Source organism: Triplophysa rosa, unplaced genomic scaffold (genome assembly GCF_024868665.1).
Source record: "Triplophysa rosa unplaced genomic scaffold, Trosa_1v2 scaffold415_ERROPOS41014+, whole genome shotgun sequence".
NCBI lineage: Eukaryota > Metazoa > Chordata > Actinopteri > Cypriniformes > Nemacheilidae > Triplophysa > Triplophysa rosa.
The window spans coordinates 897-63678 of NW_026634417.1; the positions used below are offsets into that span (position 1 = coordinate 897).

At 38.6% G+C, this 62782-nt stretch overlaps 3 protein-coding genes across 3 annotated transcripts; 1 reads left to right on the forward strand and 2 right to left on the reverse strand.

The window, feature by feature from the left end:
- Nucleotides 1-1430: 1430 nt before the first annotated feature.
- LOC130550733 (uromodulin-like) lies at nt 1431-3229 on the forward strand (the record flags this gene model as incomplete). The annotated part of the gene is made up of 7 exons (XM_057328233.1): nt 1431-1556; nt 1652-1836; nt 2088-2248; nt 2345-2587; nt 2666-2822; nt 3027-3132; nt 3210-3229. Coding segments are annotated over 7 exons (998 nt in total), but the record flags the coding sequence as incomplete, so codon positions are not given.
- A 2723-nt stretch (nt 3230-5952) lies between these two features.
- On the reverse strand, nt 5953-35164 carry LOC130550736 (alpha-tectorin-like). Its single transcript, XM_057328238.1, has 34 exons — nt 35106-35164; nt 34929-35001; nt 34796-34822; nt 32743-32823; nt 30361-30492; nt 29875-29961; nt 26823-27197; nt 26682-26738; nt 26157-26570; nt 24826-25218; nt 24433-24504; nt 23897-23899; nt 22763-23152; nt 22139-22594; nt 21005-21132; nt 19101-19379; nt 18913-19008; nt 18679-18832; nt 18296-18549; nt 18047-18193; nt 17382-17961; nt 16682-17268; nt 16033-16594; nt 15300-15904; nt 14552-15104; nt 14190-14386; nt 13774-13909; nt 12258-12377; nt 11996-12180; nt 11116-11273; nt 10672-10917; nt 10427-10589; nt 6359-6461; nt 5953-6223 (listed from the first exon to the last, which is right to left on the reverse strand). The coding sequence occupies exons 2-34, from the start codon at nt 34975-34977 to the stop codon at nt 6135-6137; spliced, it is 7878 nt and encodes a 2625-aa protein (XP_057184221.1). The 5' UTR covers nt 34978-35001; nt 35106-35164; the 3' UTR covers nt 5953-6134.
- Nucleotides 35165-44016: 8852 nt separating this feature from the next.
- Nucleotides 44017-59906, reverse strand: LOC130550734 (pancreatic secretory granule membrane major glycoprotein GP2-like). Its single transcript, XM_057328234.1, is given in 16 exon segments — nt 44017-44759; nt 44845-44947; nt 45652-45716; nt 45719-45813; nt 45896-46141; nt 46246-46412; nt 47063-47247; nt 47335-47454; nt 48201-48605; nt 48793-49212; nt 54028-54072; nt 54161-54553; nt 55054-55461; nt 55580-55624; nt 59649-59721; nt 59840-59906. Coding segments are annotated over 15 exon segments (2853 nt in total). The 5' UTR covers nt 59698-59721; nt 59840-59906; the 3' UTR covers nt 44017-44652.
- Nucleotides 59907-62782: the final 2876 nt, after the last annotated feature.

Genomic DNA, 62782 nt, shown 5'->3' on the forward strand with positions numbered 1-62782 from the left:
ATAATTCTCACATTTGTAATACTTTGGTCAGTTAATAAGAGTACTTTACGTAGTTTAATATTATTTATTTAAATGAATTAAAAGAGCCCTTTCATGCCTATCCTTGAATCACTTAACTAATCAAGGTTGATAGGATATAGAAAGTAATTAGTGATAAGTAACTAAATACTTTTTGGAGAGAGTAATTTGTACAGTAATCTAATTACACTATTGAATATGTAGTTAGTAACTAGTAATTAATTACTTTTTGAGAGTAACTTACCCAACACTGATCAAAACAAACACATAAACGCATGTTATGTATGCCTGTAGCCAAAGCACAATCGGTAGTGCGAAACTACAGTAGCTGCGCGGCGGCAGCTTAACCACCCAGTCCCAAACACCAGTCACGCGATTAAACACACCTGCATGATGCACGGCGACAGCACATAGAAATCAACCCGTAACGTAACACATTCTGCCTGTAGACCTATTAGACCTATCTCAAATCAAGAAATAACTCTTACATTACTGCTGGCCTGCATGCAAAACTCTGAAAGTGGCCTTTCTTTCTGGGTTGACGCTGATGAAGTCCTGCATAAGGATATTAATGTTCAGTAAAAAAAAGTCTGAATTGTTTTTTTCACCATATGGACAAGACCGATCGTGAGACTTGACCCTCACTAACGCCGTGACATCATGAGACACTTGTGTTGTCACTGTAACAGTAACATTATTAATGATTTCAATGGAAATTAGTGAATAAACACATTATTAAAATGTATTATATATATTTTTGCTTAAACATTTTCAATTACGGAGTGTCTATTTACACGGAGTACAAATAGCCCGCCCAAGGCATCAATGCTTTTTACTCAATTCAAAGAAAATACAGCTATTTTCGATTAAAGTATAGTAGTTAGATGCTATTGATATTCATAAATAGTGGCAGATAACGTTACTATTTGCACTTCAGTATTGTTAAACATTACTCAATAATAACATCAGTATAAATCAATATATTTAGAAAAAAATATTAAAATGATGGCAACTTATTAAACTTATTGAGCTATTAAAGCCCTACACCCCTAACCCTGATAGCACACGTACATCTGGCAGATATCTATTTGATGTCTGCATTTTCATCTGCAAGACATCTGGCAGATGCTGTTTGCTCATCTGCCCTACATCTCTGAGACGTCTGCTGTCAGATCAGAATCAGAAAGAGCTTTATTGCCAAGTATGTTTGCACATACAAGGAATTTGTTTTGGTGACAGGAGCATCCAGTACACAGAAACAGCAACAACAGTACGCAGAGACCATAACACAATATACAGAAAATGTGTAATGTGGTCCTAAAAGTTAAACTAATCCAAGCTGTTATATGAAATAAAATGCTAAGCCTATAAAAAAATGATATCAAACATTTTTAATACTGTTTTTGTCCTAGCTGTGAGAGACCCGTGCTCCGAGCTCAACTGTACTGAGAATGAGTGGTGTGGAGAGAAGGACTGTGGAACAACAAACGGCTGTTTCTGTAACAACAATCATCTCATATCCGCCTCTGACACTTTCGGTTTGTCAGAATTTTAACAACCTTAAAAACAAGCATTGGCCAATCTATTATCTTCTTAATCAATGTTGATAATCTGCTTGGCGTGTTTTCCTCAGATGCCTATGAGACGTGTGAAAGCAGCTCTGGGTTCATCTCTCTGTCTCGCTCTCAGCTCTTTGAAGCTGGTTTTTCTGCTGATCTCTTACACCTGAATGACCCCAGCTGTAGAGGAACAGTCCGGAATGGCAGAGTAGAGTTTAGATTTGACAACAATGACCACATCTGTGGTACAAAACTTGTGGTATGATTACTCATTTAATCACCCGCTGTCAGATATAATGCAAGTTGGAACCCAACAAGGGAAAAAAGTACAAGAAACCTTTGCCTCTTGTTGGGTTCCAGCTTGCATTTTTCTTTTGAAATAATGATATTTAAATACTATTTCACTCCAAAAGGGAAGTAGTCTGTAAGGGGTCCATTACATAAACCACAAGTAATAAGTCCCTCCTCTTGCATATTATATGGCTATTACTGTATTTTTCTCTTCCACAGGCCAATGGCACTCACTTCATATATGAAAACTTTATTCTTAGTGATCCAGACTTAACTGGTCTGGATTTTCCCATCAGCAGAAAGAGATTTCTGAAGTTGCGTTTCAGCTGTATTTATCACCAAACCCAAGCGCTCTCCATGGACATCCACCCTCTGGAGAGGTGGGACCCACAACATACAGCTAATGTAAAGTTTTACTAAGCATTTAATTGATTGAGGGATTATACACAAATCTTTGTTATTACATTTTTCAACAGCATTGTGAACAGAAACCATCAAGGTCTGGGGACATATCAGGTCAGGATGATTCCATATTTGGAAGCCATGTTCTCTGACCCGTTCACTGGTTGTGTGGGTGTGGAGCTGAATGAGCCGATTTTTCTAGAAGTGCGTGTTGATGGAGTTGAAGGCCGTCAGTTTGCTTCAGTGATTGACGCATGTTGGGCTACACATGTGAATGATCCTCAGTCCTCTCTCCGCTGGGATCTTATCGTTGATGAGTAAGAAGATGCTTTGTGTCTGTTTTCTGTAGCGCTTTAACCTTAAAGGGTCATATCATGTCATGTTGATATTCTCAGGTGCCCCAGTCCAAATGATGACACCGTGGAGATTCTGCAGAACGGCGTCTCCACATCCAGTCGTTTCACCTTCAGGACGTTCACGGCACACTCCAGTAAGGTTTACCTGCACTGCAGAATTCACCTTTGTCTCCTGACCAACAATACCTGCTCTTCTGTGAGTTCACAAATCCTTGTGTTCCTCATTAAATGGTACTAATATTTCCTTACGGATGAGTGTATTGTCAAGATCCCTTTATTACTTGAATAAACATTTATTTTATTTAATTAGCAATTTGAAAAATCTTTTAATTTTGGTTGGTAAATGTAATGTTATCTTGAACTGAATCTTTCATGTTCGACTTAATATATTTTTCTTTAGCAATGTTTCTCTGAACCTCATCTGAGAGTGGGCAGATCTCTGGACTTCCATGACACTGCCTCCATATCTATTGGTCCACTGGTCTGGTCCAAAAGAAAACTAAAAGGTAAATATTTTATTTATATTTTATTTATGTAATAACAATTTTATGCTGCATTGAACTATGTTCTATTCCATGTTTAGATGGATCTCGGAACAAGTGAATGTGTCAAGGGCCCCATATACGTGATGTTATTGTTTGATCTTGAGTGCCTATAATCTCTACAAAGAATGACCTTTAATGAAATATATAAATTATATTATTTAAAAAATATCTTATCTATTACATTCCACACTACATTGATAACTGCCATTGAACTTAACCAAATGTGCAGGGTGACCTTTGATTGATTATAATGGTATACTGTAATTCTTATGCTGTGGTGATGGAAGATTACATTTGGTTATTGGTTCTGACTTTATGATTCATTTATTAATACTATAAAAGTCTTGTCCTGTCTGACAATGGCACTAATGAAGTACATTTCAGACAAAGCACCATGTTATAAAGAAATTACGAACAGATTTTCTTACAAATATTGTAAAATAAACTAAACAAATATTGAAAGACTAACTGTCATTTTTTAATTAAAGGCCCACTGCAATGCCTTAGAATGCCTTAGACTCCACTCTTCGGATTCTAAAGCGGATTTGATAGGACGAGAACTTTAACGAGAGGCTGAAGTGTAGCGTGATGTCATGGAATTTCTAGATTTTTTTGAGCACACTTGCCAGACTGTCAGTTTTGAATGCTTCTGTCTTCTAAATGGGAATTTTGTCTGCGCGTAGGAGCATATCAGTTTATTGACGTCCTTTACACCGCGTCCTGACCAAACGCGACACTGCGACATGCGATAAAAGGTATACTTTCCATGTTAATTATGAAAGGTACTCTGTGTATGATGGTTGGATAGTGCCACGGATTACCTAGCGAAGGAGACAGTAGTGTACTTTGACGTGAGAGGAGGTGTACGTCGTAGTGATGGGTCGTTCTTGAACGAATCTTTAATGTGACTCGGGAAGAACGAGTCGTCTCGGGGAGTGATTCGTTCAGTCGCGCATGCGCATTGCGCAACATTCTATGGGTCCTGTACTGGAATTAGTAAATTAACTAATTTGTCTGTCCAAAGCTGTCACGTCACGTGACAAAAGAACGAACGACTCAAACCCAAAGACTCAGGAGGTGAACTAATCAATTCTTTTTTCGGTTCTGACTGCATTGTTTAAGCGTACGGGGCTGTCACGTGACAAAAGAACGAATGACTCAAACCCGAAGACTCGAGAGGTGAACTAATCAATTCTCTTTCCGGCTCTGACTGCATTGGTTAAGCGTACGAAGCTGTCACGTGATGAACGAACAAGTCAAACCCAAGGACTTGTCAGATAAGAGGTGTGGTGAGCTAATCATAGACTAAAGACCCAGGTAAACAATGAATTAATCTTTTCTGTTTCTTATAGCATTATAGTTTTGTATTGTTTGTAATGTGATCAACGTTTGCATAAGTAGTAGATGTGTTAGGAAAGTAACATGTAACATTTTAATTAGCTTTCCTGTAGCTCAGTGGTAAGAGCATTGAGTTAACAATGCAAGGTTGTGGGTTTGATCCCAGGGGTTGCACATGCCTAGGTATAAATGTATAGGATAAAGCAATGTAAGTCGCTTTGGATAAAAGCGTCTGCCAAATGCATAAATGTAAATGTAATTTTATTTTGCTAAAATGAACGAAATGAACGATATGACTTGAAAAAAGATTTGTTCATTTTGCTGAACGAGACTCAAAGATCCGAGTCAGTAAAATGATCCGAACTTCCCATCACTACTGCGGCGCCAAACGTACGTCCTCGCGTGATGACGTCATCAAATTACGATCGGTTTGTGAGATCGGCCAAGTTGAGTACCGATCGAGTTATTAAATGTGATTATCGGCCGATTCCAATTTGTGGCCGATCGGCCGGAGCATCCCTAGTGGGAACAGTTTTAGAATCTGTGAGTACGGATTTTTAAACTGAGGGAACGAATTACAGAACTGTGGCCACGGATTTGCGGGTCTTGTTTTTTTTTTCTCCGAGGAGTGACCAGACGGGCTTCGTAGTTACGCTCTACTGGCGAAGTCGCACTCGCAAAGTTGCTTAATCAGCTTGGTTAAATGCATTTTCTGGATCATATTCGGCTTGAACTCACATGATATCGTTGACATTATCAGCTGTCAATATGCTTTTAAGGCTGATGTTCCTAAATTATGGTAAGGGGCGTTACATTCACGCTACATGCTTGAGGTATTCGACCAATCACAACGCACATGGTAGCTGGCCAATCACAACGCACAGGCTAGCTGGCCAATCAGAGCACACGTCGCTTTTCACAACGATGAGCTTTGTTAAAAATCGAGGCATTTCAGAAAGGCGAGGCACAGAGGAGCAACAGTAATGCATGGTATGTGAGAACTAATGTGTTTTTTAACCGTAAACCGCGTAAACACTGTATTTCACCAAATACACACAATAATGTTTGTTTTAGCTATCAAATATGACCCCTTTTAAATAATGAACTCCTAAAATGAATATTGCCTTTTTTTAGTGTAAACTAGTCTGGCCATTGTTTTCCTGCCATCAAGTAATTTTAGTCAGTGAACTGCTCTCTGAATATTTGTTCTGCCCATTCTCTGTAAACATTAGATTTGAATGTACAAGTGTGTAATAATAATAGCAGACGGAATACTTAAACCTGCTCTTCTGGCACCAACAGCCAGCCAATTTCAAAGTCAAATGACTTTTCTCCCCTATTTCTGATTGGTGTGAACTTTCTTTTGAGAATATGCATTTTTATTCAAACACATGAAAAATATTTTTTTAATTGAATATTTAAAAAAGAAAAAAGAAATCAACAGTCAATTAAAATCTTATTTTATCATGCAAGAAAGAATAATCAAATTGTCAAAACAAGACCATTGCTGTATGTTCATTAGAAAACAAATTAAGATATAATAAATGAAAAAGCAAATGTTAGTATATTTTATAGATTATAAAAATTACAAATTCAATTCATTTAAACAAAATTGTGTAAATATCCTAGAAGAGGGTGCAGGCACTCAGTAGTGAAAACAGCAGAATGATCAAGCAACCACAGAGACCTGAAGCTCCAGATGGGCTCCATGCATCTGTGAATATGGTTCAGTGCATTGTAAAATTACAAAACATGAATTATTAGAATCAAAATAAATGCATGAAATGAAAATAACCATTATGTTTAATTAAGAACATTGAGCAAAAAGGATATTCAAGTAAATGTTTACCTGAATTTCCAACAGACCAGACCAGAGGACCCATGGATATAGAAGAACTGTCGTAAAAGTCCACAGACCTGCCCAACCTCTGGTGATGTCCAGCATAACAGTGCTAAAGATTAAAAGTAGATTGGGTAATTAAAATGATTACTATCGTAATTTACATAATCATAATTTTACCTTTTTTCAAAATTTTCCCTATCAAGACTCACATACAGTATACTGAATATTATCATTCAAACATACAGAGATTTAAGCAACGTCAAAGTAAGTACAGTTGCTGTCCAATATGATCCTAGCGCTCTCTAGTGACGTCACACGCAAGAGCAGGAAATTCCCATTCAAATTGCAACTGTTCTTTACTGATAAGTGGCGAAAAGGTTATGCCACTGCACATGTATTTACAGTATTACCAAAGCGTCTGTGTGTTATATAGACGCCTTTACTGTTAGTAAACATTGTGACGCGTTTTGTGGGCGGAGCTTAGCTGCAGCAGAAAGATCTACATAAAATCATCCTACAGAATATTCTGTGAAAATATAACAACAATATCTATTCAATATTGACTGAATAATGCCATTTAAAAGATTGAAATCTTAGTGAACTTAATGCTTGAAATTAATCTTTGATGCATGTTATCTAATAATTAATTAAATTTTGAGACTTTAGCCTGGGTTTTCACAGGGTTACAAATGTTTACATGCTGATCAATAATGCGAAATTTAGATAAAAACGTTATGTTCATAAAATATCACAAACGGTCGAAAGGTTGGAGACATATAGCAAACAGTTTGACGGAAACAAATGCTTTAAATTTGCTGAATATAGTTGTCCATTTACCTGCTCTGCGTGTCTGCACTACTGTTGTTAAAATAAGCACGTGTTTGCTGCTCTTCATGCTGCGCGTCTTTGGCGGGAGAGAAGCAGCGTGCGGAGCGGAAAGGCAAACAAGTTTGGCGGTAGATAAAGATATTAAATAGCGCAAAAGATCAATTACATTAAATGTTAATGAGAGTGCGTGTAATGCGATTCTCCGTTGTGTAAACGCGCGGCTCAATTTAAACATCCAAAATAGTCAATTGTTTTAAATGGTTTATCAGCCTTAGTCTCACGGTCCGGATGGAACAAAGCAAAGGTCCGGATCAGGCCCGCGGTCCGCCAATTGAGGATGACTGATATACATTATCAAAAGGTAACGGAAAACTATATGACACAATCAACGGGTTTAAGATAAAACCCGAAGAAACACGAAAATAACAAAACAGGGAGCGCTCACGCTGCGTTCCAGACAACGGACATTTCGGATATTGCCACCTCAAACCCAGAAATAAAAGTCTGGAACAGGACTCGAAGTCGGACATGGGACCTCTAAACTCTCAGGTCAAACAACCCTGTCCTAAGCCAAGGCGTTAGCACAGCTGTTAGTGATGGCCGGTTCGCGAACGAATCGTTCATTTGAACCGGTTGAACCGGTTCACCAAATCGGACTGAATCGTTCGAAACGGTTCGCATCTACAAAAAGCACTTATCCACAAATTCCTTCAGTTACTCACTTTTGACATGCATGAAAACCCATCCGACTCTAAATAAACCAGCCAGTATCAACGACTTTTCAGTAAATCCAACAGTACACTACTACATGCTGAACTGAACTGTTAAGCACGAGCGGAGAAGCTATTCAAGTTATAGCTAATCTAGCTGATATAGTAAGCATGCGTGCAGTGGCGTGTTCTATCGAACGCTCCGCCTAGAGCGATCCTTGTTCTCGATTCAAGAATCAGTTGCTACAGTTTTCGGATCACCACTGAACCAACCGAGAGCTGTCTTTCGGACACGTCCGATTTGTGAACCGGTTCAACCGGACAACCGGTTCAACATATAAGAAACTACATTTGCAACATGAACATAAACATTTGAACACAGATCACACTTTTTAATGGTCATAAATATTTGTACAAACATATTCTTTATATTAATGTTGCTTAAAATGCATTACAGAAAACGTTTGTGCAGTTGTGCTTTTATGTTAATTATTTTAAAGGTTAAAAATAATTGTTCGTAAAAATAATAAACTAAACATTTATTTGTTTCATAAGTAATCCATGGTGTTTTCATGAACATCTTATTTAAATTCTAAACAAGATTATATAAATCTAAACATGACGTAATCATCATGTGCGAGAAGCAAGCGGATTCCTTGAATCGCTCTCGCAGACTAGAAGAATCTAGAGTCACGAGAACCGTTTCTGTCGGACATGTCCGATTTGTGAACCGTCGAACCGGTTGCCGGTTCGCTTCTTCTGACACGAACCGATTGCAACAGCTTTCGATTCACGTCCGATTCCGAACCGATGATACGATGATAAGTAAACCAATCTGCAGTGCCGTTTACGTTCATGCCACTGCTAGAGCGGTTCTCGTTCTCGAGTCAAGAGCCGGTTGCAACAGCTTTCGATTCAGCAGTACACGAACCGAAGAGCCGCCTCTTTCGGACACGTCCGAGTCGGTCGTGAGTGAGAACCGATGAGCTAATGATAGTGAGCATGCGTGATTCACCGTGAGGCTACAGAACAGTGTGGACAACTGATGCTGTGCTAATGTTACGAGCGCACGTGAACCGAGGACTTAAAAGCAATCTGGCAAAGCGTAAGTTTATTTAATAACACATAAATCGTATTGAATTATGCATGGATCATATAGTTTCTGTAAAATGCTGATGAAGATTAATTATTCACTTTTTATCTTTAAGACTTAAAATGTCACAGTTTGCTGCACTTTACTGTGCCTATTTGGGTGCTTTAGTTGCAAAACGTATATGTAGGAAACGTGTCAGATCATGACGTGATGTGTTAACTGACAGAAGTTATGATTACTGGTTTTGGTTTATATTTGAATGTGCCGAGTGTATTTTCATCCCAGCCGGTCGGGATGATACTAGAGTCTAGACTTGGCGTGTTTCGTCAGGGTGAGTGACATCATTACGTCAGAGGTAAGAGAATCGGTGAACCGGTCTTTTGAACCGGTTCATTGAAACGAACTGTCTGAAAGAACCGGTTCGCAGAAAAGAGCCGGTCTTCCCATCACTAATAGCTGCTCGGTTTTTGGGCTAAAGGGCTTCCATTTACTGGCTTTGGCGGAGGCGGAGCTACCCAATTTCAAACGGTTGACCAATCAAATAGGGTTTATGGAATTCCAGCCAATCAAATTACAGAGGGCAAGCTGCATTTCAGCCAGTCATACTGAAGAAGCTAGAACATTCAGACAATCAAATTAAATAAGACTGAACATGACTGTCGGGATGCGGGCGCTCATGACGGCTGTGTAGTGAGATGCAAAAAAGCAAACATAACAGAGCTAACAGTTTTACAATAAAAATGATAAATGGTAAGATTCAGCGATGCAAACTACGTATCCTTTGCGAATTCTGCCACTTTAAATATGGTTAGTCACATAATGTAAAGACTTAACGTGTGTTGGACCTGACATGCTAAAAACATATAAAATAACTTTATAGCATATAAAGCATACGATATGACTGTGTATATTATGGATTTAAGAATTCAATAGTCTGCAGGAGTATTATCACAGGTAATGAAATGACTGAAATTATGATTTTTTTTGTCAAATTTGTATTTAACATTATTAAATCAGTTGTTGGGCAAATGGTTCCTTTAGTAAATAAAAATGTTGTACCAGCATTATGTACAATTACTGTTTTTTTTGCATATGCCAACGTGCACAAGAGAGTACCTGAACCTTCTTGTTCCCACTTCAATCACTGCCTGTAAATAACACCTTTCATTATTTTAAAAATTATGAGAGCTTTTCTAAGAATTGATATTAGACTACAATGACATGTGTTCATTCTTGGTTATGATCAGTCGCATTATCACAGAGCATACTTAATACGTCTGTGTGAGTGAATGGTCATAAATGTTTTTAATAGATATATGTATTGTCACAATGTGTTTATCAAAAGTCATTGTGTGCATGATTAAAGGTGATTAAAGCCCTTCATCTTTACTGGCTTTTGACAATTATCATTAAATTATTTATGTAAATTATTTGTAAACTCACAGTTGAGCAGTAGTTGTTGGTGAGAAGACACAGATGAACAGAACAGTGCAGGTAAACTTTAGTGGAGTTTGAGCTGAAGATAAACATCCTGAAGGAGAAACGGCTGGATGTTGAGACACCATTCTGCAGAAGCTCCACTGTGTTGTCTTGTGGATTTGGACACCTGAAGATAAAGAGGATCATTTCTTGAACCCAAACACGTCTTTAAACACGTTAAGAAGCTCAAACTGATGTTTGTGTCTTACTCTCCAGTGATGAGATCCCAGCGCAGACTGTAATCTGGATCATTCACAGGTGTAGCCCAACATGTGTCAATCACTGTGACAAACTGACGGCTGTCAACCCCGTCAACACCGACCTCAACAAAAATCTGATGATTGAGTTCTGCATCCACAAGACCAGTGAAGGGCTGAGAGAACTCAGAATCCTGATAGGGAACCATTCGCACCTGATACCTCCCTTCACCAGCCGGAAGAATCCTGTGTAAAATGCTGGTAAAATAACAAATATTGAGAGTTAAAACACAGTATACAGATAAAAAAGTACGATGAAAAATATTGCATATAGATACCAGTGTTAAAAGAGGTCAAATTAACACTGTGAGAGTTAATTTGACCTTTTTAACACCGGCGATTTTACTGTGTAGGTTTTGTATATAAAAGTGTAGCAAAGTAGAAATTGAGTCTCACGTCTCCAGTGGGTTGATGTCTATCATAGAAAGTGTTTGTGTTTGGGGGTAAATACAGCTGAAATTTAGCTTCAGTATTTTCTCTCTGCTGATGAGACCTGCGACTGACTCTGGTGTCCCCAAAATAAAGTTCTCATAGATGATATGGGTGCCGTTGGCCTGTGGACAACATACATTTAGTTTAAAAGTCAGAAAATTATTTTGATTGAACCAATTGTTCAGTCTGAGTGTATGTGAATTGTATGTTAAAGGAACACTCCACCTTTTTTTGGAAATAGGCTCATTCTCCAACTCCCCCAGAGTTAATAAGTTGAGTTTTACAGTTTTGGAATTTTATTCAACCGATCTCCGGGCCTGGCGATAGCACGTTTAGCATAGCTTAGCATAGATCATTGAATCCAATTAGACCAGTAGCATCGCGTTCAATCGCTATTTAAAACTGGACTCTTCTGTAGTTATATCGTGTGCTAAGACCGGCGGAAATTGAAAAGTTTCCACATGTGGAAATGCGCTGCGTGATATCACTGCGCCTGCTGCAGCCATGTAACGGCAGTAGATTTCCTTGATTATTACGCCGGAATGGAAGTATAGTTCATAATCATATCGGCCTAGTAATCGCAAATTTTCCGCCGGTCTTAGCACACGATATAAATACAGAAGAGTCCAGTTTTAAATAGGAAAAATATCGAAACTTGGTCATGCTACTGGTCTAGTTGGATTCAATGATCTATGCTAAGCTATGCTAAAAGTGCTATCGCCAGGCCCGGAGATCAGTTGAATAGATTCCAAAACGGTAAAACTCAACTAATTAACTCTGGGGGAGTTGGAGAATGAGCCTATTTCCAAAAAAAGTGGAGTGTTCCTTTAATATTGAGTCTTACCACAAGATTAGTGCCACAGATCTGATAATTGTTATCAAAGTGAAACTGCACTCTTCCATTCTGGATGGTTCCTCTGCAGCCGGGGTCATTGAGATGTAGAACATGAGCTGAAAAACCAGCTTCAAACAGCTGACAGCGAGACAGAGATAGAGATCCTGAACTGCTCTCACAGGTTTCAGAGAAATCTGAGGAAAAAACATTATCAGCATTAAAAAGAAAGAGAAAGGTTTTATTTGAGATTTTGTTGTGAAGTGATTCTAACCAAAGGAGTGAGGTTCAGGACTGGTTTGGTTGTCTTTGCAGAAACAGCCGTGAACACCATGTCTCTCTCCACACCATTCATCTTCAGTACAGTTGAGTGAAAGGCATGGATCAGTCACAGCTAAGAGAAGAACACAGAGAAATGAAGCGCATTCATACAACATAGAGTCCACTGAATAATAGATGAGAGCTCCACACCTTTATACAAAGTTAAAGGATGGAGGGAAATGGGACGGATGTTTATTTCTATGTACTTGTAAACTCTCAGAAATAGTATGATCTAGAGATATCTATTCTTTTTCATGCTAGGATAGAAAGTTGCTGGATGTTACTTGATGGCTCTCAAATTCATTTACCAATTCAAATGAGCCCATACTCATTTTTAAATAAAAGAACATATGAATACATATGGATAAATTTGGCACAGCACATACGAGTTTTGGTTTCTGTGGTAGTGGGCATCTCAGTGGTAGTATGAGTAAAGTTGTCTGTTAGAAATAATTAATTATTAAACAAAGAACCAGTTATCACATACATGAGCACTTGTATATGTTTTTACCTACACTGTCTGTTAAACTGCAGCAAGTTGGTCTCACAAACTAATGAATACTAGCTTTGACTCTAACAAATGTGTTTACAATAGAAACCATTACAGAAACTAATGGGTCACTTTACTGGTAATGTTTCAGCATCTATTGGTAGAATTAGGGAGTGTCACAATACACCCATTTTGGCAATAACTGTGATATCAAAAGCCACAATGGTTGTGTAGTATTGCACTCCAGTAATGTAAATCTGAAAAGAAGTAGTACATATCTAAGTTGTAGCATTAAATATGCAATGTGAAACGTTGCAGTCTTAGGTGACACAAGTAGGTGGTGAGAAGTTTCGTGGGAGGGGCTCCAAGACTGAACTCTCCTTGAGTCACCCGAGTTGAAGAGCGTTGTGCGTGACTAGCACTGGTGCCGCTACTAAAAGTGTTAATTTATATTTTTAGGTAAGCTGTTGGGAAATGTGTATATAAAATATGTGTATAAAAATAAAATATTAAAGTGCATGTGAGTAAATTATCTACCTGCACAGTAAGCAGCACAATGCAACGGTCTGACAAACTGTTAAATGTTAAATCTAACACAAACTCATAAACATAATAATTTCCAGGACAGGCTTTGACATGTATGGAATGAGATTCATAACCACAGCAGCCATTCCATGAAGACATGTAGACTTGTCGTGTGACCACTCCATCTTCCAGATGTGGATGAGGACCATTGAGCCATAGTGGACTGTAGATGCCACACATCCCATAACCATGTACACAAACGACACCAAATGATTTACTATGCTTTGGTCCCCCCATCTTTTTAATATTATGACTGTTCACAGTCAAATTATTGTTGTACTGTAAAATTATTATTTTTTCCTGAACGTATTTATCTATCTTTTTTTGCTGTGAGAATGTGGCAACTATCATCAAAGGTGACGGTCACCACATTTGCTACTCATTGACATCTCACCATAGCATCCACGAAGTCCATCTTTGACTGTACACTCCATGGTCGATGGGCAAGAGTATGCGGAACAACGCAGATCATTTGGGGCAAAACACTCACAGTGTTGGGAACATTCTGATGCCCAGATCTGTTCACCAATCTATAGAAACAACAACAATAATGATTAACTTGATGTTTCTTTAACAGAGCAGTGGTGTTTAACATTTACCATTGCATGTCATGATGCCACCACACATACAAAATCATACTAAGTATTGGTATGCAAATAGAGTAATCTACCAAGTATGTATTAAGTCATTGCAATATCCTGTTCATTATTGTATCCACTGTATGTGTTGTAAGGGACTAAGGAAATGTATTTAGCAGTAATACACTAATGCTGTGCATACAATCCCAAAAGTAATGTTTCAACCCCTTACATCATAGTAGAACCCGTCATACAAGCATCCGCATTGCTCCACAGGCACACAGTATTGTCCACTCCTCACAAATCCATCATTACAGAAACATCCCTCAGAGCATGTGTGTTCACAACTAGCATCAATGCTGCTGGCGCACGTATGACCGCAGTCTGTACCACACAACTCATAGGTACTGATGTCTGGACATATCATGTCTGTCAAAGTAACAAATAAATGCATTCATGGTTAAATTAATGATGTAATTTAATGTTTAAAATAATAAAATGAAAAAATAACATAATTCTGAGAAACACATACATTTAGGAAACTATAGTTTAACTGATGGTCTTCTTTAGTACTGTTTACTTCCAGTCACTTACCACAGGATGTAGTTTCTCTCCAGGTGAAGACAACAGCATTGGCAGATTGACAGGCCCTCACATAGGATTGGATAGAATGACACAATACATCATGAAGGTTTCCAGAGAGGCAAACATCAAATGAACAGTCATTAAAGTACGCTTGTGGATCTACAAAAGCGTGACAGAAGCTAAAGGGGCCCTGGTTGTCTCTGATGATCTCACACATGGCATGAGCAATGGTCTGATCTTGGCACAAAGGACAGTTGTCTCCACACCCATTATTGCATGGCATCTCGTCCTCAACCTTCCATTCTGCCCCAAACTGGTCTACTGAAGGAGCCAAAGAACCTGAAGGAGTCATGAAGTCATCCTCTGTATGACCGTTAAAGTTGCCACAAAGTCCACACGTAATTCCTCGGTAGTCTGCTGGTACAATGATGTTTACCGCCCAGAAGCCGTAAGTCACACTCAAACCAAAGTCAGTTGAAACAAGAGTGTTCGATCCAGTGGAGTAGACAGAAACCCGGCCAGAATCAAGTAGGATGGGAAGGTTTCTGACCTCTCCATCAACCTAAATAGAAAAAGAAACTGCATTTTTATACTAAGCAAACAAAACTGTCCCTTTCCAGACACATGATCCAACAATTTGGCTATGCTAGGCTCTACACCCTGAATTCATTTTATAGCGCCAAGAGTGTTCAACCTGGCAAGCTTGTCAAAAACCATAAGTGCCCATCAGTGAAAATGATGAGTCATATTTGCTTACCTGAACAGAAGAATAACCATTGAGGTCCTGTGACATGTGGACGAGATGTCCAGAGACATTGACAAAAACCTCAACGGTAATGGACACTGGGAGTCCATGCCAAGCCTCATTTCTTGCATCCACCTGGAAGTGTGATAGACCACGAGTGTCATTACATACTGTGGCCAGCACATATCTGCATGTGCCCTGGAAATCAAAGTAGGTCCCATCAAAAGAGATATAATGGGGGTCTCCTGAAGCAGAACAGCTAGCATGTGGACTGGGATGGCAGCCATACTCTCCCTCCACCACACTGCAGAGTTCCTGTTCACTGCAAGATGATGGTGTGCAATGGACATTTCCAGTAATCCCATCACAAACACACAGTGACTGGCACTCCTCATCACGCCAGAACTGCTCTCCAGGCTGTCGATAACGTCCAGCATAGCGACAACCACAGCCCATTGGTGGCACGCAGTGATCTCCATTCAAAACAAGCCCATCATTACACTGGCATCCCTCCTGGCACTGCAGGGTGCACTGAAAGGGAAATGAGAGACTCGGGCAGGATGCAGGACAGGATGTGCCACACAGATCGTAATGGGCATTCGGTGGGCAGGTGGGTTCTGGAATCACAAAGCACAATGACAAGCAGAAGAGTGAGCAAAATTATCATAACTTTGCAGCCCAATTCAAAAGTAATGAAGAGGATTCGGTTTTAGTCTGCAAATCACATAAGTTATAAGATACTAACCACAGTGGGTAATGCTTCTCCACTCTCCAACTGCAATGCCATTCTGTTGGCAGAGCAGAGTGTATCCCCGCAGGGCCTCACAGAGAGCCTCCCTGGCTCCGCTGGTCTGCTCTAGCATCTGAATGCAATCTTGGATTCGTTGAGTAGGGTCTAGTGTTCTGCTGCACTCAGCAAATGGTCCATCGGGCATGGACATGATGCTGCATTGCTCACTGAACTGGCTGTTCTGATAATGTCCTGGTTCCCAGAGGTCAGCTGGATCCTCACAGTGGGCTGATAGGGACCCATCACGCCAACTGTCTGCAAATGTCTGGGGGCCATCCAGCAGGACACCATCTGGACTTATAAACTCATCATAAATATTTCCATTCAAGTTCCCACATAGACCTCCAAGTGTACCACTGTAGGTGCTCGGCACCGTGATCCTGACAATGTGTGGCCAGTCAGCTCTAATGGTCACCCCGAAGTTTGTTTCCAGAACAAAACCCATGACACCACTGTGATAGATGCTGATCCGACTGGATCCAACACTAATGGGCAAACCAACCATCTGTCCATCCACCTGTATATGAGAATGAAATGGTTAATTTCATTTCAAAGTTGCCTTTTTTAACACATGAAATCCTTATAAGAGAGTGTTTTTTCTAACCTGCACATTGCTCCCTTCCCCCATTTCTATGGAGACATGAGTCCCTTCTGCCTCAAACTTCAGGAACCTAGCAAAACCTTGAAGGCCTCGTGGTACTTTCTCCACTGTCAAAAGAAAGGATGGTAATTGGGATGGTCCCATGACCCTTGCAAGGGTCAGTCCACAAGCTCCTGGATATCTGAAAGTTAGTCCATCAAAGGTATGATAGAATCCTAGGCCTTCAACTGAACAGGAAGCATAGCTGGTGGGTCTACAGCCCCTCACACCGTGATGAACTTCACACATCTCTGCTGGACCACACTGGTGCTGATGGCAGATCATTGTCCTGCTGCTGCAAACACACTGCCTCCCACAGTCCTCATCCAACACTACTGACTGTCCCTCAGCGTAATAGAATCCCTCAAAGGTGCAGCCACAGTCTGCTTCAGGAACACATGTCCCAGCACTGAGAATGTACCCAGCATCACAGATACAGCTCTCTTGATTGGGCAAGGGACAGTTCATGGGGGCAGAGGGATCAGTGCAGGTTGCAGGGCAGCTTGTTCCTTGAGGCTCAAAATGGCTGTGCTCATCATTGCATATGATCTCTGGAAATGGATGGTGCAAATAAGAACATTCAACAATCACCGATCTTTCATCTTTCAAATGGATTGAAATAGTTTGGTGCAAAATGCCATTATACAAGTAACAGGGGTCTTACCACAGAATCCCTGCTGTCTCCACTGGCCAAGTTGTACTCCCTGCTGTTGGCATTGAGCAGCGTACACATTGAGAGCCTGGCACAGAATGGGTTGGTACCCTCCTCCTAAGCAAAGATCGTACATACAGCTCCCTGTGTATGTCTGAGTTGAAAGCACAGAGTGACAGGCAGCAAAGGGGCCAAACACATCTCCTAGGATCCCACAGTGGTTTGTATCACCGTAAACACTCATTTCGTCATCGCTGCAACCAGCACAAGCCAAACCCGTGCACCTGACATTATGACATTCCGGGTCTGTGTCCCCCTCTACCTTCCAAGAGTTGGCAAAGTCCACATCTGAGCTCAGTATCTCCCCAGAAGGGGAACGGAAATCATCTTCAGGATACAGGTTAAAATTCCCACACAGACCACATGTGGCATTCTGGTATTCATAAGGTACAGAGATGGTGACCCAGCTGTATGCATCATATGTAACAACCAGACCAAAGTCTGTGCTGACGGCCAAGGTGAAACCTGACTGATAGACCTGGATGGAGCCATTGCGCAGACTGAAAGGTGTTGCTGTAAGGGTCCCATTAACCTAGAAAATGTTGTCATGAAAGATTTTAGAAATCTGAAAACGTGACCAAATTCAAGTCAGCATTACAGCATACAGTGATATTAACCTTTGCCTCATAATAGTGATCTTTAATCAGTTCAATTTCTTCATCATACACAACCACTCTGACCATCCGAGTCCATGACACATGTGTACTACCGCGGTGCTCATTTTTGCCCTCAATGCGATAGTAGGGCAAACCATTTCCACAAGCCTAAACAATGATACAAGATCAGAATCACAAGAAAACGGTCAAATTTATCACATACTTCTCATAAAACATATAAAGCCAACGAAACAGTCAGTAGAAACTAACCTCTGATAGAACGTAAGTACAAGTTCCTTGAAAGTGAAAAACCTGGTTGTCAAAGGTGTAGTAGTGAGGATCTCCAGAGATGGTGCAGGTTTGCCTTTGAATGTTCTGACAAGAGTATTGGAAAGCGTCTCTGCGGCATGCTTGGGAATAAGTGCAGGGCTCCAGGCTGCACTGGAGACCACTACTGGTACAGGTGCATCTCTCCTGACAGGTGGAATCACTCCAGAAAGAATCTCCCAGCTGCACTGCTAAACCTAAAACAACACATTATGGGTGTATATACTTAAAATCAAATATACTAGAAGACCACATATACATTTTACAGCCACGGTAGAAAGAATACGTAGATCATTAATATATAGCTTCATTGCAAATAAATTTACCAGCGAACTGACAACCCCGTGATCCATGATCTGTTCTGAAGGCCCATCTGCCTGTTACATTGACATTGCTGCTGTATGTTAAGCTTGTGAAGTCGTTCACAAGTGATCCGGTAATTGAAAAATGGTGGCTCGAGTCGATGGTGTCATAGCCGGCCTAATGTTAAAATATTCAGATGTCTATTTAGTCAGTTGGTGACAGATAATGCAATCTATTGTTATTTTTTCAGTGTGTACCTGCACATATCGCTGTGATGGAGCAATAGCACCATAGTTCATTATTACAAATGAGAGATGGCCATCTGAAATCAAAACCACTTGGAAAGATGTTTCCTGCAAGAATATAACAAACATTTTTATTGAATATTTTCATTGTTTTGTCATACAAATGTTTTTTTGGACAGCATGGGGAGTGAGTTTCTTACTGTTCCTGAAATTGGATAATATGCCACTCTGTCCCATGTTGCAACAAAGACCCATGAAGCAGAAAAGCTCAGGTCAGGGAAGTACTGGTTGATGTCTTGTGTAGCCTGCGTCAGGACATCGCCGGAGGTGTACTGCTGATATGAGATAACACCGTTCCCGCGGTTATCAATATCAGTCCAGAATGGAGCGATGATGTCTTTACCGCCATAAGCTGGGAATGCGTATGGAGAGAAGCTGGACCACGACCCATCAAACGTCAAGTGTCCATTGTTGTTCACCTGATAACAACAATGAAGGTCAGGATCCTTCAAAACTATGCCGTCTTATATTTGATATATGTTAAGGGTGGAAATATTTTGGTAGAGTCAAAAGACAATTCAAAATCAATTCCCAATAGCGTTAAAATAATTGTTTTACTTTGAAGATGCATTGTTCTATGTGAACATTTGCTGCTGTGGTTTAATTGTATGTTCTTTTTAAATCACTCTGAAATATTATTTACTGTGCTCATGTGGGTTTTTTTTTATGTTATCATTCTAGCTGTCAAGGCTATGCTTCCTTAGTCATGTTTTTCTTGGTCCTGTAGCAGAGCCATGACAAAGTCTTTGGTTATGTGTGGAGAGAAACTTATTGTTGTCCTTTAGACAATAATATACGTTCTCTCCAGTGTCTTGTCATTGGCCCCGTTCCTCTCGTTTCCTTGTTATCTTTCCCTAAGTGTTTGATTACCCACACCTGCCCTGTGTCGTTATCCCTCGTTTGTGTTTCTCTATATATACCCTCTTGTTTCTTTGTCCTGTGCTCGTGCATTGTACATGGTGTCTTTCGTGGCGGTCGTCGTTGGATGGTTCCTGTGCCCCTTCCCCTTGCTCCAGTTTGGATTGTCTTGTCACATTTTGTAAGTGTTAGTTTAGTTTGTCTAGTAATATTTTTGCTTAGTTTATTGTGAGTCAGTCTACGTCCTGTTTAGTATCCTGTTTGTTTTGTTATACCCCCTCGTGGGTTTTTGTTTTGTGTTTTTTTTGTCAAATAAAGTACCCTGTTAACCCCTTCATCTCTGCCTGCCTGCATCTGGGTTCTTCCCGCCACACTTTTATGACACTAGCTCAGTAATGATTTTTTTTTTTTTCAAATAAAAAACAACTCTCAATGAATATACAGATTAGCATATTTGTTATATTATTCGGTCCATTTACAGTAGAGTTGGCACCTTTCTCACTCCTTTTTAAACAACTGTGCCCCATTGTTTCTTTTGTCAGACATAAAAACACATACACACAAAAATCAATTCACATACAATTCATTAATACTACATGTTAACCGACAGTCATTTCCACAAATTGCTGAAATACTGTTTTATAACCAAAACATTGTCTAACGAAATCATCACCTACAGTAAAGAGCGGTGATTTTGGCAAAATTACTTAATTTGTCTCAAGTGTGTTTATTTAATGATAAAGTAAATTCATGTTCACACACTCTTAAAATGTGTTAATTTTAACACAATGTTTGTCATCCTGTCTAACATTGTATGTGTTATTTTTAAAACACAAGTTGTGCTAAAAGTAACACAAAACATGTTGTCCCAAGAAATAACACACAGATGTTCAGTTAAGGGCAACACATTAATGTATTAACAAAATGTCGTGTTTTTAACTCAACTGCTCTTAAGTGTATGTGAATATTTTTTTATTTGTAAATTAATTTGAATAGCTAGGAGATTTAATTTAATTTGTGAATTGATAGTTCCCCCACCACCAAATAATACAGGCTTCAGTTAAGGACTACACACAAGTGTATATATTAACACATCCTTTTTAAGAGTGTACTTATTATTGATCTCTAAACTTGATGTTACACTGTCAAAACCAAAACATGATTCTCTTTTAAGAGCCTGACTAACATGTATTTGGATGTATGTTTGTCCAAAAAATATAAAAGGTTGCAGGAGGTAGATGACTTCAGAACTTCCATCATCATCGCGTCCATTCTCCATGTCTCCAGTTCCAAACGGATAAAATGGGCCTGTGACTGAAATAAAAAATCTCATATTATATACAGGTATATTAGCAAAGACAAGAGATATTAGACATTAGATAATAGATATGAACAAGATGCCACAATTCTATTGCTATGAATGGGAGATAATATAATGCTGTTATGTCCCACCTACGATAAAGACTGATGATTCTCTTGAGCAGTCTTTCCAAAATCTAGTCCTCAGGTTCCCCCAAAATGTTTAAAATCTCTTCTTATACAAAGCACCTGAATCAACTCATGTGCCTTCTACCAGAAACCTGGAGATAGTTAACACACTGACATGATGAGTTGAATCAAGTGTTTTATAAAAAGAGATATTGAAAACATTCTGTGAGGGGCCCGAGGACTGGATTTAGGAATCACTGCTACCAAAGAAGGGCTCTGTATAGTGTTGCAAGATACTTTCCAGTCTTGGCGCATCTGTTGAAGTCAATTATTAGGTTTACGCATCAACAATTGTTGTTCTAACTCTAATTCATGGTACAATTTATATCAGGTATAATTGTGGGTGGGTAATATGTGGTTTGATGAACAAGTGATGAACAAGTTTGATGGCAAGTGAACATCTGTCTCCCCCATTCAAGTACATAGAACTTGGACGACTGAATTGCTGCCCTAAGGTATTGCAAACATGGCAGCCGGTTCAACTTCCCTAGGAACCTTGAGATGATACATACCACCAGCTTTAAAAGGGTGACAATAGGTTGTGGTTAAAATAAAATAAAAAAATATTTTTAAAACATTAAAATACCACAAGAGCAATTTAAAAGCATATGGAGCATTCTTGAATCTCACTCGCGGTACTTTAATTTCATACGTTGACAGATTTGAGCAGTGCCGCATTAAATTAAACGCGTCTATTCCTTAAGACATTGATTAGCTTGTTCAGGTGTGTTTGAACAGAGTTGGGGCTAAACTCGACAAGAAAATGGATCTCGCGGGCCAGAGTTGAGAAGCACTGCTCTAGGCTGTAACAGTAGCAGAAAACAGCACATACCATTACCAGTTGTGATCGCAGTGGTTTCTGTGGTTGAGGTTGTCTCTGCACAGTAAGCAGCACACTCCATCGGTCTGACAAACTCATAAACATAATAATCTCCTGGACAGGCTTTGACTTGTATGGGATGAGATTCAGAACCACAGCATCCATTCCATCCAGACATACAGACGTGTCGTGTGACCACTCCATCTTCCAGCTGTGGATGAGGATCTCTGAGATACAGTGGGCTGTAAGTGCCACACATCCCTTGACTAACACATGATTCTGACATCTGAGTGCTCTGACCATTGATGAAGAGTCTGTACCAGCCATTCCACTCAACATTATAATCACACATGTCATAGTAGTTGTTGTAGTAGTAATCGTTATAGTAAGAATTATCAGTGGATCTCCAGGGTTCATCCAGACTGGTGTAGCTGTCACAGGGGTCCACACTTGGAGTGCTTAAAGGAACTATAATAAGAGAAAAAAACAAAGACTTTGCAGATTAAAAGTATTCAAGATAATAATACAGGTGCAGTATCTTCAGCAAGTCTGCACAGGTAGTTGTCAAATAAAAATAAAAAGTAAATCATGACAAACATACAAAGTCTATCATGGATTGTAGCAGAATGAATGTACCTGCACAATATGAAGGGAGTGGGATGGCTACATTTGGACTGGTCAGTTTGTAGACATAATAATGTCCAGGACAAGCTTTGACTTGGATTGGGTTGGATGTGTAATGACTGCACTGGTCATAATGAGAGCCGTAGACTTCACGAGTAACAACTCCATCTTCTACTCCAGGATGAGATCCACCAAGCCACAGAGAACTGAAACCTCCACATGAAATGTAACTAACACACCAGTCGGGCATCTGAGCACTCGATCCATTGATGAAGAGTCGATACCAGCCGTCCCATTTCACACGCGTGTCATCATGTCCAGTTATATATCCATACAAATACATGTAATTGAGTGTGCTCCTCCAGTAGTCGTCCAGTATGTTGTAGATTGAGCATGGGTCAACTGAGATCAAAATAATGTAATTCAACTATAAGAGTGTTTTTAAATAATTGTGCTAATCAATGACGCAATCTACACTGACAATAAAAGTGAAATGTATGTCTGTATGTATCATTACACATTACACTCTTCACTCATTTTGAGCAAGTAACGTAACCCATTTATTTATTATATAACATAAACACAGCATACAAAACAGTCACAGGTTTTTTTTTAAATGTACAAATAATCCAAGTGTACCGAGGTCAAATGATGGATTTTTATGAGTAAATGATCACCATCTGCAGTAAATCTTCATATCTGCTAAATTTCCAGGTCAAACACACGTTTAAAATTACAGCCAGACAAAATGATGCATCAGCTTTGATCATAAAGTGTAATTTGCTCTCATTTATCTTGTGACAAGCATGCGTCATTACATCAGTTTTAAATGTGAAGTGTTATAGGCACAATTGCGTGCTCGTGAACAATTGCGTCATGATTTATGCTGAACGAGATCTGATTGTGTGTGTTGCATTCATGGAGTTCTTCTGATCTGAAGCCAAAGTTTTATGGCTTCAGATCAGAAGGTCGGCAACACAAGTTGTTTTGTAATATTTGTATACTGTTTGACAATTTATGCACTTAATACCTCATGTGTTACGTTTTGTATGTTTAGTTTAGGGTGGGGTTAGGGGCTCCAAAATACTCCAAAAAAAAACGATTGATACTTTTACAAATACAAAGAATTAAATCAATAAAGTGAACAATCTAAAGCAATGGAATACCCTGCACATCAATACACGTTACTGTAGGTCGTCATAAACTGCTGGTGCTAGAGGGTGCTCATAAACAACCTACAGTGTAGGGTAGGGCTTTTTTGAGAGTACAGTATCTCAAAAAAGTTATCAAATGTCAATATCATTTTTACTTATAAATGCAAATGTAAGCCGAACATGCACAACACTGTTGTGTAATGTTGCATAATAAATTTAATGTTTTCATGAATTAAAGAACTTGCAGAAGTCTGATTTCTTCCATAAGATTTTGTTAAACATGAATATCCACTATTCTCCCAAATTATAGACTTGAATAGATCACTTCACAACGGTGGTCCAGCAGCACTTCTGGTTTAATTGTATTTTTTTAAACATACATAATGAAATCTTAAAGATATTCATTTAACATTTTGTTTTGCTTATAAATGTGCTGGTTGTGGAGTGTTAAAAAACTGAAACAAGTAGTTCTTTTAGACCAGCTATGATTACGTTTTCTGAAGTGGTCTATAGATTATGGGAACTTACTCAAGATGATGCTGGATCCGGTAATGAAAGCTGGAGTTGTTATGAAATCTGTCTGTGATATAGTGCTGACATCTGAAAAAATTGAAAAAAAAATGTTACAGTTCAAGTTTTGCAGTACATGTCCACAGTCTTGGTAGTTTTACTCCACCCTAATTGTCTTAAGATGTCTCCTGATTGTCCTAATTTAAAGCCTTGTGTTGGCTTGTGTCTATCTGCTGTTAGGATAGTGTTACGATTGTCAAGTCCAGTTCAGTCATGTTCAAGTCTGTTTCACTATGTGTCAAATAAACTGCACTTGGCTTTCATCAGCTTGCCACTCGGTGGATTATATGACAGAAAACTGAAGTAATTTTAAAACATTAAGATTTAGTTAGAAAGTATGAAAAGTTGTACCTGTGCAGTATCCTGAACAGGCGTTGTCTATTGGATTCACAAGTTCATAGACATAATAATTTCCAGGACAAGCTTTTACTCTGATGGGTTTTGATTTGTAATCACAGCAGCCACCCCAAAAGTCCCCCATACAGACCTCCCGGGTCACCACCCCATCTTCTATCTGAGGGTGAGGACCGTTGAGTGACAGACCAAAGTCTGCATTACAGCTGTATGGATGAACACAGGTCTCTGGCATTTGGATGTTCATCCCATAATAATAAAGTCTGTACCAGCCACTCCAGGAGAAGGATTCATCACAAATTGTCACTCCACTTTCAGTCGTTGCCCTCCAGGGACGATCCAGAGACTCATAGTTGTAACAGGGATCATCACTGATGCTGCTGAAAGAAACTGGCATGGAGAAAAGAGATGTTAGTTAATGTTGCATTAAATTATTGTTTATGAAACAGTTCATTCTGGTCTTTGACTTCAGCCAGGACTTACTCTAGTACTATATTGCTTACATATACATGAATTTAAAGTATAATACTGTATATCTGAAGCACAATGAAGTTGTAGTTCAGTGATATTAAACAATTATATTGTAACCAGTAGCGTCAGGCAGACCTTTCAGTTTCTTATTAAATTCCATTAAAATACAACAAAACAAAACTGCTCATTACTGCAACGTGAGCTTAACGTGAGCATGTGGCCTTTCACGTGAAATTTGAAAAGTAATTTCATTTTAGCACACATTTAAGTTGTTCATAATCAAAATAATTGAATACATTTTGTTCACTTTAAGGGACAACGCTAATACAGGTTACAAACTGAAATTAAGAGTGAGAACTTAATAGTCATTTTTTTGACTACATATATACAGTATATATATATCATAATCATATATACACACATATTCTAAATATCATAATTTTATTAAACAAACAGACTACTTTACAGTTCTCCTCATTTCTACTCTCTTGCTTTTCTAATTCTTACAATTCTTTTGTCACTGGAGAACATTATTCTTTCAGCTCAAAGGCAACTAAAAAAAAAAAACTGTGCAAGTTAGACAGTTGACTGCCGTAAACAATCAACCTACATACAGTATGAAGCTGAAAAGAGGAAAATCTTGGTTTGGATATGTTTTGAGTAACTGTCGGTAGCAGATTGTGTTACACAACATGATTGTTAGAGCTGGTTTGGACCAAACATTATACATCATAAATCCATTAGGATTTGTCAAATTAATTTTATAATGAAATGCTATCCTTAAATGAGCAATGTACTCGTATTACTCTTTAAAAAATATCCTAAAAAAGAAAATATCAGTAGAGTTTGATCTTCACCTGCACAGTATGAAGGCTTGTAGATCGACAGATCTGGTGTGATGAGTTCATAGACATAATAACCTCCTGGACAGGCTTTCACCTGGATGGGGTTTGATCTGTAGTGGTCACACTGGTTGTTGTACCACCACCACATATTTTTCCCCATGACATCACGGGTCACCACACCATCTTCAAGTTGTGGATGAGAACCGCTGAGATACAGTCCAGTTTCACCACCACATCCCATATTACTAACACACCCCTCAGACATCTGAGCACTTTCTCCATTAAGATACAGCCGATACCAGCCGTTCCACTCAACAAGACTGTCATCATGTCCATAGTCCAGGAATGAGTTCAGGTGTATGTCTCTCCAATATTCATCAATAATGTTATAATCCGAGCACGGGTCAGAGATGGTGGTTGTAGGTACTGAGAGAGGAAAGAGAACCTTCTTTACGGACACAACACAAACCAACAGTAACAGCTCATGCAAAACACTATCCCTCCAGATTTTGACCCAATAAATAAGACAGCACTTACCAGTTACAGTTTCTGTGGTTGGGGTTGGGGTTGGAGTAGTGCTACTGTTTCCATCATCTGAGGGGGAAATGGATTAATATAAAGTCAACAACGATTTATTTACCTCTTATGTACGCAACAAGAAAAGGTAAATGTACTTACCTGCACAGTATGCAAAATAGCAGCCAGTTGGACTGACAAACTCATAGACGTAATAATCTCCTGGACAGGCTTTGACTCGTATGGGATTGGATTGGAAATAACAGCAGTCATTGATCCAGTGACCACACACGTCTCTGGTGACCACTCCGTCCTCAAAACTTGGATGTTCACCGTTTAGCCACAGTGGTGCATGAGTGCCACAGCTGTTCTGAGCAACACATGTGTCCGGCATCTGAACGCTCTGACCATGAACGAAGAGACGATACCAGCCCTCCCAATTCACATTCATGTCACACATTAAATCAGAGTAATATTGATTACTGGTGGCTCTCCAGACATCGTCCAGAACATTGTAGTTGTAGCAGGGGTCCACTTCTGTTTTAAAAGCATTAGAAAAAGTCCAGTTTGATACATAATAATGTATAGAATCATTTATTATATACTTTTTGCACATTTTTAATTGTTTGTGATATACAGTACATACATGGACAAATTAGTTGGAACACTTACAAAAAAGAACCCGTACTTTTCTCTAATAACTTAACAAAATCATGTCTCATCTCCAAAGGACATTCACACAGAAGCATTGTGATCGAGTCAATTTGTATTTTAGCAAGTGCCAGGTTTGCTTTTATATATTTTTGTCAACACTGGAGCCCTTCTGAATCTTATTCCATTAACCCCACTGTTGTTCAGAAAACAACATATGGCATGATCACACACTGATATACCTTTATCTAGGAGTTCAGCTTGTTTTTTTGCTTTTTCCTTGGCATTTTGTTTACTACTCATGCTATTTTTCCATTCAGTCTGAGATTGATTTTCTTCTTGCAGTGGCGTTCAGGAAGGCTGGCTAGAGTTCCACAGACCTTCAACATTTTTACTATAACTGTAGTCACAGGTGAATCAAGCTTCTATGAGATGGTCTTACAGACTTTATCTTTAAACATGCTGGTCTATACATTTTCTATCTGAGCTTCTTTAGACAATGTCCGTTGCTGTTTTGTATCATCATGTGCACCACACTGAACGTGACCCAAGAAAGCAGTACAAATATTTTTCTCCAATAAAATTGGCACAAGTAACTGTGCCCGATTGTATGAAAACCCTTAGTTATAGGGATAAGGGAACCCTTATTAAAAAAATGGGTTGCAAGAAAAAACCTAAGGGATTACTCAAGGAAACCTTAAGCCTGTCAGTAAGTATTTAGCCTTAATAAAAATTTGTCTGGAGCCGCAAAATATATGTAACCTTTAAGTGAATACAGGTTGTTAAGCATGTAAGGTAGTAGTTACCCAGTTGCACCACTAGGTGGCAATATAGTGCGATTTTCATTGTATTTAGATTAGTGCTGTCAATCGATTAAAAAAATTAATCGGATTAATCACACATTTTTTCTGTGATTAATCACGATTAATAACACATAACAATTATATTTTAAAATATACTTTTACATTTGAATAATTTCACATTTAATCTTCAAATTGATGTAGAAACAACATATTTCTTTAACAGCATCATTTTATGAAAGCTAACATTTTGATATTAGTATTGTAACTGATGTCTCTATTAAATTGATTATTTTAACATGAATTAGCCATTCAACAGTATAACTGAGAACTCATGTAGGAAATATACAGAAATTGAAGGACACTTTACCGTCTTTAATGCTAAATTATAAATTAAATGCAGAAGAATTCTCATTAAAGCTACAAAATCACATTAATTTCTTCTTTTATTTTGTTCTTTGATTAACATTAGTGACAGGAGTCACAGCAGCACGTTTAAGAGCGCGGCCCCTTTAAGAGCTGTCTCAGTACGCAGATCTGACCGTCACCGCGCTCCCATTTTCACAACTCTTTGCAATCATTTAAGATTTTATTTTACACTTTGAAGTCTGTGCTTAAGAAAATGCTAGACAAAACGGGCTTTCTGACATAATCTTGTGTGGTTTTATCTATTCAAGCACGAAAGAGAACTTAACACGGATGCGCTGTCTGACAGAGATTCACCGACGCAACCTTTAGCCCATGACTGTAAACACAAGACTGAACCTCGCGTTGCGTTTTGTCGCGTCCCACAGTTTAGAAGCCGTCTATCTTCATTGAACGCGTTGAAGCAACTGTTTCAAATCGCGCTTAAGTGGTTTAAAAGCCTGTACACGAATAAGAGCGTGATTACATAATGTAACGCTAGACAAAGGATGTCAAAACAAACGGATGCTGCGTTAATTGCGATAAATATTTTCTCACGCGTTAATTTGAAAAAATTAATCGCATGCGTTAACGCGTTAACGTTGACAGCCCTAATTTAGATGTTAGCAATTTATACATTTTTGTCCTCGGCAAGAAGTGAGAGTTTTGCCTGGCAGTAGAAGAGTAGCGTAGCGGTGTTGCACGCGCTGCTTTAGGTAGACTTCAGTTTTTTTCTGTGAACTTTTGTTTCCGGTTTTGTTTTTGCAGCGTTTGATGAATGGCCACAAGAGACCGTCTACTCTCCGCATACGGACATCATGCGTAAATATTATGAGAAGCGCGCTAGCCAGACAAGATTTAAACTATGCTGGCTAAAGACCTAAAACTATGGTTTAAAGTCACCATGAAACGGAAGTTGCGATTGACCTCTTTTCCGTATCGTGACGTGTATCCGAGTGAAACGGCGAAGAGGGCTACAAATGCCTGGCCATTGGACAGTCAGTATAGTCCTACCTCTTTTTTGTTGCTGACGTCATATGATGAAGAGTTTTTGTTGAGAGGGGGAGAGGAGGTAAATGTTTTTGATTAAAGATTATATTAATTAGAAAAAAATGTTGGCTTGTTTTTCACTGCAAATTGATTGGATGTATGAGCCGTCTAACTTACGTCATAGATGGATAGTCACTATAGAGGCGGAAGTACATTTTTAGATTTTAACTGAGGGCACATACATTTTAAAAAGACAATGACCCACACTATTTACAATAGACATGGCAATATACTGTATCATGAAAAATATGGGGAATTATTCCTTGAATAAAATCATGTCTCATAAAGGAAACAGGACAATACTTTACCAGTGGTTGTGATGGGTGGAGTAAAGGATTCTGTGGGCGGAGTCTCTGCTGTCTGTATTGTTGGAGCCATTGTGGTGAAGTTTGTGACTTTTGTAATCAAAAACATTTTTATCAATGTCAATTATGCTTCATGTTTACATGTTTAAAGCTTACAACTTTGGCTGCAAGCAGCCATTCAAATTTCAGCAGCGAATAACGTCAAATCTGAATGGAAAGCCTTTTTAAAAATGGATATATACAGACTTCTCAAAACCGAAATTTTGTGAAAATTGCCCACACATGGGCGCTATAATAAGCATTCGCACATTTTTGCTATTAATGCCCAAGCTTGCCTTGCGATACTATCAAACTTGCTTTAAGCATTAAGAAATGTAAATTTCATTTTTATTTGAAGGTGCTAAAAATGTTGCAGAAAGATTCTCAGTTTTACTAGCTGACAAACTCTTTACAAGTGGACAGGTGAATGTTGAAAATATTCAGTCTTACATAGACCGCATGTCTGGATGTAGTCACTACAGCAGTCCCCAAGTATGACGCATATCTCATCACAAAAACATCCACGATGGCAGCTGTTATCCTGTCCAAGACAGCAGAGTAGTGTGGGCTGAGCACATGATCCTGAAAGACAAATTCAGACACACAGAGAGTAGAGATCATTCCCCCCAAAATAAAAAGGCTGTTATCATTATCTCACAATAATTATCTGTAAGACAACAAGAGACGATGTATGACAAAGAGCACACTCATCAACATTCTTTAATTTTATTTGGGTATATACTGTAGGCCTGCATGTAACAAAATATATCATAAAAATATGTACGCAAAAAAAATGTCGAAAGAAATGGATTTTTAAAACATTTAATTTATTATATGTGACCCTGCCTGTGAAAACCCAGCCCAGGCTAAAGTCATTTTTATTTACTGTTTTTTTTCTACATAAAATCAATCTATGTAATGTAAAGAACATTCGGTGAAAATAAAACCCTAATATCTTTAATACTGAGTGAGTAAGGCCATGTCAAAGACTAAAACTCATTTACTGATGAGGGGGGTGTTTTAACGTTCTAAACTTGCCGTATTAATGATACAAACACCTCTAATATGTCTAAAGCTCACATGCTTATATCCTCACCCCTTTAAATCTAATGCCGCCATCGGTGCTTAAATGCATAGATCTTAATTTACAAACTGGTAAAGTTAATTTGCCATATTAGTGGGTGAACGCGATGAAGTGATTTTTTTCTCTTCAAAAAATGTTTTCTCTTCCAATTTTTTTCTCTAAAAGAGGCCACACAAAAGAAAAAAGTTTGCTATCTAACAGTAAGCCCCAAAACTGACCACTGGGTGTCACTGTCAGCTGTCAGTAAGAATGAAATCTTGTGCTTACAGTTCCAATTCTCTGTTGATATTGTTTAATATCATTATATCGTTAAGGTTACTTGTGTTTAATATGGCATTTGTTGTCATGTGTAACAACTCTAGTTATTTTTGTAGCTTTAACGTGTCAGTCTATCTCAGTTTTTCTCAACAGGCAGACCGCGTCCGGACCTCAGCTTCATTACATCCACACCGCTAGCATTAATAGACCTAAAACATTTGACCATTTGGTAACACTTTACAATAAGGTTCCCTTTATAATGCATTTGTAAATGTGTTCATTAATGATTATTTTTACTATTTTTACATTAATGAAGTCATTTACAAATGCATTATAAAGCAGTTATAATTGCGTAAATAAAAAGGGATTCTAACGAAATTCCTGCCAAATAGTGAGCCATTTTTAATTCACATGTTATAAATGCTTAATAAATGTATTTATTCATTATTTAAGCATTTCAGCCCGAATCCATTGAAAACATTCAAATAGTTCGGTTTTGTTTTAAAGGCAAATTATTCATATTTTGTTTCATTTATTAATTAAGCTAATTCACAAAAATGTTTGGAGTATCTTTTGTCTGTGGCTCAGGTGCTGAACGCATAGTTTGTCTGGCAACTGCGCTGAAGCATTTGAATGCATGATGATTAGACTGTGTAAACGGTTGCAGCCAATAAAATAGTTTAGTTTTTAATGGTACATTAGATATTTTTCGTTTGGTTTCTTTATTAGGCCTACCTATAGTTTACAAAAAAATGTTTGGAGTATTTTTTTTGTTGCTCCGGCACAGGACGCAGTTTGATTGCCAACCGTGCCACAGTGCAGATTTGAATGCAATTGAATGCCTCCTGTAGCTTCAGCTGTAACCGTAAGAACAACTTCTGATATGTGTCATCGCGTCCCATACTGCTCCAAAAAGGCCTATTAGTAGTTGTTACACATAACAACAAATGCCATCTCAAACACAGGTATCCTTAACAATATAAATATGTTAAACGATGTCTCAGCAGAGAAGGCACTTTAAGCACAAGGTTTCATTCTTACTGGCAGCTGACAGTGACACCTGGTGGTCAATGTTGGTACCACATGCTAATTGTTAGCTAGCAAACTTTTTTCATTTGTGTGGCCTCTTGAAGAAAGAAAAAAAATGGAAGAGAAAAAAATGAAGATTTTTTTTAAGAGATACCAATTTCATGAGAAAAAAATGTTGAAGAGGAAAAAAATAGGAGATAAAATTTTGGGAAGAGAAAAAACAATTAGGCTAGGCTTGGGCTATGGGGGGATGTAAGGACATTTTTTTCTTCACCAAAGACCTTTTTCACATTGAGGTTCAGGGCAACTGTATCCCCATTGTCTATCTGTTCTATAAAGTTGTTCAGTAGAGGACCTGTTCTCCATTTTACTGAAACTGCTTGGACCCCGATAATTAATGCTTGTGGCTATATTTGAACTTTAAAATACAGCAAGTGTTTACAACTGAAAAGATAACCTACTTGATAATGGTGATGGTGAATATGATGATTCTGTTGAAGCTGATGATGTTGGATATTCTGTTAGTGGTAATTCTGTTGTGCCTGGTGAGGAAGGTATGGAAGAAGAATTTAATGTGATTGGGGATAATGTGAATGATAAATGCATGGGTGAAAAGTTAGTAGTGATACTGTAAGCACAAAGCCATTAACTGAAACAATGACATCGCAATCTTACAGTTGCTCAGATTAGACTGAACGTCAGTGGGCGGAGTCAACGATGCCATGATGAAGTAGGTGTGGTTTAGATGAAAGGGAATTTAAGAATTAAGAAACTAACTTTATTAAAGTCATTAAAGTTACTAAATTACCAAATTACGCACGTATATTCCAGCGTTTAAAAGAGTAGAAACAGAAGGTTATTCCTGCTGCTGCTGATAAAAAAATTAATTTACAATAAAAAATACAATATGCTTTTGTATACGTATAGAATGCTTAATACGTATTGTATGCGTATATGTTGCATAAATTATGCTCAGCGCTTTATAAAAAATGTAAGTCGATTGCTGACATTTTTGACATTTTGAGGCTTTAATGCTTTTGAGTTATATGGTATACTTTTTGAAAAAAAAGTGTGTAAGACATTGTTATCTTTGAGTTTATGATAGCTTGCCTTTCAAGTCGACAAGATCAACAAATCTGAACGTTTACAACAGTCACGGTTTTGTTTTGTTTTGTTTTGTTTTGTTTTGTTTTGTTTTGTTTTAATTGAAAACAAATAGATGTTATGAAAGTAAATGAAAAAACATTTCATCTCCCTATTTCGGTTTTAATAATATGACTGGTGTTTTGATGTGAATGTACTCCTGAGTTCTTCCCCATACAGGTGCGCGCGCATTAAAAGCGCGCGCACCTGTATTATATTTGAAATGTTTGTATTGTATTATATTTGAAATGTACAAACCAGTGTATCCATACATTATTTTTTTATTAACTTATCGACTTGTATGTTTGTTTATCATGCAATATTTTGTATAATTATTATTTAATATTCTTGTATTAATGTCACATCGTATACAATACATTACAATATAGCCTACAATATGCATTTCAAGTTTAGTTGTAATTTCGCAGTTGTTCTGGTTAGGCTACTGCATATTGCAACTCTGCCATTACTCTAAATACTCGTTTTTCAAGCCTACTACAACAATGCTTTTCGGAAACGCAATCCATTAATGTCATATACTCAGCAAATTTTCATGGTTTAAAAACTATGGGGGAAAGGCTTTTTGATCAACTCATCCTGCATGTCATTTATTTTCCCTAACGATAATAAAAAGACATTATGGTGAGGGCAAAAGCATTTCTGCACAAATGTCTTGTTATTGCTTTAAACTTAACGAGATGCACATCAGTACGAGCTTACGTGTTCTAGTCTTTAAACGCAACTGAATAGGTTAACTATGGTCAGATAATTATATCTATAGACAGCCCTCTGATAACACCACCACGACAAACCGTTCGAATGCTTAATAAAACGTCAAAAGTAATGTTGTAGTAATGTCTCCCTGACGTTGATTTGCAATCTTGAACTGGAGAAGCCGAACAATAGAATGTTAAATTACTAGGTATGAAAGGGACCCGGTGTTCATGCATTAGTCCATGTGTCGTTTACTCAACTAACAATCTCACAGTTTGAAGTCAGAAGCGCAACAACTGTGAGATGCAGACATTTTATTCCTTCTAAAAATCATACATGAATAATTTCTCATTTCTAAAGTCCCAGTTTATAAAACATAAAACTGAAGAAAACGAATAATAAAATTATCCATTTTATGAAGTCTTAACAAGTCTTTTCATTTTAGTGTTATTTTTGCGTTTGATTGATTTGGTCTGCAAATTGAAAAGCTTTTCGATTCTGCTATGAATAAAAAAATGAAACGCTCTGGTAAAATATGACATGGTTTAATTGATAACCAAACACATTCTTTTTTTAATCCATTATTAAAGAATAATTTTAGCCACGGAGAGCAAAGTGATCATAAAATGCAATGTTAGGTAAGAATGATTACATTACCTAATGTTTGTCCATTGGTTATTTCACCTGTTAAACACAAATAGTCATAATGATTTAAAATCTTGACAGTCCGCATATATGAATTATTCTAAAGCACAGGACAGATTCTTCATGGTGTGTGTAAAACACTTACTATTATTCAGCAGCAGAAGACACACGTACAATGAGATTAAAAACCTCATCGTGACAAACTACCCCTCCTGCACCTGCAATTAAAAAATGTATATATAAAAAATATGAAACGAGTCTATATTTAAATGATAAAATAGATAATTGAATAGATACAAGACAAAAATAACATTATTATTACCTGAGATGAAATGCTACTGCAGAGCAAAATCTGTGAGATTCTCTCTTCAGCAGTTAAAGCAGAAAGTGACGCTGCAGGTAACAAAATCAGTTTTTTAATCATGAAATGTGGGTGGTGCTTTACTGGAACCAAAGTAATCACTCATCAATCTAAACTAGTTTTTCTTCATATGACATCAAAATATGTATTCAAACACTTTACTTCCTGGTTCTCATTTACAGATGTTCTTTGACTTTGCATGAACGGATCTGAATGTAGGAAGGAAGGAATTGACATCAACTATGAAGTTGTTCCCACAGACACAGCTCTTATTGCATGCTGTCAGCCAAATTTTTGCATTATTATGAATCCGTTTAATTAACATTTATACGGGTTTCTCTCAATTATGTGTACTTATAAATAAGTATCTTTTCATTTAAATGTTTATATACAGCCACAGAAAAAAATTAAGAGATGATTTCAAAATCAGCTATGCTGATTTTAAAATGTACTCTTTATAGTTATGTGCCTATAAATAATTTTGATTTATTCTGTGAACTACTAACAGTATTTCTTTCTAATTTTAAATAAAAATACTGTTTCTGTTTGCATTTATTTGCAGAAAATGACAAAGAAACTTAAAAATAACAGAAAAGATGCTCTGTATTTTTTCAGACTTCAAGTACTGCAAAGAAAACAAGTTCATATTCACTTTTAAGCAATACAACAGTCATATTTAGCAAAAAATATTTTATTTGATAATATTGATTTTTATCAAAGCCAGCATATAATTTACTTACAAAATGGTTCCATCTTTATGAATGTCACGTATAGATGTATATAATTTATGGTGGTATTACATCTGATGTAATCTCAAGCTTGAACCCCAGAAACAAGTTAGGCAACACAATTAAGAAATGTTCAGAAATTTGACCTGTCACATGTCAAGCAGCATTCTTTCATCTTAGAAATATTTCAAAGTTGTGGAACATGCATACTGCTTTAGTAACCAGTTCAGGCATTCATACCTCATAGATTACACACTGTCATTTATTGTTGGGTGGGTGCTCTGCAGGTATATAAACATCAGCTTTTTAAAAATGTATTTATGAAATTATCATCACTGCACTGGCTGTCCGTTAAGTTTTGTCCACATTTCAAAAATCTTTCTAACAACTTGGAAAGCAATCAAATAATTTTGTCCTGTTATTAATTCCCAGAATACTACAATCCTCAAATGGTGGTAAATCTTTTTCATCCTTGGCCATTAAAATTTGGAATAACCTTCTCAGCCTTGTTCAGGATCCACACACGCTCAACGAGTTTAAGTCTAGATGAAAGGTTTCTCTCCAATCTTTCATCTTATTCACTGCTTAAACATGCCGTAACAACAGTCAGCCGGACCGGAACCAAACCTACTCCTTTGATTTTTTTTATACATTAGCCTGCTTCGGTCTCATAGTTCATTTATCGAGTTGCCTAATTCCTTTAGAGTACAGTGTAATTTCCTTGAAAGTTGCTTTGGATAGAAGTGTCAGCTAATGCCTAAATGTGAATGTAAATGCAACTTTCTTGTTAACGTACCAGAGGAGAACAGGCCCTCCTGGTTGAATTCGGTAGTTTTGGGTTAATATAAAATATTTCTTTTAATACAATGATCGATCCCATTACAATTTTATATACCCTAAACAAATTAATTCTCAGAAAGAAATGCTACATGTTATGGTTTTAATCTATATTAAAATGTTCCTGTTTTTATATAATTTGCTCTTTTTTTGCTCCTGGAGCGGCATGTCTGGTTTAACCGGTCATCTGTCATGCTAGCTGAGTAAAAGTCTCACGGTCTTATGTTTAAAGACTCCCATCTCACAATGCATTGAGGAAAGCGCATGCTTGAGGATGAAATGACAGGTATTTTTGACAAGAGCATTAATTCCTTGAAATAGTTATAATTAACGCAGTTGTTGTCAATTGAGTCGCAGGCGTCAGAAATTCCGGAGTCAGAAGCAAGGACCTGAGATCTGACCTGTTTTCACTATGTGACCATGCAGGACAAATACACTTGCTTATATGACCTATAAAACAAAACGTTCCAATAACAATTCTTGTTAACAGTTACTATCTCTTCTGTACATCTTTTGGAAAATGCAATCACACAGCATGAACACTACGACACCATAACTGAAACGCTCTCTGACAATCAAAAGACTGTTTCACTGAATTTGGTTTTAGTTTCCTTCACTATACAGCAAACAAACAAGATTATTTTACTCTAAATAAACATTTTAGCCGGTGTAACAACATTCTTCAAAGAAGGGAAAGCAAAGTCACAAGACGTCTTATGCGAATGTCTGCCATCACCTTGATACTGTAAATAACGAATATAAACACTTTCAATTTCGGTTTTTGCTTGTTATTAATAAATATGAGTCTGCTGGTCTTTATTCTGCACTTCCTCTTTAGTTAATAAGAATGTATTTATTTCTTAATTATCACTATTGCACTTATATATATGCAATCATTATTCATGCCTTTATAGACAAATACACAAAGATGAGGAGGAGCAGTCTATTTTTCTTTAAAATGAGTTTAGATGATATTCATGTAAATGTTGAGCATTTTTTTATTTAAATCTACTGAAGGAAGTTCAGAACACCCATCAGAGAAACAAACAAAACCAACAACTACACAGACACGAAACCACAGACGCCTTCACTCGGTCTGAGACCCACAGATCTGTGAAGAGAAAACATAATACAACACAGTGAAATGACATTTATCCAGAGCAAAAGTCAATCAGAAAAATCTTTTTAAATGTTCACCTGTGTTTCCAACCAGGACCCATGGAGATGGAGGAGCTGCCATAAAAGTCCAGAGATGAGAGTGAGTGAGTGAGTGAGTGAGAGAGAGAGAGAGAGAGAGAGAGAGAGAGAGAGAGAGAGAGAGAGAGAGAGAGAGAGAGAGAGAGAGAGAGAGAGAGAGAGAGAAAGAGAGAAAGAGAGAAAGAGAGAAAGAGAGAAAGAGAGAAAGAGAGAAAGAGAGAAAGAGAGTTCACTTGTCTCTTACTTTTCTAAGGGAGTCATCAGCAGAGGGAAGTAAAAAAACATAGCTATAAAATCTCAAATTTTCATCAAAGTTCTAACTTTATAAAATAAATCAGTTATTGATTATTTAAAAATATGTCAATTTTGACTGAATATAAAGACAATAATGTCGTGGTCAGACTTGACTGTGAGCATGCAAAATTCGTTTGGACTGTGTTGCGAAAATGGGCGGGAGCGATTCCTCCATCTTTTACATTTCCTGTACCGAGAGGTCACGCTGTGACATTTTGATCTTCTATTGGTCTGACACACTCACGTGAGGCGAATTTGCAGGTCAGAGTTCACCACACTTAGACTTTGCTACGCAGCAAAATGCGGAATATATCTTCGGACCGGCTTGCGTTTCCAGTCTGTCGCAATTCGCATGCGTATGAATGGAAGTCAATGGAGAAGTATCAAATGTGACTGCGGCTTAAATGTTTGCAACTTTAGTGATGAGATCCCAGCGCAGACTGTAATCTGGATCATTCCCAGGTGTAGCCCAACATGTGTCAATCACTGTGACAAACTGATTACTGTCAACACCAACCAAAGTGTATAATCTCGTGTTATTAGTGGAAAATTATTCAATGTTAATTGTTTTGAATCACACTTGCCAAGCATTGATTTGGCTTATTTTTCATGGTTAATAATTGTGGAGATGCAAATGATGTCAAGTAGATCATAAACCATTGATTTCAGTCGAGAAATATAAACATTATGATGCTTTTGATCCAGAAAACCTGGCTACTTACTCATAGTGAACCTGGATCCAAGAATCAGAGCTGTAGTTGTTGTGGAAGCTGTCTCCGAAACACTGCTGACATCTGAAAGAGAAAATCAGTTAAGGACATGACATACAGTGATGGAAATAAGTATTTGATCCCCTGCTGATTTTGTAAGTTTGCCTGCTTACAAAGAAATTAAGGGTCTATAATTTTATGGTGGGTTTATTTTAACTGATAGACACAGAATATAAAAAAAATCAGGGGAAAAAATGTTATATAAAGGTTATAAATTGATTTGCATTTCAGTCAGTGAAATAAGTATTTGATCCCCTGCTGATTTTGTAAGTTTGCCTGCTTACAAAGAAATTAAGGGTCTATAATTTTATGGTGGGTTTATTTTAACTGATAGACACAGAATATAAAAAAAATCAGGGGAAAAAATGTTATATAAAGGTTATAAATTGATTTGCATTTCAGTCAGTGAAATAAGTATTTGATCCCCTACCAACTAGCAAGAATTCTGGCTCCACAGATTGGTTATGTGCCTATATGGACCACAGATGAGTCCTGTCACTTTAAGAAAGTACTCCTAAATCAGCTTGTTATGTATATAAAAGATGTCTGCCAACAGAATCTGTATCTTCCATTCAACCTCTCCACCACCATGGTCAAGACCAAATAGGTTTCAAAGTATGTCAGGGACAAGATTGGAGACCTGCACAAACCTTGAATAGGCTACAGACAGAAGCTTGGTGAGGAGACGACTGTTGGTGCGATTATTTGGAAATAGAAGAAATACAAAATAACTATCAAATGCCCTTGTTCTGGAGCTCCTGCAAGATTTCCTCAATGGAGTAAAGATGATCACGAGAAAGGTCAAAGATCAGCCCAGAACTACATGGAAGAAGCTTGTTAATGATTTCAAGACAGTTGGGACCACAGTTAGCAAGCAAAACATTGGTAACACATTGGTAACACGCTATGCCGCAATAGACTGAAATCCTGCAGCAACCGCAAGGTCCTCCTGCACAAGAAGGCCCGCCTGGCTCGTCTTAAGTTTGACAATGAACATCAAAATGATTCAGAAAAGGCTTTGGCGAAAGTGCTGGCACTGCTGTGAGACCAAAATGGACTCCTGTGTTTGGAGGGAGAGAAATGCTGACTATGAGCCCAGTAACACCATCCCTACAGAGAAGCACAGTGTTGGAAACATTCTGCTTTAGGGCTTTTTCTCTGCTACAGGTATACAGGATGACTTCTCCACATTGAGGGGCTGAGGGACGAGCCAGTGTACCATAAAATCTTGGATGAGAACCTCCTCCCCTTAACTAGATCACTGAAGATGGATCGTGGATGTGCCTTTAACATGACAAAGATCCAAAACATATTGCCAAGACAACCAAAGAGTGGCTTAAGGAGAAGCACAGTAAATGTCCTAGCCAGTCTCTAGACCCTAGTCTAAAACTCTAATTTGCTGAGCGACAGCCAAGAAACCTTAAAGATTGACAGAGGAGTGGACTAAATGTATCCTGACACATGTGCAAACCTGGTGACCAACTATCAGAAATGTCTGACCTCTGTGCTTGCCAACAAGGGTTTCTCCAGCAAGTACAAAGTTATGTTTTGCTCGGGGATCAAATACTTATTTCACTGACTGAAATGCAAATCAATTTATAACCTTTATATAACATTTTTTTCCCTGATTTTTTATATTCTGTCTCTATCAGTTAAAATAAACCCACCATAAAAATTATAGACCCTTAATTTCTTTGCAAGCAGGCAAACTTACAAAATCAGCAGGGGATCAAATACTTATTTCCCTCACTGTAAGTGATTTCAAAACATTTGAAAGATTTTGTTTCTCGGGCAAAGCTGTACCTGTACAGTATCCTGCACACCAGTGTTGAAAAGTGTTGAGTGGATTCACAAGTTCATAGACAATTTCCTGGGAAAGCTTTTACTCTGATGGGTTCTGACTTTAAATCACACCAGTTACCACCCCAAGAAGTTGCCCCACAGACCTCCTGCATCACCACCCCATCTTCTATCTGAGGGTGAGAACCGTTGAGCCACAGAGCAAAGTCTGCATTACAGCTGTATGGATTAACAACTTTCTGGCATTTGGATGTTCATCCCATAATAATAAAGTCTGTACCAGCCACTCCATGAGAAATCATCATCACAAATCCACAATCAACTTTCAGTCGTTGCTCCCCAGGGACGATCCAGAGACTCATAGTTGTAACAGTGATCATCGCTGATGCTGCTGAAAGAAACTGTCATGGAGGAAAGAGATATGTTAGTAAAATGAAACAACAGAACTTCAAACAATGGCTGAAAAGACTGGAGAGCCATGTCCAATCAACATTTTTGACTATGATTGCAATGTTTGCTATGTGCTATGATTAAACTTACAGTACCAAGAGAAATATTTGTTCAGTGAGTTTAAAGACAATAAATGAAGTTCTAAACATGGGTTCAGGAGGAGCCTAAACATTCAGTCCTGTCAATCATCATTAAGGGCGTATATAACCGCGGTCTCCATGCCACCCCAGCGTTAGCTTTTCCGACATCCCTCCTCCTCCCCATCTCCTCCTATTTTTCTCTTTCTTCCTCCTTGTAGTTCTGTTACAGGGGGGTTAAGCTTGGAGCTCGAGCATCGGGTTCAAGCTTCCTTCAAGGACAGCAAGCCAACTTTGTCGACTATTATCTGTTAGATTGAATGGGCAGGCGAACTCGTGAATCAAGCTAAATTCACGAGTTCGCCTTGCAGCTTATGAACTGGGATGGATAGTATGCGTGTTTGGCATGCTGTGCCGGGGCGAGGGCTCACGAGCTCGGTAATCCTCCTCGAACTTGGAGCACCTGCCCCTTGACCGGGGAGAGGGCCCTGGGCTTGGTGTGTGCCCGGACCCGGATCATATCCCCAAAAATGCAATAGATGCAGTACAGCAGCTGGAGCAACGTATCCCCCAAAGAGGCTGGCTTGAGTTGGCGAGATGATGGCCCTGCTTGGAATGGGGCCTGCGTTGTGGGTTCTTACGGGAGCAAGCACGTCTGTTGCGCTGAGGAAAGAAGATAAGGCTTTGGTGGAGCGGGCACTACGGCAGTGCGGTGTGGTGGTTAGGGCTCCTGGGGGAGCAAAGGAAGTAGAAGCTGCAGCGGTCTCGGAGAAGAGCCCAGTCCTTCCCCTGCGCTATGGCGATACTGGCTTCTTCTGGGGGGAAAAGGAGTCTGCTGCGGCAGAGTCAGGGCACAAGCACGGGCCCCTGTGGGAGCGGTACCTGCGTTGATACTGGCTTCTGAGGGGGAAAGGGAATCTGCTGCGGCAGAGTAAGGGAAGAAGCATAGGCCGCTGCGTGGAGATCACTGTGGCGATACTGGCTTTGTAGAAGTGGTGTCTGCTGTGGCAGAGCACGAGTTGGAAGCAAGTGTCAGCCACAAGGTTTTTCCTCACGTGCCGCTCTACCGGCCGACCGGATATGACACCGATGCCAAGGGGCGTGACTCATGATGCCAAACCACTTCACTACCAGCTCTATATCTACACCCCTCTGTCGCATGATAGGATGGTCAATAATCACAACCCCACCAATCACCGCTACAAGGGAAGAACTATTGGTTCTACCACAAACATAAAGAGAGAAAGAACAACCGATGAAACTGTACCCGTCTATATTAACACAACAAGTGCGCTACGGTTTTTGTGTTATCCATTGAAATATTAAAAATGTGTCTTACCTGTTCGGAAGAAATAAAGCGATGTCTGCATCCGTTTAAAATCCTTTCAGATCACGGAGTTCCCGCCACCTTTGAAATGCCTTGCCAATATTAATTTTCGTACGAGTCCGATCACATTCCCTGTTTCTTTGTAAACCGTCTTCAGTTCATTCTTTCTTGTTTTTCACAAATGATGAATCCCTAGATGTCAACACTGCTTGGCGTTTAAAAGTAAAAGTACTAAACGCCAACATAAATAATACTAAACGTTGTATGAAGTCCTACCCAACAGTTGGGAGTACAAGCTACAAATCGCCTGTCACTCGCAGCATCCACACGCGCTGGCTATAGCAGCCGGATCCTCTTCGTTCTGTGTAAGAATGTGACGTAATGACGCACAGACGAAAGACACCATATAAGGATCTCCGGAAAAGTCGACCCGACATGGCAAATTACAAACCATTATTACAAGCTTTCCGTGGTGAATCCAGCAAGGGTAGTGACACAGTTTTAAACACCGTTCTTTCATGTACTTGCTCAATAATTGGTTTTAGCTCATTTTTACTCCAAAAAACTTGCGGACTGCCGCTTTAATGTATTGGCATTGGCGTACCGTGGCCCGCACGGCAGCACTTGCAACTGGGAACGAACGAGGTGACGAGCGCAAATGTCAACAAGCGGGTATACGGAATCACTTCCCGAATCTGCGGGGAAGATATATGTGGAAATGTTGCTTTAACGGATCGGGCATGCTGCGTGGCTGCAGCGCGTTTAAACTCCGTAGGATCCCTAGAGTAGCCTATGTACTACCCGTGCTGATGAAATCCTTCTTAAAGTTTAGTTCTCATTTAGGAATAGTTTATCGTAAAGCAAACAAGCTGCAGTGTTTGCGTGTGCGTCTATGAATAACAATGTTGCGAAACGTCCGAGAGAAAGAAGGTGAGGTGGCTTGACTATAGGCTGTTAGTATGATAGATGTGATTGTTTATCGAAAGCCAGCCGAGTTAATAATCTGCACGTGCTCCTCCCGAACATTGTTAATAAAACATCATTAAATAATACAATTGGCAACGTCCAATACATATGATGCCTCACTACTGAATAGGATTTCATCTTATGAACATATAAATAACATGCTTTTTATTTTGAAATCAGCCCTCTTTACGGGACACAAATTAAAACAAAAACAGGATTTAAAATGGCTATAAGTTATTTGTTAAAAAATATCCTGAGGCACAGTTTAAAAAATGAAATGGAAAATCTATTATCCATTTAGGAGGTAAAAATTCAATTGGTAATGCGGCCACGACGCGAAGCGGAGCTGTAATGTTTTGAAGCTGTAATGTATTGCCCGTGCATCCACTCAATATGAACATTTTTATTCACAATGTCTGGCACATTTATGAATACAATATATATTGACTGTATATTGAAGCCTTTTTATTGTTGTACTGAATAGATTGAACCTCATCAACAAGTTTGGTAACAATATTAAAAAGTGCTGAAAGAAAAATGTGTTAAATATAGCTGATGAGAAAACAATAAGGAAAAAAAAATGTAGCTACTGTATTTCGAGAAACCACAAAGTTATGTGACAGAAAATGAGGTTTAACTGGTTATTCTGCTTTTCTCTAGAAGTTACATGACTGTGCAAGAATATTTGGAAGTAAAGTTAAAAATAACTATTCCATTTATTTGTATTACATTACATTTCACTTTTTGACAAAATTACAGAATATGATATGATATTAAACACTTTCACAAAACTAAAGCTCAGATCTTCATCTCTGAAGAGAGGGTGCAGAAATAAAGACTCATAGATTAATACAGAAACTGAAGCTCTTAAGCCCACTACAGGTTCATTTATTATATAAAAATTAAATCACTACTACAGTATTATTAATTGTTAATTATTCCTATTGGCAAACACAAATTGTGAAAGAAAGAAACAATTAGAAAGCTACAATCTGTGTAACATTCAATTAAATGAGTTTAGATGATCTGCATGTAAAGTGTTGAGCATTTTTTTATGTGAATCTACTGAAGGAAGGTCAGAACACCCATCAGAGAAACAAACAAAACCATCAGAGAACTACACAGACATGAAGCCACAGACGCCTTCACTCGGTCTGAGACCCACAGATCTGTGAAGAGAAAATATAATACAACACAGTGAAATATAATTCATCCACAGTCAAAAAATCTGAAAACATCTGTTTAAATATTCACCTGCGTTTCTATCAGACACAACCAGAGGACCCATGGAGATGGAGGAGCTGTCATGGAAGTCCAGAGATCTGCGGTTCCTCCGCTCATATCCAGAGTAACAGTGCTGAGAGTATTCGAGAGAGAGAGAGAGAGAGAGGAGGAGAGAGAGAGAGAGAGAGAGAGAGAGAGAGAGAGAGAGAGAGAGAGAGAGAGAGAGAGAGAGAGAGAGAGAGAGAGAGAGAGAGAGAGAGAGAGAGAGAGAGAGAGAGAGAGAGAGAGAGACGAGAGAGAGAGAGAGAGAGAGAGAGAGAGAGAGAGAGAGAGAGAGAGAGAGAGAGAGAGAGAGAGAGAGAGAGAGAGAGAGAGAGAGAGAGAGAGAGAGAGAGAGAGAGAGAGAGAGAGAGAGAGAGAGAGAGAGAGAGGGAGAGAGAGAGAGAGAGAGAGAGAGAGAGAGAGAGAGAGAGAGAGAGAGAGAGAGAGAGAGAGAGAGAGAGAGAGAGAGAGAGAGAGAGAGAGAGAGAGAGAGAGAGGAGAGAGAGAGAGAGGAGAGAGAGAGAGAGAGAGAGAGAGAGAGAGAGAGAGAGAGAGAGAGAGAGAGAGAGAGAGAGAGAGAGAGAGAGAGAGAGAGAGAGAGAGAGAGAGAGAGAGAGAGAGAGAGAGAGAGAGAGAGAGGAAAACATTATTATAATCATATATATACACACTATAAAATTATATACAGTATATACTAATATTCTAGACATTTTTATTAAGGGTACATTATGATGAATAAAAGATTGTGGAGAAAATTACAAAATACAAAAAAAAATCTAATGTTTATTAAATCACAGTTGTGCAGTAGTTGTTGGTGAGAAGACACAGATGAACAGAACAGTGCAGGTAAACTTTAGTGGGTTTGAGCTGAAGATAAACATCCTGAAGGAGAAACGGCTGGATGTTGAGACACCATTCTGCAGAAGCTCCACTGTGTTGTCTTGTGGATTTGGACACCTGAAGATAAAGAGGATCATTTCTTGAACTCAAACACGTCTTTAAACACGTTAAGAAGCTCAAACTGATGTTTGTGTCTTACTCTCCAGTGATGAGATCCCAGCGCAGACTGTAATCTGGATCATTCACAGGTGTAGCCCAACATGTGTCAATCACTGTGACAAACTGACGGCTGTCAACCCCGTCAACACCGACCTCAACAAAAATCTGCTGATTGAGTTCTGCATCCACATGACCAGTGAAGGGCTGAGAGAACTCAGAATCCTGATAGGGAACCATTCGCACCTGATACCTCCCTTCACCAGCCGGAAGTTCCTTTTGCACAATGCTGGTGAAATAATGTACATATTGGTGTTAAATTTACTTTTTATGGGTGTGTCATTCTTGCTTACAGAGTATTTCTACTTTAATATGTGAAAACTGTTGTCCTACCTGCCCAAGGAGTTGATTTCCAGATCCTCTATCATAGAAAGTGTTTGTGTTTGGTGGTAAATACAGCTGAAAGATAGCTTCAGTATTTTCTCTCTGCTGATGAGACCTGCGGCTGAATCCAGACCCCCCAGAACGAAGTTCTCATAGATGATATGAGTGCCATTGGCCTGTGAACAACAAACGTTAGAGTTCAGATATTAGTATGCATCAATCCTACATCCTACAGACAGCACATGTACGTCTGTTTTTACAGTTTTTACACAGAAACTAAAGGAAAACACACATTTGTCTCTTAGAGCAATTCACAACTGTTCCAGTAGGTGGCGGTATTAACTGAACAAGTTGGTTGCGACCCGCCATATAAACAGAGAGAGCGAGAGAGAGAACTTGCTACTGTAAACGAGCGCATGTTTACATGAAAAACAATAGAAAGTGCTGCAGTGCAATGGAAATGACCTGTTCTCGGTGAGTGTTCTTTCACAGTCTCTTTCATTCACACACACCCTGTATCATTATTTCTCACTAATAACTTGTGCAAATTGGTTTGGAATTAGTAACGGAGACATAGAGGTTTGTTTAACTGTTATACTGGGCTGGAATTTGTGGCGGAGTAAAGTAGTTCCCCATTTCCTTAAAAAAAAGACAGAGGGTTTTAAAGACACTCTGATGTTGTTTGTAGATTATCTGGCACTTGCTTCATGACTACGGCCTACTCACAGCCATGCTGATATAGAGCACTGTCACACTTTTACTCGAGCGATATTGCATTATTAATTTGTAAAATCGCCCAGCCCTTCTCTACAGCATTGAGTCTTACCACAAGACTGGTGCCACAGATCTGATAATTGTTATCAAAGTGAAACTGCACTCTTCCGTTCTGGATGGTTCCTCTGCAGCCGGGGTCATTGAGATGTAGAACATGAGCTGGAAAACCAGCTTCAAACAGCTGACAGCGAGACAGAGATAGAGATCCTGAACTGCTCTCACAGGTTTGAGACAAATCTGAGGAAAAAACATTGTCAGCATTAAAAAAAACAATTAAAAAGAGAAAGGTTTACATTTGTGATTTTGTTGTGAAGTGATTCTAACCAAAGGAGTGAGGTTCAGATCTGGTTTGGTTGTCTTTGCAGAAACAGCCGTGAACACCATGTCTCTCTCCACACCATTCATCTTCAGTACAGTTGAGTGAAAGGCATGGATCAGTCACAGCTAAGAGAAGAACACAGAGACATGAAGCGCATTCATACAACATAGAGTCCACTTAATAATTATAGATGAGGGCTCCACACCTTTATACAAAGTTAAAGGATGGAGGGAAATGGGACGGATGTTTATTTCTATGTACTTGTAAACTCTCAAAAACGGTATGATCTAGAGATATCTATTCTTTTTCATGCTAGGATAGAAAGTTGCTGGATGTTACTTGGTGGCTCTCAAATCTATTTACCAAAACAAATGAGCACATACTCATTTTTAAATAAAAGAACATATGTGACCCTGGATCACAAAACCAGTCTTAAGTAGCACGGGAACATTTTTAGTAAAAGACAAAAATACATTGTGTGGGTCAAAATTATTGATTTTTCTTTTATGCCAAAAATCATTAGGATATTAAGTAAAGATCATGTTCCATGAAGATATTTTGTAAATTTCCTACCTTAAATATATAAAAACTTTATTTTTGTGAGTGGATGGTATGCCACAGTGCCCCTGATTAACAACTTCAAAGGCAATTTTCTCAATATTTTGATTTTTTTGCGCTCTCAGATTCCAGAGTTTTAAACGGTTGTATCTCAGCCAGATATTGTCCTATTCTAACAACTCATATATCTATAGAAAGTTTATTTACTCAGCTTTCAGATTATGTAAAAATCTCAATATCGAAAAATTGACCCATAAGACTGGTTTTGTTGTCCAGGGTCACATAAGTGTTTATTAATTGATAAATTCTCTACCTGCACAGTAAGCAGCACACTCCATCGGTCTGACAAACTCATAAACATAATAATCTCCTGGACAGGCTTTGACTTGTATGGGATGAGATTCATAACCACAGCAGCTGTTCCATCCAGACATACAGACGTGACGTGTGACCACTCCATCTTCCAGCTGTGGATGAGGATCTCTGAGATACAGTGGGCTGTAAGTGCCACACATCCCTTGACTAACACATGATTCTGGCATCTGGGAGGTGTGACCATTGATGAAGAGTCTGTACCAGCCATTCCACTCAACATTATAATCACACATGCTGTAGTAGTTGTAGTAATTGTAATAGTAATGATTATCAGTGGATCTCCAAGACTCATCCAGACTGGTGTAGCTGTCACAGGGGTCCACACTTGGAGTGCCAAACGGGACTATTATGAGGACAAACCCAGAATGAGTGTGTTAATAAATGTAGATTGGAAGCAGATTAAATGCATTTAAGAAAATAATACACGTACGAAATCTTTACAAATCTGCAAATAAACCAGTCATATATATATTATGTCTACAATACAAATAATCATAAACATGTAAAGTCTTTGAGCAGAATGAATGTACCTGCACAATATGAAGGCGCTGGGATAGCTACATTTGGTCTGGTCAGTTTGTAGACATAATAATCTCCAGGACAAGCTTTGACTTGGATTGGGTTGGATGTGTAATGACTGCACTGGTCATAATAAGAGCCGTAGACTTCACGAGTAACAACTCCATCTTCTACTCCAGGATGAGATCCAAAAAGCCACAGAGAACTGAAACCTCCACATGACATGTAACTAACACACCAGTCAGGCATCTGAGCACTAGATCCATTGATGAAGAGTCGATACCAGCCGTCCCATTTCACACGCGTGTCATCATGTCCAGTTATATATCCATACCAATACATGTAATTGAGTGTGCTCCTCCAGTAGCCGTCCAGTATGTTGTAGTTTGAGCATGGATCACCTGAGATTAAAAAAAAGTTTCTTTTAATGAGCAGCAGGGGGGTTGTTAGGGTTGGTTATTGAGGCTGAGCCCCCTGAGAACATGACTCATCCCACTAAAGCCCCCACAAGTTTTTCAGAACAGCAAACACTTTAATAAGTGACTCATTTTCTTTCCCACTGTTTGCGTGTCTTCTTGCTTGTCTCATTTATGTCCTGATTTCTCCATCTATATATTTTTTCATTGGTTGTGTTTATTTTCTTTATCTCTCTCATCTCTCCAGGGGCGTAGCTACATGGTGGCCATGGGTGGCCACGGCTACCCCTGAATGATGGATGGCCACCTCTGTTGCGCGAAGCAGTTTTAAGATGCGTGTCGGAGTTTACGAAGTGCTGCGTAGATCATTTAGTGTATGCACTGAAAGTAACGGTAACTCATAAACATTTAGGTTCACTCTCGCGTTAATATGATGTCATACGCTTACGCACTGACGCAAACAGTCTGAGCGCTATTAGCTGAACAGCTGCTAACCTCTTCGCTTCGTGACAGTGTACTGTCTGTGTACCATGGAAGTTCATAGCGAGCAGAAGGCTCAGGGTAGGGCTGCACCAGCCATTCGTAAGTTATTTCTTAAACGTGAACGTAAAGTCCACACTAGAGGCTTAGTAACTACTGCTAGCTAGTTTGTAACTAAATCTGTATGTTATTCGGTTGCACCATTTGATCTTAAGGCAGAGCTAGTTCGTAAGCTCGCCGTAAAGTAATGCGTAGTCGCATAATATGACGTTTACCTTCAACAGTCCAATAGCAGCCTGTAAATTCGTGAGAAAAAGTTGTTGAAATGTGAATTTCAAAACATTCTGGATTTAAACTTATTTTACCTCACATAATAACGGTAAAAACGGTATATAGAATACTACCTTTCATGAATAACATATTTAAAAGTAGATTAATAAACAATTGCTGTTTAAAACAATACAGCCTACTTAATGCAATAATAAATGACATGCAATATGGGTGATTTCATTTTACTGCCAACCGCCAATTAAATAAAAAGAAGATTATTTCATTTTGACGTGCACAACACAGGAGGATATACACACACACGGAGGCGCGCTAGGACGGTTTGTGTTAGAGCAGTCAAAAATCAAATGTCATCACATAATGTTCTCTATTTTAAAAGGTAAGTGACTGTAAATGTCAGCATTATCATGTGTGTAAATCATTGAATAATGTCGAGTGAAACAAGAGCTTATTCCGTTAGTTCAGAGAGTATGCTATATTATTCCTACAGTTATTCCTGATAGGAGGCTTCCGTAGATATTTACGTAACATTATGCTTCAACTAAGTTGAATGGTGCAACTCAAAAATATTTTGTAGTGCGTATGCTGTAACTTAGTGCCCGTTTAAGTCAAAACTACAGTAGGCTAAGTTGTAATTTACGCACAGCTGCAGCCGCTGTAATGAAATCAGTCTTGTTTAACTGGATTTCATTAATTCATTATATTTTCGCGAAAGTTTAAGTTGGGGTACTGCAATGTTTATTTTCTATAAAAAATGCTAACTTACTGCAAATGATAGCTAGCAAATTATTTTAAAATAATGTTAGAACATGAAAGCATTGCAAATAATTTGTTTACGTTCTTCGTGTATGTTTTTGACCAGCAAACTATGTGTAATGAAGAATTGGTGTAAATTACAGTAGAAGTTAAAGAATTTCTGTCTGTAAGGAATTTTTGGTCACCCTAATAAAATCACTGGGTCTTACCTGGCCACCTCTAAAAAAGTTCTGCCTACGACCCTGCACCTCTCCTCAATTGCTTTGTGTGGTAAAGTACATTCAATGAATAAGAAAAGCCCAATGCCATGCCTGTTTAATAGTGTTGAAACATCAAATGTAATTTTGTTTAATCGTTTGTATGTAGTGAAATGTGATTTTTTCATGTCTTTTAAAATTGATTCATGGGGACATGCACAACCTGGCAAGGCGATGTCATGAACAGCCAAGGGTCCTAAGAGGCGCATGCGTGCTTCACTTTATGTTGTACCATGCGTAAGTAGAGATCGCATCTCTGATGAGCTGTTCATGTTTGTATTTTCAGATAAGCGATAACTGCAGATATATGCGCAAACTGTTATACAAACTGTATAAGTTGAATATCAGTTGAGTGTAATGTTATTGCTCGAGTTACGATGTACATTACTCTCCTGAGGTTGAAGTGTATGCTTTAGTATACTTCCCAATGAAATTAACTAAACTAGCGACGTGTTTATTATACATACGGTTAAAGTAGGAGGCCACTTGTACCTAATGTAAAAAGAGCTGAGATAATGTGAATCGATGAAGAGGCGCATGCGTGCTTCACTTAAAGGGACCATTTCATGAAAACCAGACTTTTTCCATGTTTAAGTGCTAAAATCGGGACTCTGGTGCATCTGCCAACTCAGAAAACATGAAAAATGACAACCCAGTAACTTTGTTCACGTGAGCCTATCTCTGCAAGCCTGTGAGAACACGAGCAGTTCAGATTTCACTCCCTTTCTGAGGTAGGCAGCAGTTCTTATTGTTATATTTCCGCCCATTTTTCTGAACGTGTCCACCCATGGCGTTGCCGCCATTTTTGTTTTCGCGTGTGTGAAGTTTCAACAGTATGGCAAAAGTAAGCAAAGCAGAGCAAGCCATGCTAACTGTTCTGTTGTTGGCAGCATAGACCAACACAGAACACTGTTTCCAGCCTCACATGAGACGAGAGCAATGGATTTATTTTGTTTTCAATGGAAATCCCCCACACTGAATGAGGCAAAGCTGCAAATAAAGACATTGTAAGTACCGGTATTTTTTAAGTAAGACCTCAGGGACCTGTGGCAACTTAAAAGTAGATAAAATGTCAATGTGACACGTTTGTCCGTTCACTCATAGAAAGCAATTTGTGTGGCTTGTAAACACGTGATGGGCTTGTCCTGTGTAACGTTACTTCCACTTAGAGAAAACGCAATGCGTTTGTCTTGAATACCTTCACTTATAGAAAACTGTGTGTATGTTTGTAAACACGCGACGGGTTTGTCATGGTCACATGTTCCCGCCACCCTACCGTTTTGTTATTTCACCCGTGAAACTCCGTGATGCGATCGCGGGTCTCACTCCCGAAAGCGGTCGTGACCAGACCAACCGGCGGCACCGGAGCGCCTTCGCGAATGGCCCCAGGGAAACAGGTGTGCTTATAGAAAACAATGTGTTTGGTGTTCAAAGACGAGATACAGTAGTTTCTCATTCTCTTTGTTACCCTTCTTTCTTGGGTAGGCTACTTTCACTTGTATAAAGGGGTGTGTATGGTTTGTAAATACACGATCAGTTTGTCTGAAACGTGACGCCTTTGTTAGGAGTCTGTTCACTTATAGTAGGCATGATGACAAAATTTCCAAACACCCCTAAACTCAAAATAGATCACATGACTAGACAGAGCTGAAAATTCCCTTTACGACGACACCTGAATTGTGAAAATCAGTTGAGGATTGCGAAAGTTATGATATTTATAATAACGGGGAATATATTAAAATAGTATACATTAACTACAATAGAAGTCATGTGACCGAAAATGCTTATTCACAAATTTTTGCTTGTAACTTCCTCATTTTATCAGATATTTGCATGAAATTTGAATAGAAGGTAGAATTTTGTTAGTTCTTTCAAATGAAATCATGAAAATTTACTGTTTTAGCTGGAATGGGCTAAATAGAACGAGTTAAATACAGACAATGTTTTTTTTTTTTAGAACGACGCCTGCAGTACATTCGCTAATCTACCCGCCACAAATGTGACTACATAATTTCCGCGATTTAGTAAAATACCTTCTCCTCTATGGATTTCGATGGAATTTCGTCAGTACCAAGATAAAAGCTATGTATTTATGTCCACCTACCTTTCAGTAGTGTCCAAAGCTTAGATGAAGCTCGCGGACCGGTTGAAAGCCACGCAAATCTTCCGAAAGTCGCGGTGACCTGAAATCACCTTAGGGCTGAAATCCCGAAGTGTCCAACGCTGCAGGGGTTTGCACTCGATGTAGTTACCGTCGTATTCAGGAAAAACATACTCCCACCAGGCGGCCAGGAGTAGATATTGAATGACACACACATTTTAGTACTACGCAGTTTGGAACACATTGTTGAGACAGAATGTTCGCCGCGAGTGGTTGCTATGTCATCATACCTACTTATAGAAAACAATGTGTTTGGTGTTTAACGACGAGACCTTGTTTCTCATTCGCTTTATGTGACCCTTCTTTCTTGTTTTGTCGTTGGAAGCACAGGCTCACAGCCCTGGCTGCGTTTTCTGCTGAAAAGGGGGCGGAGACTAGAAGCTCATTTGCACGTAAAGACACGCACACCAATACAGCACAAACTGGGCAATTAGAGCATGGTATAATAAAAGATCTGTGTTGTATTTTGAGCTGAACTTCACATACACATTCACTGGACCCCTATGATTTATATTACATTTGTGTAAAAGTAGAAAAAAATCTCCCCTTTAATGTTGTGCCATGTGCGTAAGTAGAGATCGCATCTATGATGAGCTGTTCATGTTTGTATTTTCAGTTTTGGATCTCTCAGTAAAGAAATATAATTTCACCACAGTCGGTGTCGTTGTGATTACTCGAATGTGTTACATGACACCATTTTTTATCATATATTTTTTGTAAGTTGATTAAAGGGACGTTACAAAAGATTACATTTTGTGGAACAATTGTATTATTAGCTCATTAGCTCCAGTGAATAACTAAATAACTCAATAAAATCACTCGCACACAAATCTGTAAGACTTAAAATAGCCATGTATTATTGAAACTTACAGAAGGTGGCGTTGGGTCCAGCTGGAGTTGTTGTGGGATCAGTCTGTGATATAGTGCTGACATCTAAAAAATGTAAGACATAACTAAAGTAACATATAGGCCTAAGAAAGTTTGATAGTTAGAAATTATGTGGGTAGAAAAAAAGCTGTACCTGTGCAGTATCCTAAACACCAGTATTGTGGATTCACGAGTTCATAGACAAAATAATTTCCTGGACAGGCTTTTACTCTGATGGGTTTTGACTTGAAATCACAGCAGCCACCACCCCAATAATACCCCCCACAGACCTCCCGGGTCACCACCCCATCTTCTATCTGAGGGTGAGGACCGTTGAGCCACAGACCACTGTCTGCATTACAGCTGTATCCATTAACACAGGTCTCTGGCATCTGGATGTTCATCCCATAATAATAAAGTCTGTACCAGCCACTCCAGGAGAAGAATTCATCACAAATCCACAATCCACTTTCATTTGTTGCTCTCCAGGGACGATCCAGAGACTCGTAGTTGTAACAGGGATCATCACTGGTGCTGCTGAAAGAAACTGTCATGAAGAAAAGAGATGTTAGTAAAAGTACTGTAAATAAATAATATCTCAAAGCACAGAGTTAGTGGAAGCTCTTCAGACACTTTAAAGTGATGTGTGACAGAGATTCTAAAAAGACAGTTCTTGGTAACCAATCCAAACAATCTGTCACTGCTCTAAAGTTCTTGTAACTCATCTAAAATCGGTGATTTAAAATGACTTATGGGCATTGAACTGCAGAGGTTTTCTTCAAATGAAGAGACAAATAGTACTTGCTTGCCCTATTCAATCTTTTATATCTCTTTTTTGGTGGTTTCTGTTGAGCACATCTTCCTCTTCGCTATATACAGTAAAAGGTCAATTAAAAGATATGCAAGAAACAAACATCCTTCTAACAAGACTTGAAGGAGGATCTGTTGTTTCAAAAAATGTTTACTTCTCATATAGATGATTTTGAAAACGTATTTGTCACAAATACACATTTTTGAGGAATAAAGATCACGAAGGTTAAGATTCACCTGCACAGTATGAAGGTCCTTCCAGTGACACATCTGGTGTGATGAGTTCATAGACATAATAATCTCCTGGACAGGCTTTCACCTGGACGGGGTTTGATCTGTAGCTGCCACACTGGTCGTAGTACCATATGTGACTTCCCACAACATCACGGGTCACCACTCCATCCTCAAGTCCTGGATGAGAACCGTTGAGATACAGTCCAGTATAACCACCACATCCCATATAACTCACACACCACTCAGACATCTGAGCACTTTCTCCATTCAGATACAGCCGATACCAGCCGTTCCACTCAACAAGTCTGTCGTCATGTCCATAGTCCTGGTATGGGTTTTGCCGTATGTCTCTCCAATAGTCATCAATAGTGTTATAATCAGTGCACGGGTCAGAGCTGACAGCTGTAGATACTGAGAAAATAATGTAAAAAAGAAAGACGTCATTTGATTATACTGTATATACTCATTCACAGAGTCTTTTTTTAGTAAATCTTGTAAGTAATAGAAACTATTTCAGCAAAGCACATACGAGGTGTGGTTTCTGTGGTTGTGGGCATCTCAGTGGTAGTGGTTTCTGTGGTTGTGAGAAACGGGTGATTATTAAACAAGGCAACAGTTATCACATATAAATTCATGAACTCCTGTATATGTATTTACCTGCACAGTATGTTAAGCTGCAGCAAGTTGGTCTCACAAATTAATGAATATCTGTACCGGCTTAACTCTAACTGCATACAGTATGTGTTTACAAAAGAAATCATCACAGAGACTCTATTGGATATAATGGGTCACTTTACTGGTAATGTTTTGTCTTATATTGGTGGAATAAGCCAGTGTCACAATACAGTACACCCATGTATTGGCAATAACAGTGATATTACGAGCCCCATGAGGCTCCACCTGATTTTGCCAAGTGAGAGATGTCCTCATCAAGGAAAACAAGTTTCTGCCAAACCTTCCTTGTGCTAAACACTTGCTGCTGTCAAAAGAATGACCAGAGATGGGCACAAATACATCAAAAAGTATTTAGTTACAAATTACAAATACTTACTCATAAAATGTATTTAAAAAAAATACAAAATACTGCTGTGAAAAATGTATTTAATTAAAATACAATTTGTAATTTGAAAATACAAAAATACAATATTTTTTTACAAGCAATCATTTAAAGTGCGAGAGTAACAGTGGAGTTAGATACACAGAAGAAAGAAACGTTTTCTAAACAGCAGTCCATCAAACACTCAGATTTTAGCAACCCATTTACATAAATATGTAGGCCTTCACGTCATTTTAATATTATTATCATTATTGATTTATCTCATTATTTATCTCAAAGTCTGTTAACAGAAGTCGTGCCACTCGGCGGCCATGTTTGCAACGCCTCTGTGCAGTTAATAGCAAGTCCACTGTCCTATCTACTTTAATGGGGAAAGGCAGATATTTTTTAAAACGCTGGCAAAAATCTAAATTAAACAGCATATGTCCTATCAATAAATAAACCTGACATGAACTGTACCATAACTTGGGTTTTGCTAAGCTTAAATTGCGCTAAATACCACCTTTCTCAAGATCGCTTCATCTACTGCGCATGTGCACAGCCTGGAAAGCGCCTCACGAGAGCCCCGCCCCAGAGAATCGTCAGTCAATACTGATTGACGATTGGCTCGTATCACTGGAGGGCGGAGTTTCTTCGCTAGAGCGGCCATATTGAGCGTTTCATTGCTCCCCATTAATTGTTATGGCAGTTGCGCATCTTGTTAATATTAATTAACCCAACCGCAATTCATCAGAATGTTATTTTTGTTACTTGAACCACCTGCCCGTGGAAATTAGATTTAGATTTAGATTCAACTTTATTGTCATTGCACATGTACAAGTACAAGGCAACGAAATGTGACCTCTGCAACACACGCACAGCAAGTGGTGAACACACGTACCCCCGGAGCAGTGGGCAGCTATCACTGCAGCGCCCGGGGAGCAAGTAGGGGTAAGGTGTCATGCTCAAGGGCACCTCAGTTGTTACCCGCCGGCCCTGGGAATCGAACCGGCAACCTTCTGGTCTCACGAGTCCCACTCTCTAACCATTAGGCCACAACTGCCCAAAATCACTGCGATCCGGCATCACTAGACAACACAAGTCACTCTTTAGCTAGCAGATAAATTCTAACTATTTGCACTAATCTTTTGTCGTTTATAACACAACTGTTTTTAAAGTGTATAGTTTTATAGACAAATGACAGGTGTACATCTACATCTTCTCTCAGACAAAAAGATGATTCAACTGATTTCCCTGGAAACAGTCATGTAGAATCACTTTAAATTTAGCAATGAATGTCTAGGCCTTCATCTGTTTTTCTACAGCACATTAATAACTTCGACATTTTTAAAGGTATTAAAGGTATACTTAAATATGCCTTAAAATATTATCATCTAAAATATTTTCAGCAATTTAAAGGGATACTTCACCCAATAATGAAAATTCTGTCATCATTTACTCACCCTCAGATGGATCCAAACCTGTATACATTTCTAGAGATTATAAAGATTTCTAAAGATATTTGGAAGAATGTCAGATCTCATTCCCATTGACTCCCATAGTATTTATTTTCCCTACTATGGCAGTAAAGGGAAATGAGATGTGAAGTGTCCTTTAATGGAATGAAAGATCACCAAAGTCTAGAACAGGGTTCTTTACTGTTTAATAAATTTTTTTTAATATTTGTGTTCTGCTTGCATATGCTGTGCCACAAGCTGTTTAGCTCAAATTATTATTGATAGCTCAAATTTTATTACATATTTCAGTATCAAAATTTGCCCCACCACTTTCAGAACAGTGGTGCCACCACTGCCTGGTGAAGTTATTGTAGGCAAGAATAAAATGACATATTTTAAAAAGTATTTAAGTACACTGTAAAAAATGATGTGTTGACTTTACTTAAAATGTGCACCATTTTTGGATCATGGTTTTTAAGTAAATTCAATTTAAGGAGATTTTAAATAAAATAACAAGATAATCATTGTTGCATTTACACAAAAAAATCAGTTCACTTGACCTACTTTACTTAAAAAATCATGTAGCACGAGTTCAATCAACTTACAGTGCTCATGTAGGCTGTACTTATATATTTCATTAATTTACCTTAATGTTCATATAGCATAGTGAAGTATATTATTATAACAAACAGTTTTGAAATAAATTATGACTGATTTGATGTCAGTCATTGAATGATTCTCCACAGAAGCCCACAACATACTGCATTTCTGATGTGTGTCTTCCTTATTGTGGTAAGAAATATGATGGGTTGAACAGGGTCTATGCTTACCAAAGCAAACACAAATCACCTGAATGGTAACTTCACAGAAAACGATTATTCACTACAAAACAACATCAATAATACTAAATACATCTTAAATTTTGTTATACATCTTATTAACAGCTATATAAATGCCCCAAAAGTGCTTTTTATCTAAAAAAGCGTGAATAATCAAACTTTTCAGGCGCAAGGGCTTATGGGTATTCCTCACAGCATTTGTACTGATAATACTAAGTTCATTGCAGTGGAAATGTATGTTAGGTTTACTTAATTTTAACTGTAGTTTGCACAACTCAAATCTTTCCATTCACTTTATGCATACTTTTGAGCTTTTCTTGTCATTTACATTTTTGTGTTGCATGAACAAAGGATTTTAAGTTAAGATGGAAATGTTATAAATGTATTTATTTTTAAGTAGAAGCTACTTAACATAATGCAATATGGTTGTTGAGACAACAAATCACTTTTTACAGTGTATTTAAGTATTTTAAAATACAAAATACAGTCTCCCAAAGTATTTAATTACAAATTACATTTGACTTTTTTTTGTTAAGGAAAATACAAATTACAAAATACTCAAAAGTAATTAAATACTTATTTCAAATACATGTAATTAAATTACTGCCCATCTCTGAGAAGAGTATAGCATTGATTTGTTTGCTTTTGGTTATAGAAGGAATAATTAGGCTAGCGAAAGACCCTTAGTGAAAGGACTCGAACCTTATGCTTGTGAACTATTTTTTCTTAACAGAAACTTGTGAACAAAACCATACGCTGACTGTAAGCTCCAGTACGTTCGGTATGTTCATTGCTGTATTCTGCTTCATATGATTTTTTTGATTTTTTTTTAGCATAAATAGGTTTTTTTTCATTGGCTACAACATTGCATAATGTCAATAAAAAAACACAGCATATAATGCAAGCTTGTTCTAAAATGGTCACAAAATCTTAATAAATTAACAATAACTATATCTAAGTGCACCGATGGGAGAAGTGTAGGCTAATGCACTACAACAATATTTTCAAGAAGCTGTTCTGTATTTAAACGGCAAAATTGCATGTTGTCTAGCTATGGCATATATTTATTGAATAATTTTATTAGCCCACCCTATAAAATGTTAAGCCCCCCTTAGCACCCCCAAGAAAGACGTCCTGGCACCGCCCCGGTTGTATTCTTATAATTTCTTATAATTCAATGCAGAGGACCGAAGAGTTTCCTTAATTTCTGCCCTCCAGTCATTTTTTATTTTACAGAATTGTATTTAAAGTGTGTAAAACACTCACCATTAATGAGCAACAGAAGACACACACAAAATGAGAATAAGAACCTCATTGTGACAAACTGCCCCTCCTGCACCTGCACACAGAATTTACACAAAATGTTTGATTGTGTGTTTTTGTGTGTTCATTGCACACTAAACACAAATGAAAACACTTTAAACATAATGAGCTACAGTGAAAAGAATTAAAAGTACCTGAGATGAGATGCTACTGCAGAGCAAATTCAGTGAGGTTGTCTATTCAACAGTGGAAGCAGAATAGTGATGCTACAGGTAATAAACTGTGTTTTATTCTTTAATGTGGGTGGAGCTTTACTGGAGAAACAAGTACCTGCTCACTGCAAACCTGTTTTTTTTTTTGACAGAAATATATTTGATGTTTGAACATTGCTGCCTTGTTCACCTGTCATTTAAACTGATGTTCTTTTTTCTTAACGTGAAAAGGTCAGAATGCAGATGGAATGAATGGAGACAATGAAATCAACACAAACGCAGGGGTGTTTTTAACTTGTTTTGTATTATGTAGGCTCCCCATTATGGCATCTAAAGTTAAATCGCATCTATCTATTTTGTTGTTCGACTTTTAAAACATAAGAAAGCTTTAGAGAAAAGAGTCAAAAAAGACAAATGCTGCAAAAAATTTTATAAACGGCAACAATAAACAAATTTAACTTCCGGTGGACCCCTGAAAAGAATCAATAACTGTTGAGTAGTTTAAATGTAATTTAATACAATTAATAGCCAATCAAATATGAATATAAATTAATATGAACAGAAATTAAATAAAAAATAAATTGTTATATTATAACCAAACACAGGCCGAAACCATCTGTCATGGTTCTGCCCCATCTTGTCTTGCTTTTCTTGATCTTGTGGCAGAGCCATGACAGAACCTCTTGTTTTATGTGGAGAGAGACGGTTTTGGCCTTCCATATACTCCCTCTCTCCGGTGTGGCGTCTCTGTTCCCGCCCTTTCGTCTCGTTATTGCTTGTTAATTAGTTCATGTCCCGCACCTGTTCCTTCTTGATTTCGTCCCCTTTATATAGTCCTCATGTTTCATTGTCCTGTGCTGGTCCATTGCTTGTGTGTTTGGTGAGTTCCTGTGCTTTGTTAGTCTAGTCCAGTTTAGTTATTTGTATATTATGTCAAGTGTTAATTTTAGTCTTGTGAAGGTGTAGTCAGTTTTAGTCCAGTCCTGTTTTCGTACTCCCCTGTTTTGTTATGTTACCCCCACGTGGGCCTTTGTTTTGTATTTATATTTTATTAAATGTCTTGTTAACCCCTTACCCGCTGTCTACGTCTGCGTACTCTGCACTTGTGTCCTTGTTCCCTCACCATTCATGACAGAAACGACCAGCCAACGTCGGACCCAGCAGACAGAGGGATCTCAGCGGGAGGGGTCGATGCCGCGGACTCCCCTCCAGGGCTTGAAGCCGCCGGACTCCCTTCGAGGGTAGAGGCCGCCGGGCTCCCGTCCAGGGTCGGGACCGCCGGGCTCCCGTCCAGGGTCGGGACCGCCGGACTCCCGTCCAGGGTCGGGACCGCCGGACTCCCTTCCAGGGTCGGGACCGCCGGAACCCCGTCCAGGATCGAGACCGCCGGAACCCCGTCCAGGATCGAGACCGCCGGAACTCCGTCCAGGATCGAGACCGCCGGAACCCCGTCCAGGATCGAGACCGCCGGAACCCCGTCCAGGATCGAGACCGCCGGGCTCCCTTCCAGGGTCGAGGTCGTCGGGTTCCCCTCCAGGGTCGAGACCGCTGGTGTTCTGTTCCCGCCACAGATCCCTGCCGACATCCCAGCTGGTACTCAGGCCTGTCGAAGTCGACACCCAATGTGTTTGTGTTGTTCCTGTCATTGTTCGCTGCCCAGCTGCCAGAGAGCGCTGCCCAGCCACCGACTTCCTGTCCCGTCTCGTCAACATCCAGGCCTGCCCAGCCGGTGATAGCTGGCCTCCCAGCCGGTTACCCCCACGTGGGTCTTTGTTTTGTATTTATATTTTATTAAATGTCTTGTTAACCCCTTACCCGCTGTCTGTGTCTGGGTCCTCTGTACTTGTGTGTCCTTGTTCCCTCACCATTCATGACACCGTCTATATTATGAAATGCGTACGCTTTTTTAAATAAAGCTGTTTGAAATACAATGCAGATTTTTTTAAATAAATGTTACCTAATTTAAAAAATGTATTTGTTATTCATAAATCTGACATGCATAAGAAATGTTCTATATAGGCCCATATTGCATTTCATTTCTTATTTTTATTTTATTCAGTTGATGATTGAATCTGCTAACCTTCTACCTTATTTTGCAACAGAAAGACAAACAAAAAGTATTTTGTTGTACGTATATACACACCTATGTTTGTGTTTAAAGCTGGTGCGTTATCACTTTAAAACAACAGGGCTGTTTCGACTGTCAAGAAGCAATGGTATAAAAATGCTGCAAAGCAGCTTTCCCAAGCTCAAAGTGTGCTGCCATATGGATTTTACTGGTAACTCATGAAGCTGGTTGATCAAGATTCCACTACACTGAAAATAATTTGGAGTGAAGTTTACTCGAAAAAAGCTAGAAAACAATTTTCACTCAGAAAATGTTCGTACATTTATCAGAACTGTCTAAGTAAAGGCTAAACACATGTCGAATTAGTTTTTAATAGAAATTCCCAAGTACGGGGTCAAGTAAATTTTACTCATCGTTTGTTTGTAAATTTTATTTAAGTAATGCTTCTAAATATACTTAATATTTCTTTACAAGAGTCCTAGTTATCTTTTCCTTCATAATCTTTACTTGTTTGTTTTTTTGTAAATATTACTTGAAATCATATATGAGGTATTAATATGCGTTAAGTTAAATGTATCTGAACTTCAAAAACGCTGAAAGGCATTTCACAAAAATACTTTTATTCAGAGTTTGAATAAAAATATTTAACAGTTTATTTAAAAAACAGAGAAACAAAACAAGTTAATCAAATAAAACAAAGATCCATTAAACCACCTTCACATTTCCTCTGGCATCAGAGTCCAATCCGTTAACGTTAAGTTAACGTTACCTGTGGAACAGATGAACATGGATGTTAATGCCACAATTAGATTATTTGTCATTTACAATTCAAATGAACTTATTGACCTTAATGCATT

Bases quoted from the DNA above. Each gene is read 5' to 3' on its own strand.
- LOC130550736 (XM_057328238.1), bottom strand. From the start codon at position 34,977: ATGAGGTTTTTAATCTCATTGTACGTGTGTCTTCTGCTGCTGAATAAT. The intron at 32,824-34,795 runs GTAATGTAATCA...CTTCCTCACCAG, and splicing joins AACCAATGGACAAACATTAG to GCACAACAGAATTACCACTA. The intron at 25,219-26,156 runs GTGAAGATCAAA...TCTCCATGCCAG, and splicing joins CAAGCCTTCATACTGTGCAG to TTTCTTTCAGCAGCATCAGT.